Genomic DNA, 72,089 nt, shown 5'->3' with positions numbered 1-72,089 from the left:
GTTTCTTAGGCATGGAGGATAAGCAATCACAAAACAGTAAATTCTTGTTTTTGTAGAGGATATATAATAGTGGAGGAAGTCAGACAATAGACAGATATCACATTGTGATCACTGCATTGCAGGGGAGTGGGGGGAAGCATCAGACTGGCAAAAGCGTGCTATTTTAGATAGATTACTCAGGGAAGTCCTCTCTAATGAGATGACATTATAGCAGAGACCTGAAAGAAGTGAGGAAGCAAGTCACCAAGGACACACAAAGAAGAGAGTGTCCCAGAGGGAACTGGTACTGCAAAGGTGCTGAAATCAGAATATGCTTAGCCTATTGGAGGGACGACAAGCCTGGGTGGCAGGGGCAGAGTGTACAAGGAGAATGGTTGGGGGGATATGAGAGAGGTTGTGGGTAGGACTTTAGATTTTATTCCGAGATAGGAGCCACTAAAAGGTGGTGTGTGAAGGAGTGACATGAACTGAATTACATGTTAAAATGACCCTATGGCCACAAAAGGGGGCAATGGCAGAAGCAGAGAGAGCAGATAGCAGGCTATTGCACTAACCCAGGTGAGAGATGGTCATGAGGAATGGTGATGGGAGATGAAAAATGGTTGGACTCAGAACCCATTGGAAAACAGAGCTAATAGGTATGCTGATAGATTGGAGGAAATTCCCAGCATGAAGGAAATATGGGAACCAAAAATGACTCCCAGATTTTTGGCCTCAACAACTAAAAAATGGAGCTGTCTTTTATGGAGAAAAGTAAGACTGTTGTAGGTGCAGATTTGGGGGAGAAAGATCAGATATTCAGGTTTGGGTGTGTTAACTTTGAGATGCTTATCAGACATCCAAGTGGAGACAACAGGTAGCAATTGAGTGTATAATTGGAAAGAGGTCTGGGCTGGAGATGTAACATTTAGAGCAATAAGTACTAGAAGCCGTGGAACTGGATGAACTCACTGAATATGAAGAGTAGAGGTGGTCTGAGAACTGAGTGGACTCTGAAGTTTAGAGTTCAGTAAAAGGAGGATGATTCAGTAAAGGGGTGGAAGATGAGAAGCTAACTGGAATAAGTGTAATCAGCTGCCTCAAGTGTTGCTGATAGGATAAGAGGAGGACTAAGAAGTGACCGCTGAATTTGGCAAGCAACATGGAAATTGTCGGTGACCTTGACAGACAACTCAATTGGGTGTGGAGACAGTTCGTAGACGGCTTTTTTTGAGGAGCTTTTCTTTGTAAATATGAACATTGGGACAGTAGCTGGTGAGGATGAGATCTTTTTTAACACCCATCCCCTGGTTAAGACCAAAGTCTTAGTCTTGGTCTTTACTCGTGTCTCTCCATTAAAAATAAAAACCATCTTATTGATGTTGACTCCTGCTGAACATTTCCTTCTCTTCCTCATTGTCAGTGCTTACAGAAATTGGGACTGTGTCATCTTTCAGTCCCATGTCATCTGAATCTTGTGGTGTTTCTATCACAAGGTATTTTGGATGTGTCAGCTTGTATTGCTTCAGAGTTTTCATTAACTATAAATTTAGCCATTGCTTCAACACCTCTTGTTTTGCTTTTAAATGTTTTCTTGGATGTACTCCACCAGACAATGTTATTTCATATTGGTAGGGAGATCTTTAGATTTTGTTATGAAATTTAGAATAATTATGAACTGGTTGCTGGTTTCACAATCTTGCAAGCAAACACCTGCAAATTCCTCCAAGTTTGTGCAGGATTAAAAGAAAACCACAAATATTTATTCAATAGTTTTTATATGTACCTAACACTTTGTACTTTGGTTCTTTGTTACAGTTTGGTATAATAACATTTTATTTAAAGAGTTGTCCAGTAACTACAAGTGAATTTTAACAAAATAAAAATATATGCAAAAGGTACAACTTAAGCAACTGCTACTGTAATGTTTTATTTTTTACTAGAGGCCCAATGCACGAAGATTTGTGCAAGAATGGGCCTTCCTTCCTCTGGCTGCTGGAACCACCTTCGCTCCGGCCAGAGCTGCCTTTTCGCTCAGGCCCGGAACCACCTTTCCACCTTCCTGCCCTGCCCCCCAGCCGCTTGGCGCCTGCATATGAAATTAACCCACCAGCTTTGTTGGGTTAATTTGCATACCCACTCCTGATTGGCTGGTGGGTGTCGTGAAGGTATGGTCAATTTGCATCTTACTCTTTTATTAGTGTAGATTCCTTCTTTTTTTTTTAACTTGGAATTTTAATTATGTACATAAATAGCAACATGAGAAGAAGTTCAAAGGCATGTACATTATCTGGAGGTGAAAAGATTTCAGATTAGTCCCTTTGTAGTATGACATCAACCAAGGTAACAATGAGGCCTAGTGTAGTTTTTCCTGAAGAAAAAAGCCTGTTTACTACATTCAATAATGACATCTCTTCCATTTTTCTGTAGAAACACTGGTTTATTGTATGGAGTTTCCAATGTTTACCTATAACTGATTAAAATGGGCTGAACCTGGAGTATTCTACTTATTTCCAGATGAATTCTTCACATTTCCTGGCTTTTGAAAGTTCTCCTTCCACAAATCTTCTACAACTATGTATCCTCATAAACCCCAGTTGTATATTTTCTCCCCACTGACCTGGACAAATACGATGGCTTGTTGTGGATAATAAAGTGAGGCAGCTAATCCCATGGAAACAGGTGGGTATACCAGCTTCTTTATTTTTGAACCTCTAGCCAAAAGGAGTCCAACAATGCCAGCAAAACCAATAACACCAAGTCTTGGAAAAAATCCAGGAGGAGCATTTTGGAGAAATTCATAGCTGTCTAACTCCCACTGAACCAGTTTGGGAATACATTTCCTGACACCAACTTGTATATGGCTTGGGCTCAGTTTGGGAATACATTTCCTGACACCAACTTGTATATGGCTTGCAATACTGTCGGAGATGTGAGATGCTTTCTTCAAGTTGAGTCCTTGGCTCCTCCACATATTTAGACTGAACTTCGGGAACAGAGTAGAGTGAAAGCTCATTAACGTTCACAGAAGCTTTGTGAGTTGAGTCCTTTTTCTGTGATGCATAGACTTTGAAGGTGAGCAGACTCAGACTGGCTGGCCCCATGGACCTCTGGATTACCTTGAACATGTCACTAGCAATGGCAGCCTGTAGAATCCTTCTTTAGTTTTAAGACAATGATTAAAATAAAAGAATAGCCCTAGCCAGTTTGGCTCAGTGGATAGAGAGTAGGCCTGAAGACTGAAAGGTCCCATATTTGATTCTGGTCAAGGGCACATGCCCCGGCGATGTTTCTTTATTTTTCTTTTCTTTTTTTTTAAAATTTAATCTTTATTGTTCAGATTATTACAATTGTTCCTCTTTTCCCCCCATAGTTCCCCTCCACCCGGTTCCCACCCCACCCTCTGCCCTTAACTCCCCCCCCCCGTCCTCATCCATATGTGTACGAATTTTGTCCAGTCTCTTCCTGCACCCCCACACCCCTTTCCCCTCGAGAATTGTCAGTCCACTCCCTTTCTATGCCCCTGATTCTATTATATTCACCAGTTTATTCTGTTCATCAGATTTTTTTATTCACTTGATTTTTAGATTCGCTTGTTGATAGATATGTATTTGTTGTTCATAATTTTTATCTTTACCTTTTTCTTCTTCTTCCTCTTCTTAAAGAATACTTTCAGCATTTCATATAATACTGGTTTGGTATTGATGAACGCCTTTAGCTTTTTCTTATCTGTGAAGCTCTTTATCTGCCCTTCAATTCTGAATGATAGCTTTGCTGGGTGGAGTAATCTTGGTTGTAGATTCTTGCTATTCATCACTTTGAATATTTCTTGCCACTCCTGTCTGGCCTGCATAGTTTCTGTTGAGAAATCAGCTGACAATCGTATGGGTGTTCCCTTGTAGGTAACTAACTGTTTTTCTCTTGCTGCTTTTAATATTCTCTCTTTGTCTTTTGCTCTTGGCATTTTAATTATGATGTGTCTTGGTGTGGTCCTCTTTGGATTCCTTTTGTTTGGGGTTCTGTGTGCTTCCTGGACTTGTAAGTCTATTTCTTTCACCAGGTGGGAGAAGTTTTCAGTCATTATTTCTTCAAATAGGTTTTCAGTATCTTGCTCTCTCTCTTCTTCTGGCACCCCCATAATTCTGATGTTGGTACACTCGAAGTTGTCCCAGAGGCTCCTTACACTATCTTCATATTTTTGGATTCTTTTTTCTTTTCTAGTTGAGTGTTTTTTGCTTCTTTGTATTTCAAATCTTTGACTTGATTCTTGCGATCCTCTAGTCTGCTGTTAGGTCTCTGTATAATATTTTTTATTTCAGTCAGTGTATGTTTAATTTCTAGTTGGTCCTTTTTCATATCCTCAAGGGTCTCACTAAATTTATCGGCGGTTTCTAGAAAATTCTTGAAAAACCTTATAACCATGGTTTTGAACTCTATATCCAGTCGTTTGCTTTCCTCCATTTCTTTCATTTGTGACCTGTTTATTTGTCTCTGCATTTTGGCTGCTTCCCTGAGTTGATAGAGTGGCTTTGTGTGCTAGGTGTCCTATAGGGTACAGTAGCTCAGCCTCCCCAGTTACCTGAGGTAGACACTCTTGGTGCACCCCTTTGTGGGCTGTGTGCACAGTCTTGTTGTAGTTAAGCCTTGATTGTTGTTGGTATCACTGGGAGGAATTGACCTCCAGGCCAATTGGCTGTGAGGATCAGCTGTGTCTACGCTGGGAGAACTTCTATGCTGGAGACACCCTTATGAGACAAGACTTGCAAAAGCCTCTGTGCTCAGCTTGGATGGGGTGGAGTCTCAGGGTGGAGCAGACAGCATTGGTTTCCTGTCAATCCTGCCCTAATAGGCCCCTGTGTCTCAGTGTCCTGTGTCCTGTGGTAATCGCTGCAAGCACCTCTGAGAGAAAGCCGCCGTCGAGTTCGGCCCGCTGCCAGACAGTCCATTTTCTCCCCGAATGAGTCTGGGTCCCCAGGGTCTCACCTGGAACTGGAGTTCAGTGTAGTCGGGAGCTTTTGTCTTCCTCCCACTTGAGAAAGCCAGCTGCGTACTCAGTTGCCGGCCCTCTCTGCGTGCACGCCTCGGTACCTCTGCCTTCCGCAGTTCTCTGAGTCTCAGTGTGCTTTTCTCTTTCCTGACAGTCCAGTTTCACCCCGTATGAGTCTGGGTCCCCAGAGTCTTGCCTGGAACTTGAGTTCAGCACAGTCGGGAGCTTTTCTCCCTCCCGCTTGAGAAAGCCAGCCGCGCACTCAGTTACCAGTCCTCTCTGCACACGCGTCTCAGTACCTCTGCCTCCTGCAGCTCCTCTGAGTCTCAGTGTGCTTTTCTCTTTCCTTCTAGTTGTAGAATTTCCACTTAGCCAGCCTTCCTGTGGTTCTGGATGATGTCTGTTTTGTCTTTTAGTTGTAGTTTTGAAATTGTGTGAGGCAGCAGTTTAGGTGTTTACCTATGCCGCCATCTTGGTTTCTCCCCTGATGTTTCTATTTCTCTTTCCCTCTCCATTTCTCTCCGAAATCAATAAAAATATATATATTTTAAAAAAATAAAATAGTAAACTTCAATTTTAAATATATTATTACTCAAATACAATAAATATTTTATGTGTAAAGTAACTAAACAAAAATTATTAAGCAAAAATATTATATCTTGCCCTTCACATTCTATTTCACTTTAAAAAAAAATTTAAAGACATAAATAGCAACTCCAAATGGTCATAGAGAATGACAGAGTTGAAGTAACTCAGTTTCTATTTCTTTATCTTTACAATCATTTTTAAATTTTTACTCTGTGGTTTAAACCCAGGATTGGGGTAAGAACTGCACCTGAATCAAGTGTGAATGATTCTGGACCATCAGGTATCCTCCAAATGAACATGTGTATCTGAATCAACATATGTCCTTGGTTTAACTACATAACTGGGAGTTTTCCAAATTACCCTCTCTATAGAAGACAATGTTTATTAAATGCTGAGAAATTTAAATTTTCTGATTTGAATCTTACATATGCATTATTAAACTCAATAGTATTTCAGCAATTGTTTAGAACACTATGCTAATAAAAAAATTGGGGTTAGGGGTAGCATTTTATTTCCGACATGGCTTAGAACAGCACATGGTGATTATAGAAAGCAGACTGACTTTTAGTGAGTTGCATTATTATATTTAAACTAGAGGCCTGGTGCCCGAATTTGTGCATGGGTGGGGCCCCGAGGGGGTTGGGGAGGCCGGAATGCCATCGGCCCTCTGGGCAGGTGGTGGGATGCCCTTGCTGGCCCAGATCCAGATCCGTCTGGCTGACATTCGCGCCCATTGTCAGGAGCCACCTGGTGGCTGCTTTTGTGTTTCTTCCTTGTGGAGCAGCTAGGGAGGGAAAGTGGCCGCAGTGCCCGAGGCTGACTTCCAGAAGGCTGGTGGCACTGTTGGGATCATGCCAGTGGTACTGGTCTGTTGGTGTCTGGCCCGTTCTCCAGAGATTGGACCTGCAGGACTACTGAGGGAGTGAGTGACTGCCACCGGGCTGGTGGGCTGCCAGGCTGCCGGGACAGGTCTCAGCTGAGCAGCGCTCCCCCTGTGGGAGTGCACTGACCACCAGGGGGCAGCTCCTGCATTGAGCATCTGCCCTCTTGTGGTCAGTGCACGTTATAGCAACCAGTTGTTCTGGTTGTTCCAGTTGTTCCAATTGTTTGGTCGTTTGGTTGCTTAGGCTTTTATATATATAGATTCTGTATAGACAATGCATTCCGTTATTATCTGCACCCAAGACCGACTGTTCTTCCCCACCCTTGTATACCATTGGGTGGTGGCTATCTTTGCATGCTGGCACTAGTGAAAGGAAAAATGATGATGCGGAAGACAGAGAGAGAAAATACTAGGGCTATACTTCTGGGTAGATGAGGGGATGGATCAGAGGTGCTAGCAGAGGGGCTGATTTAGATAAGGGCATGAAAAGTTCACTTGTTGCAATGGGTGGGAAGGCAGAGTTTACGGGTATAAGTTGCAGGCAGGCCTATATATCCAAAGTATTACTTTCTTAGTTTCTTTTCCAGAAATGGAATTGGATTCAGAGACTTTTCACCCTCTCACAGAGGGTGGGTGTCTGTGGAATCCCTTTAAGGTTCCTTTGTGATGGACTTTAATTTTCATTGACTTTTTTAGAGAGAGAAAGGGGGAGGGAGAGAGAGAGAGAGAGAAACATTGATGTGAGAAAGAAACATTGATTGGCTGCCTCCTGTATGCACCCTGATCTGGGATCAAACCTGCAACTTGGGTATGTGCCCTGACAGGGAATTGAATTCACCACCTTTTTGGTGTACAGGATGACACTCCAACCAAGTGAGCCACACTAGCCAGTGCTAATTTTATTTTCTTGAATACTTTGGTCATGTCTTTCAATTTATGTGCTCTTTACTGATACTAATGCTTGACTGAATATCAACTATTTTGTAATTTGGGAACTGAGATTATTAATTCCCTCTAACAGAGAATAAATGTTCTGATTGGGGAAACCCACTGTGAACGCTATGGAATTTAGTCTCCTTTTCTGCCTCTCATCTCTGAGAGACACTGCAGACCTGCGAGTGGCTGCGTGGTGGGTGGGAGATGGCACCCAGTTGCCGTGCTTGTCCTTTTCTGTAGGGTTTTATTTTGATATTTTTACACTGCTCAGAGAGAATTCCACTGAAAGGTCAAGTGCCATGAAAAGGACAGGGAAAGAGCATCTGTGAACAGTGGCATTGTTAAATGCCAAGAGCCTGCCTCTCTAGTGGATAATTTTGAGATATTCTGAAACACTTTTCAAAGGCTTCGCTAAGTACTCATTGTGGAAAAGGACAGATTCTATATTAAACTCACACTGGGACCAGAAGTGTGGCATTGGGTAAAATTGTGAACAGGATGATGTCTGTCGCTCTCTTTTTATTGCCTTTCTCTCCATCCTTGGCTGCTCTACCCCGTCCCCTAAACCTTCTCAAGTCCCTTGGGGTCTTCCCCTCTCTTCCTGTTTGCCTTATTGGATTGAGTGCCCGGAAAGGATATACATCAGTAACGTAGATCTTGCTGTCCTTCCCTGTAGACATTACTCCGGCTGCATGCTTTTCAAACAGGGCTGCTCATTCTTCCGACCCCACAGACTTCTAACTGCTTCTCTGCTTTCAGCATGGCCATCCTCCAACCATGCTCCATGCTGCAGTCAGTGACCTGGCACGGGTTACCAGCCTGTCTCAGCTTTGCCACATTTGCCTGGTTGGTTCTCTGTCTTTTGGACAAACCGAATGGCTCTCATTTCCTCAAACCCACCATGTTCTCTCTCATGCCCCAAGCTCTGGCTTGTACAGTGCCCTCTCCCTGGCCCCCTCTTCCTGGCCGCCTTCCTCTGTCCCTTATCCATCCCACACATCCTAGTTTAGGGATCTCACCACAGAGAGGCTTCCCAGACTCTCCCCGTTCAAGTGGTGTTTTTCTTAAGTGATTTTTAGAACTAATCCCATTGTATTGTAATTGCTTGTGTATTTATCTTTTCCTCCTCCCCAGTGGGAATTCTGATTGGAGTGCTCTGCCCACTGATTTCCTACATTCTGGGAAGAGGCCCAAATCCAGAGGTGGTGGTAGGTGATGGTAGTATCAATGCCATTGCTATGGTGCTGATCCCTTAGCCAGAGCTTATAACCTATATGTTGAATAAAAAATATTGAATGAATGAATAAATGATAGGATGTATTTGGATCAATGTACTACTTCTTCTAAGGATAGTTTCATCTTAGTCCCTAATTATTTCCCCACAAATGGGCTAGAAATTCCATTTTATATCATTTTAACAATAACTTCAAATCAATAAGATTTAATGTATGCTTTCTATAATGGAGGGACTGTGCTAGGCACTCAGGGGGCATATAAGGATGAATAATACATAGCCTCAGTCCTTGAGAAATTTAAAATCTATCACACTTATAATTACAAATAGACTTTCCCTTAATAAACACACACACGTATATATCTTCAAAGGGTTGAAAAGATTAAAATGTTTGTTTTAAATTTGATTTAATCTTGTTTGTAAAAGCTGCTAAAAAGAAGAGAAAGCACTTTTAGCCTTTTAACATGTACTATGTATCAGGGATCGTGTTTTTTCATTGAATACCTTAACATCTGATACAGTAAGTGTTATTTCTGGTTGTGAAATGAGAGCACCTTTTGTTAAAAGTGTTTTGGACCCATTCTATAGCTGCAGAGGGTGCTTCATTTCCTTGACTTGTCCATGTAAGGATAGAGTAAACCCCAAATAAAAATGGGGAGTTATTGTTTAATAGGCATATAACTTCAGTTTTGCAAGGTGAAAAGAGGTGTGGAGATGGATGGTGGTGGTTGTGGGTGCATTATAATAAGAATGTACTTAATGCCACTGAACTGTACTTTAAAATGGTTAAGATAGCAAATTTCATGTTGTGTGTATTTTACCGTAATTTTAAAAAATTATGTCTACACTAAAGAAGAGAGCCTCTCCTGGCACTTTTTAACAGCTTTGTTGAGGACTAACTTATATATAATAAATCCACCTGTTTTATGTGTACAATTCAATGGTTTTTATTATATTCACACAATTGTACAGCCATCACCACAATCAGTTTTAAAGCATTCCCATACCCCCCAGAAGATCCCTCAAGCCTATTTTCAGTCACTCCTTGTTTTCATCCCAGTCCCAGGCAACCACTAATCTAATGTCTGTCTCTATATATTTACCTTTTCTAGATATTTCGTATAAATAGAATTCACAATGTAGGCCCTTTGTCTCTGGCTTCTTTCACTAAGTGTAATGTTTTTGAGATTCCTCCACATTGTTCATCCAGGTTCATGCATATATCAGAATTTTATTTCTTTTTATTGTCAATAATACTTCATGCCATTTTACAGCGATACCACATTTTATTTACCCATTCATCAGATGATGGACATTTGGGTTTTTCCTACGTTTTTACTATAATCAACTGCGCTGCTATGAACATCCATGTATGAGTATTTGTGTGAACATGTTTTCTTTTTCTAAATATACTAAAGGCCTGGTGCATGAAATTTGTGCATGGAGGGGGGTTCCTCAGCCCAGCCTGCACCCTCTCCTATCTGGGACCCCTCGGGGAATGTCCCACTGCCGGTTTAGGCCCGATCGGCAGTCGGACATCCCTTTTGCAATCCGGGATGACTGGCTCCTAACCACTCTCCTGCCTGCCTTCCTGATCGCCCCTAAACCCTCTGCCTGCCTGCCTGATTGCCCCTAACCCCTCTGCCTGCCGGCCTGATCGCCTCTACCTTGCCCCCCTGCTGGCCTGATTGCCCCTAACCTCTCTGCTTGCCTGCCTGATCACCTTTAACTGCCTATGCCTGCCTGCCTGATCACCCCTAACTGCCCTCCCCTGCTGGCCTGATCGCCCCTAACTGCCTTTGCCTCAGCCCCCACCACCATGGCTTTGTCTGGAAGGAAGTCAGACGTCTGGAAGATGGCCGGTCAACCTGGTCTAATTAGCATATTACCCTTTTATTAGTATAGATAGATTATATAGGATAGGATTGCTTAAATGGGGTGGGGGGAGCCTTTTTCAGCAGGAGGAGATGCTCTTGGCAGACAAAAACACATAATCCCTATATCTGGACTGATAGCCAGCCATATGCACTATACTGCCAAACTGGTAATTAAAAAATTGAATCACTTTCTTACACCTTACACCAAATAGCTGTTGCCCTTAAAACCCTTTCTCAGTCCCCACCTTAGGTTCTGCCTTCACAGTTCACCCAGAGTAGGTTCTGATTGGTCGGTTTCTATGCCAGTCAGAGTCAAAAACTCTGCTTCCTAGACAGCCATTGGCTCTTCGCAATTCACCCAGATTTGGTTCTGATTGGTAGGTTTCTATGCCAGTCAGCATCTCCAGGGCTTTCTCCAGGCCTGATCATAGAGGCGGGGCTGATCAGCAGCCGCCCCAGGCTGATGGCTAGCGGGCTGAACTGCTGACCTCTGGGAGAGAGAGAGAGGCTTGGCTGCTGGCGAGGCCTAGAGAGAGAAGCAGGTTCTGATCACCCTGCTTCTCTCTCCAGGCCTTACCAGCAGCCACTGCCACTGCTGATCAGCCCCGCCTCTCTCTCTCCCCGAGAGGTCAGCAGTTCAGCCTGCTCGCCTGCTGCGCGTGCAGCTTGGCATTCAGTCGAACCTTCGGTCGTTTTGGATGTTACAACCCTGGCTCTTTATATATATAGATTTTTATTGATTTCAGAGAGAAGGGAGAGGGAGAGAGGGATAGAAACATCAATGATGAGAGAGAATCATTGATCGGCTGCCTCCTTCATGTCCCACACTGGGGATCAAGCCCACAACCCAGGCATGTACCCTGATCGGGAATCGAACTGTGACCTCCTGGTTCATAGGTTGATGTTCAACCACTGAGGCATGCTGGCTGGGCTGGACATGTGTTTTCATTTCTCTTGGGTATGAGTGGGATTGGTGGGTCATGTGGTAAATTTATATTCAAATTTTCAAGAAACTGCCAATCTGTTTTCCAAAGAAGTTGTACCATTTTACACTTTCTTCACATCCTTGCCAACACTGGTTTGTGCCTGTCTTTTTGTTTTCTGTGTGTTCCCTATGTTCTGTATCTCTTTTCTTTTTCCTGCCTTCCTGTTGGTTACTTGAACATTTTTTAGAACTCCATTTTGATGTGTCTATAGTATTTTTGAGTGTATTTCTTTGTGTAGCTTTTTTCATGGTTGCTCTAGGTATTACATTATACATACATAACTTACCACAGTCAATATTTTTGCTAATACAAGTGAATTGAAGAAACCTTACCTTTCTTTATCCTCCCCCACTGATAACAGCATTTGAGAACCACATGAGGCAATGTAATACGTTTTGCTTCAACTGTCAGACACAGTAGAAAACTCAAGAGAAGGAAAGTCTATGATACTTATTCATATATTTACTTTTCATTCTTCTTTACTTCTTCCTGATATTACTTCTTTTATTATTTTCTATTTTAAAAACTTCCTTAGTCACTCTTTTAGACTGTTTTTGCTAGTGATAAATAATCCTAGTTTTGTTTCATCTGAGAATGTTTTGATCCTCACCCCTCTTTTCTCCCTGCTGAAGGATATTTTCACTGAGTATGGGATTCTGAGCCGACAGTTCTTTTCTTTCAGGCCCCTTCTTTCTGGCCTCCATGGTTCCCGATGAGAAATCCACTTATAGTTGAATTGTCTGTTTTTTCCCCTCTGTTGTTGAAATTGGGTTACTTCTCTTGTTCAATCTTCAAGTTCATTGATTCTTTCCTTTGCCATCTGTTTTGCTATTGAGCCCTGTATGTGTCCTAGGACTACCAAAGCAAAATACCATAAACTGGGTAACTTAAAATAACATAAATGTATTACCATAGGTTGAAGTTTGGCTAGAAGTTTGAAATCAAGGTGCTGACATAACCATACTCCCTCTGAAAACGTTGGCAGAGAATTTCTTCCTCACCTTTTCTGGTTTCAGGAGTTTGCTGGCAATCTTTGGTATTCCTTGGTTTATAGATTCATTCCTTCAATCACTGCCTCTGTTGTCACATGGCTGTCTTTCTGTGTATCTTTGTTCTTTTCTTATAAAGACATCAGTTCTATTGGATTAGGGCAGTGGTGCGCAAACTCATTAGTCAACAGAGCCAAATACCAACAGTACAACGATTGAAATTTCTTTGGAGAGCCAAATTTTTTAAACTTAAACTTCTTTTAATGCCACTTCTTCAAAATAGACTCGCCCAGGCCATGGTATTTTGTGGAAGAGCCACACTCAAGGGGCCAAAGAGCCGCATGTGGCTTGCGAGCCGCAGTTTGCCGACCACTGGATTAGGGGCTCACTTTACTTCAGTATGACCTCATCTTAACTAATTATACCTGCAAGATCCTACTTCCAAATAAGGTCACACTTGGAGGTACTAGGAATTAGGACTTTAACATACCTTTTTTTTTTTTTTGGGGGGGGATCATAGTTCAATTTATAAGAAGTTCATTGAATTTTTAATTTTTTCAGTATATAATTTCCATTTGGTTCTTCTTTATATCTTCTATTTCTTTGGTGAGACTTTCTATTATTTTATTTGTTCAAAGTGCTTGTTAAATTGTTTTCTTAATTGCTCATCAAAGCGGTTTATTTTTTTTATTGTAGTTGTTAATCCTCACCTGAAGATATTTCCCATAGATTGTTAGAGAGAGAGTGGAAGGGAAAGGGAGAGACAGCGAGAGAGAAACATCAATGTGAGAAATAGGTTACCTCCTACACAAGCCCCCACCAGGGCCAGGGATCGAGCCTGCAACCGAGGTACATGCCCTTGGCTGGAATCAAACCTGGGACCCTTCAGTCCAAGGGCTGACGCTCTATCGACTGAACCAAACTGGCCGGGCTCATCAAAGCAGTTTTATGAGACTGCTTTAAAATCCTTGTCAGATACTTTCAACATCTAGTCATCTTTGTGTTGGTGTCGATTGACTTTTTTCTCATTCAAGTAGAGATTTTCCTGGTTTTTGGTATGACAAATGATTCAATAGCATCCTCGACAGTTTGTTTGTTTGTTAGGATACTCTGTATCTTATTTAAATCTTCCATTTTAGAGGGTCTTCTCTGACACCAGGCCATCTTGCTATTGCCAGGTGGAGGTGAAGGGCCATGTTTCTGGCTCAGTGTCTGTTGACACCCTCGGGGAGCGAGGAGCCCCTCATTACTGTTGGGTAGGGTGGAAGTTCAGATCCCCCATCAGGGTCCACTGACATCACCTTGGGGTATATTGTTACTCCTTCTCACATGGCCTGCACTGACACAGCATGGGAATCACTGTCACTGGGCAGGAATGAAAGTCTTGGCTTCTCTAACACCGCCCCAGAGGTGGTGTGGATGCCTCAGTATAGCTCGGTGGAGTACAAGTCTAGGCATTGCATCTCCAGTGACATTGCGGGGATGGCTGCACCTCATTGCAGCTGGGCAGAGTGAAATCTAAACTCCCTATGGGGCTGGGGTGGGGCCAGTTCTTCCTGTGGTATTTGACTGGAGTAGAACAGTTATTTGTCTGAAAGTTTTCAGTCCTGCTGCCCCTCTCCTGGTCCTTTGGCTAGAGGAAAAGGCTTTTGTTCTTTTTTTGTCTGCAACCATTGATGTTTCTGGATTGCCAGCTTCACGAGCACCCTGCCTAGTATACACAAAGCAAAAAGAAAACCAAGGGATTAACTGCTATATCATTCTTTCAGTTGTGCGGTTCCTAATTGCTCTATGCTCTTCTCTCCACCTTTCAGAGTCTTCTTATGATTGTTTTCTATGTACTATCTAGAGTTTTTAGCTATACTTAGTGGAGGGACTAGGAAGAAGTGTCTGTTCCATGTTGTCCCTGCCTCTCTTGATATTTGAAGCACCTAAGATAACCTAAGATATAGAATATGCAGGATGCTTCCATTTACCTCTTATAAAATGAGACAAGTTAGGAAAAAAAGTAAAGTACAATTATTCTGAGAACAAAGTGTGTTGGTTCTCTCCAGTTCAGTTTATTGGTCTTTACCCCCATCTTCTCTAAGTAGAAATTTAGATTGGAAAGTTAATTGGAGACAATGGATATTATCCTTGCTGATATTTCATGCTCACATATGATTTTACACATTGTGATTAAAGAAATGAAAATGGAATAATTTGTTAGCTAGGAAATTACTGAATCCTTAGCAAGACCCTGATGAGAATATTGAAAAAGTAACCATGGGGAAAATTGTGTTTGAAATCACCCTCCATACTTTCTGTGAGTTAATTATAATCACTAATTTTCATATGTACACAATGTATACATCTCTTTACTATTAAACATTTTAAAATAGGCAGTAATGTGGTCATTAACAGTGTTCCACTGTGTGATAAGGTCATAGCATTGTGTCACACAGTCATTTTAATTGAAATTCTGTTGGGGTTGGAGGGGGAAGGGATTCACCATGGTGGAATAGTATCTGATGTTCAAATAATATAAATTGATTTTGAAGTTGTATTAGAAAATGGAAAATGTTACAAAAGTGCAGAGTATAAATAAATCAGAACTACCAACATTGTAACTATTTCAAAGTTACAAGGTGAGGCAGAGATTATCTGGATTTTCATTTCCTGGAAGATGTGAAGGATGAAACAGAAGCAGAGAAACACAATACTGCTGGGTTTAGTGCATTGGTTGCAAAATGCTCGGAAACTAATTATGAATATTTGCTGCCTTAAGCCATATTATCATAGACTACCTTGTATTTTTCATTGCTGATAAGTATACTATTTAGAGTCTATAGTTACTGAAATACCCTGTATTTGTAAAATCTAATATGTTAAAAATAATGGGCTGCCTGTAAAATACATTAAAAAAAAAAATTCTTAAAGGACTTCATACACATGGCCTTTTCTCTCAATAAGCAAAGTGAAATTGTTTCTTTATTTTTGTAATAGTATCACTGAAACCTCCAGGCAAAAGTAATGAGAACATACAGAATGCAAGGAAATTAATCTGATTATTAAAAAGTTGCTTAAATGTTACAAAACTGGTATTGCTTACAAATGATATCTTAAATATATATTGCAGTCTTTAAAGAAAGCAGGAGAAAATGAAAACCTGATGCTCTGAACTGTGATGGGCAGTTGGGGAAGACCTTTATGCTTTGCCACACGTGTAATTCCAAAGAACTGACTACACAAGGAGGACCAAAGCTCAGCATTCCTTTTTTATTCTCTATTTACTAACATAAAAAATAGACACTGTAAAATTGCCTAACTGAGGCTTTGGGATCCTGAAATTTCAATTTTAGCATCAAAGGTGTTTTGTGTACGAACACACTTTCCTTCTGAGTTTGAATTATTGACAAAAGAAATGTGACCATTACACGACTATAACAGTTTGCTTGTTTGATGATAACCTGGGGTCGAGGCTATAAAATTATAGTCTATAACAAACGAATCCTTTACATACTTTTCAAATGTTCTTGTGATTGATGAAGGTATTTAAATGCTGAGATTACAATGAGGGAAAACCAAGCTTTCACTAGTCACAGTCCAGTCAGAAAATGGGCTAAATTGCCCCTAAACTTAACTGCTTAAAATGATAAAAGTTTATTATCTCACACAGTTTCTGGGAACTGAGAACCTGGGAGAACACAGAGGGTGGTTCTAGTTCCAGGTCCCTCAAAGGGAGGCAGTCAAGCTGTCAGTTAGAACTGCAATAATCTGACAGCCCAACTGGGGATGGAGCAATGTCCAAGGTTATTCATATGACTGTCTACCGGCTTCTGCTCCTTGCTGACCATGGGCTGGAATCTCAGTTCCTTTCCATATGGGCCTCTCCATAGGCTATCTGAGTGTCCTCATAACACGACAGATTTCTTTTCCCAAAGGGTGTGATCTGAAGGAATCCTAAGGAAGAAAGCCACAGTCATTTATAACCTAATCTCGGAAGTGATACACCATCACTTCTGCTTTATTGTATTGGTCACCCAGCAAAACCATGGTACAATGTGGGAGGGCACAACACAAGGTTGTAAATACCAAGAGGAGAGGCTCACTGGGGGGCATCCTGGAAACTGGCTACCATAGGTCCAGAGCAGATTTTTAATTTGGATTCACCTAGAATGTGGGTTGAAGTATATAGCTTCTAAAAGCCGTTGTCTGTTCTTGAGAAAAAATTACATCTGAGTCTACTAATCATCATACAGACACATCCCAAGGGACAAATGGAAAGTTGCTGACACAGCTCTGCCAAAGTTACATAACCTCAATGTAACTCTACTAAGTAGTATACTCTATTAAGTATACTCAGCAATAACAGTTCTACTCTTAGTCACACTTTTTATGGGTATCAAGGTCCAAATTGAATTTCAAAAGTATGTATGATCTGCCCTGGCGGGTGTGCTCAGTGGTCAGAGAGTTGGCCCGAGCACTGAGGGGTCTTGATTTCCAGTCAAGGACAAGTACCTGGGTTGCAGGTTCAATCCCTGGCCTTGTTGGGGGTGCATGTGGGAGGCAACCAATCAATGTGCTTCTCTCACATCAATCTTTCTCTCTTTCTCTCTCTCTCCCTCCCTTTCCACTTCCTACTTTCTCTTAAAAAAAATCAAGGAAAAAGTATTCTTGGGTGAGCATTAACAACAAAAATAGTATGTATGGTCTACTCTACAGTATAGCCCTAGGAGGGTAAAATATATAATGAAGTAATATAAAATAGTATGCTCTCACAAAAAGCTAGGTGATTACCAATCCTATGCATTTAGGAATAGAGTTTTAAAACCTGGGTATGAAAAGATGGAAAACAAGAGACCTTTCAGCTTTCTTATTTCCCAGCTTGAATAATTTAATTGGATTTTATAATATCAGTAGGAATCAATGACTGCTTTTAGCTTTATATTTTGGGTGAAAAATAAGTCACTTTGAATACTTCTGGTAGTAAATTGTCAGGTAGAGATACAATCATTAAAATTACTATATATGATTCTTGGGTTTTTTGTAACAGAAATTTCAGATAGTTTTCAATGTAGGAGTCTTCTGAAGGGCTTCATATAAATCAGCTGCTTGAAACTCACAAACCATAAGATTCCCCACCCAGGAGAAGCAAATAAAGAGTGGTAGGGCATAAATAGCTCTACTGAACTCGCATAACTAAATAAATAAACAGCCAATTTTAAACCTAATATAATTTTTAATCATTAAATAAGCCATCTGACGAGGCCAGGGCCGATCTGCAAGCTAGAAAGGCTGTTTAACAGGCAGAGTAGTGGCAATAGATGACTCCTTCCCTTTTCTAATCCTGCAGGTTATTTATTTTTACGTCTATTCTCTGCCCTAGGCAAGGTATGCCCTAGATGCTCTACCCTTCAGGGGAGGAAGGGAATTATTGTAGAACAAGAGATGGTGATTTCTGCCTGAGGAATGGGCCTTGGGTGGTATTGGGGTGCTGACTTTCTTTAGCAGTGGTGCTCCACCTGAGCTGCATGATAAAATCCGATTCTCTGCGGCGCTACCTAAGTGCCAAACCTTTATTAAGTTCTCCAGGTGATTGCAATGTGCAGCAAAGCTGAGAATCTTTGTCTTGGGACAGAGTCTCATTAAGTGCTCATCAGCATGGCCCGGAGAGCATGTGAAAGTTACAGAAGCCTGGGCCCCATCCTGAGAGTTTGATTCTGTGGCTCTGGGGTGGTACTCACTAATTTGCATTTTAACAGGTTCCCAGATGCTGCTGATGCTGCTGTCTGATACTCTGAGAACCAATCTTGAAGAGCCTGGTTCTTGTTATATTTTTATTGGAGTTCAGCTGCGAGTGGATGGAGAGGGAGGAATGAAATTTGGCAGGAGAGAACAGATACCACTAGCCTCCCCTCTGTCCTGGCCCAACTGCCCTTAAAGCCGAAGGTGAACTGACATACAGCTTTATTCTTAGCCTTTTTTTTTTTTTTTTTCACAGATTGAGAAAATAAAGGTTCTTCGGAGGTCAGTTGAACGGTCCAAAACTGATCAGACCAGATTTCACCATGCTGGTTTAGTTGGCTCGTTGCCCACACAGGCCACCCTCTTCCCGCCTTGGCGCCGCACCTCCAGAAAACACGGCTCAATCTGTGAATCTTTCTCTCCTCCCCGCCTGGACGCCTGCACGTCCTTACGTAGCCACGCAGGCAACGTGCATCCGAGGACGTTCAAAGCGCGGGGAGGACGACGTTCAAAGCACACAGCGTGCTGCGCGGGCGCTGGCGGCGAGGCGTTGCAGCCACTGTCATGGCCTGTGTCAACTCGGTGGTAAGGAGGCCCAGCCTGGCCTCTGGGCCTACACTCCCGGTGCAGAGGGTGCCAGGTGCTGGGTTTATGGCAGCCGGACACTGCACACCCTTTTTCCTCCTGGCTCTCAGACGTTAAGAAACCCCCACCCTCAGGGCCTCCCGCTGTTCTCCATGTGGGAGGATGGGATGAGGGCCAGTAGCCCTGCCGGAAGTGGGGCCTGGCTCCCACCGGAAGAGCAAGTGTCCCTGTTGTCCTCCTCCCCAAACGGAGGGTGTCTAGAATGAGCCCTTTAGAAGGTGGTGAGATACGGACCTGACCCTCACCCTCCCAGTTTCCTGTGTTTAGACATTTCCCGAGTTCAGCTGCACTCTGGTAGTAATTCTGAAGTTCGGTTATAGTTGATTCTAAGCTATATTACTTACACAAAATCACAGGTGATATATTTCATGTTACTCACCACGTATTTTCAAAGTTCTCCCTCACCTTCCTTCCCCTAACTTTTAGCTTCTTACTGCTTAACTGTACAATCAGATCTCCTTTAGGGGTTCCTCAGCCTCGGGATGAGAACTGGCAGGTGAAGTGGCACCCCTGAGACCCTCTGTCAATCTCAGAAACCCGAATGAAAGGGGAAAAAATAAAGCAAGGACTCACTTTGATTTTCAGTGCATCTCAACAGACTTCACATTTGGTGAAAGGCAACGTGCTTGTCCAGATCTGTTATTTGATGAGTTCCATGTATACACGTGCAGCACGAAAGAGTCAATTTTTAGAGAAATATTATTTTAATGTGTATCCATTTTCTGATGTTAATGAGTTTTAAGATAATGTAAAATACTTATGCCCTAATATAAGCTTACCACGTATGCCATTTTATCTGATGATGTACTCCAAGGAGAGAGAGAGTGCGTGCCTGCGTGTGTGTTTTAAATAGAGTAGAGATTAAGGTAGATTTCCTGGAGTATACAAAGCTTTAGTAAAGATAACAGATAGGAAAAGAATATAAAATCTTACTGTAGTCCTAGAAAAGAAAGAAAGAATGTTTAATGCCCACTTGGCTTTTGAAAAACTGTGTTCTAATGGGTTATTTTTGATGGCTGCTGTTACATTCTGAGGGCAGATTTTAAAGATGTTTGTAGCCCTAGGAGTTTCTTTTCCTTCAGCTTTAAAAGCGCTCACACTAGCTGGGACTAACATTGAAGTATGCCTTTATGAGGGTAAACTGTTTAAGGAGAAGTATTTAATCTAGGGCACTTAATCTTAATGGATATGCTTGTGAATAACATTATTTAAATGTAACTGATTGGCCCATTCATAGGTTTAGCCTGGATCTTTAGAAGCATTAGTTTAAAACCTGGCTACTGTTGGCATGAGTGGGAGTATTTCCTGGATAGTATGAAAAAGCAATGCTAGAATGCCACAATTTTCATTTTGGCTTGATTAAGCAATTTCAAACAACTCAACTAAATTCCTGTTTTGCCATTTCTTATTAGTGGGACTTTTACTAAGTCAGTCTTGTTATTACACTTAGTATTGCCATTTTACCTGGGGGTGAGAGTAGAGCACAGTTTTCATAGATTTGTAGGACCAAGTTTGTTTCACGACCAGTGTTTAATCTGGGTAGAAATGTTTTTAATATTATTGTTATGGCATGTGTTTTTTTTTTTAGGAAGTATTTTAGGGTGTTGCTTAGTCTCTGCAATATGCAGATTGTGGAAGGGTAAGGTTCTTTCATTTCTTGGTTTTAGGCAATCCGTTTTGGTGCAGTTATATTTTTACTTGACAATGGTTCAGAGTATTTTTTTGGTGTATGTGTATTTTGGAAGTGGGTCAGGCTTTGTTTACTCTGTTGCAGTGGTTCTCAACCTTTCTAATGCCGCGACCCTTTAATACAGTGCCTCATAAGTGACCCCCAACCATAAAATTATTTTCGTTGCCACTTCATAACTGTAATTTTGCTACTGTTATGAATCGTAATGTAAATATCTGTGTTTTCCGATGGTCTCAGGCGACCCTGCTAGCCCTGTCACACCCACAGGTTGAGAACCGCTGCTGTAGAGTCTAAGACCATCGGAAAACACAGATATTTACATTACGATTCGTAGCAGTAGCAAAATTACAGTTATGAAGTGGCAACGAAAATAATTTTATGGTTGGGGGTCACCATGAGGAACTGTATTAAAGGATCGCGGCATTAGAAAGGTTGAGAACTACTGCTATTATAAGTGCTTGTTCCAATCTTATGGCTTATTAGAAGTTTACTTGCATTTATGGAAAAAATATAATGAATTCAAAAAAAGCTCCTTTGGCCTCTTTGAGAAAAAGGTAAATTAAAGACAGGTTCATTTCCACCTGTCATAAATTAATTTCCCTTTTAAAAAGGAGTAGGGAGGCCCTAACCGGTTTGGCTCAGTGGATAGAGCGTCGGCCTGTGGACTCAAGGGTCCCAGGTTCGATTCCGGTCAAGGGCATGTACCTTGGTTGCGGGCACATCCCCAGTAGGAGGTGTGCAAGAGGCAGCTGATCGATGTTTCTCTCCCATTGATGTTTCTAACTCTCTATCCCTCTCCCTTCCTCTCTGTAAAAAATCAATAAAGTGTATTTAAAAATAAATAAATAAAAAGGAGTAGGGAGATTAAATACTGACACAAAAGCCAGGTAACATAACAGTAACCATACATCTTGATGAGATTACCTATATACTAGAGGCCCAGCGCACGAAATTCATGCACTTGGCGTGTGTGTGTGGGGGTCCCCTCAGCCCAGCCTGCGCCCTCTCGCAGTCCGGGAGCCCTTGGGGGATGTCCAACTATGGGGAGCAGGCCTAAGCCGTCAGTCAGACATCTGTAGCACTGCCCTGGAGGTGGGAGCACTGCGCTCCCCAGCTGTGAGCCCGGCTTCTGGCTGAAGTGGTGCACTGACCACCAGGGGGCAGTTCCTGCATTGAGCGTCTGCCCCCAGGTGGTCAGTGCACGTCATAGTGACTGGTCGTTTTGCCGTTCGGTCCATTTGCATATTAGCCTTTTATTATATAGGACTAGAGGAGGGGTGGGCAAACCTTTTGACTCGAGGGCCACAGTGGGTTCTTAAACTGGACTGGAGGGCCGGAACAAAAGCATGGATGGAGTGTTTGTGTGAACTAATATAAATTCAAAGTAAAGGAGCGGAGGGGAGAGCAAGAGAACCGGATAGAACAGCCGGATCCGGCCCGCGGGCCGTAGTTTGCCCACGGCTGGACTAGAGGCTCGGTGCATGAATTCGTGCACGGGTGGGGTCCCTCAGCCTGGCCGGCGATCAGGGCTGATTGGGGCTGTCTCACCCAGTCTCCATCTGGGCTGACTGTGGAAGGTTGGCCGGCTGGCCCTGATTGAGGCCAGCCGGCCGGGGGGAGGGACCACGGGAGATTGGCCAGCCATGGAAGGTTGGCTGTGGGAGTGCACTGACCACCGGGTGGGTGGGTGGGGGGTAAGCTCCTGCATTGAGCCTCTGCCCCCTCATAGCTACTGGCCAGTCATCCAGTCATCTGGTTGTAATGGACACTTAGGCTTTTATATATATAGGTATAAAAGCCTAAGCAACCAGACAATGGGCCAGTAGTATGATGCGCACTGACCACCAGGGGGCAGATACTCAATGTAGGAGCTGTCCCCCGGTGGTCAGTGTGCTCCCACACTGCTCAGCTGACAGATGAGTGCCAGATCCTGGACTCATGGCTGGCGAGTGCAGCTGCAGCGATGTGAGCCTCTCCTGTGGACACTCCCACTGTGCACCTCAGCGGAGGCGGTGGCAGGTGCAGCGGGCCAGGATGATTGGGGGTGGCACAGTGCCCAGCCCGGGCTCAGGCTCCTCCCAGGCTGCCTGCTGCTTTGCACACTACTTCGTGCTGTGCGGGATTGACGCGTACAGTGGGCTGGAGCCCCATGAGCTGGTGGGTAAGGCCGGGCTGTAGTGGTGCAGAGGTCCACTGATCTCTGCAAGCCAGGCCGAGGGACCCCACGGTGCACCAGGCCTCCAGTTATCTCATATTTTATTGTAGTCTTCTAACTCAGCCTTGTAGATATAGGCTGAGGCTATAGGTCTGAATGTAACACAATTTATGGCAAGCTAAGACTATACATACTGGAGGTGGATGCACTTAGTTAAAATTCACATGATGATTTGTCTTTAAACTCTAAGATTAGGAAGTGTACACTGCATGTCTTTTTGCAATATATTCAAACTTGAGAATTTAAGACTTTACCAATTGCATTTGTGTAGCCTAAACTCTATAGATCTGTAATTGAAGATGTGATTGAAGGAGTACGGGATCTATTTGCTGAAGAAGGTATAGAGGAACACGTCTTAAAAGACTTAAAGCAGGTTTGTCAATACAAGTTTTTCTGTCTTGTTTTTCAGCTTATCCTATCTAATAAAAGAGTAATATGCAAAATTGACCATCACTCCAACACACAAGATGGCTGCCCCCATGTGGACACAAGATGGCCGCCATAAGATGGCCTGCAGGGGAGGGCAGTAGTGGGCAGTTAGGGGTGACCAGGCCAGCAGAGGAGGACAGTTGGGGGTGACCAGGCTGGCAGAGGAGGGCAGTTGGGGGAGACCCAGGCCTGCAGGGGAGGGCACTTAGGGGTGACCGGGCCAGCAGAGGAAGGCAGTTGGGGGAGACCAGGTCAGCAGGGGAGGGCAGTTGGGGGGGACCAGGCCTGCAGTGGAGAACAGTTGGGGGGACCCAGGCCTGCAGGGGAGGGCAGTTTGGGACAACCAGGCAAGCAGGGAGGGCAGTTAGAGGTGACTGGGCCAGCAGGGGAGGGCAGCTGGGGGCAACCAGGCCTGCAGGGGAGGGCAGTTAGGGGCAATTGGGCTGGCCAGGGAGTAATTAGGCATCGATCAGGCTGGCAGGGGAGTGGTTAGGGGGTGATCAGGCTGGCAGGCAGAAGTGGTTAGGGGCAATCAGGAAGGCATGCAGGTGAGCGGTTGGGAGCCAGCAGTCTTGGATTGTGAGAGGGATGTCTGACCGCCCATTTAGGCCCGATCCTATTGGATTCAATAGGATCGGGCCTAAATGGGCGGTCGGATATTCCTCAAGGGGTCCCAGATTGGAGAGGGTGCAGACTGGACTGAGGGACACTCCCCACCCCCATGCACGAATTTCATGCACTGGGCTTCTAGTAAAGATGATAATTATAGTTTTAATCCCTTAATTATAGTTTAATACCCATTCATTGTGCCATCATCTGACATTTTAATTTTTAAAAAGTAAAATAATAAATAAGCATTATAATGTTTTATTTTATTTGTTTAAAAGCAAATATTTTTTTTATCTGCAGCTCTGGGAAACAAAGATTTTGCAGTCTAAAGCAACAGAAGACTTCTTCAGAAATAGTGTCCATTCACCTCTGTTCACCCTTCAGTTGCCACACAGATTGCACCAAACATTGCAATCATCAACAGGTTGGATACAGTTAGTAAATTAGTACCATTTGGATCTTCAGACCAAATTCTTATTTGGTGGTGGTTTTGAATTAGACAGGGTAATGTTCTTAAGGTGAGAGGGCTCAGACCTCAAAATCATTACCATTAAGTGAACACAGTTACCCCATATAACTATTGACAATCAGATTGTTCAACTAATATTTTAAAATATTAAAAGTCCACAAAGGTGACAAAGTCTTACTTTGAGAGGAACAAGTCATATAATTTGTGGCTATTGGGAGTATGCTTTGGTTATTTCAAAGAATTTGGTGAGTTCTAGTCAAGGAATAATCCAGACACCTTTGCTGAAGAAGCAGAGGCAAAGATGGGTGCTTGCATACTTGTGCATTCTTTCTCTTGGTTTCTGTATATATTATGCATCTTGGTTTCTGTATATATTATACATCTTGGTTTCTGTATTATATATTTGTTAATGTATTGAAAGCAAAATGGAGAATTAACAAGAATATGGAGGTTATTCAGGCTACCTCACTCTTTTGGATATATATAGTGATGGCTAGAAAATGACCCTATGCATCTAATTTTTATTCTTTGACTTATTAAATCTAGACCTCTGCTTTTAAGAGAAATATGTGTCCATATTATTTATATCAAACTGGAAAAGACTAGCTAATGAGAGAGAAAACTATACTGTTATATCTTCCTAGCCTTTATTCCTTTTTTTCTTCTCTGATTCTTACAGTATTTTATGCTACCCTAATGTGTGTGCGTGTTTCTAGCCATCTTTGTATATATATCCAAAACAGTGAGGTAGCCTGAATAATCTCCATATTTTTGTTAACGCTCCATTTTTTGTGTGTGTGTCTCTGTGTGTGTCTCTGTGTAGACATATATGTGTGTAAACATGTACACATATACATATATACATGTATATGTTTATACAAACACACAGATGCAGCTACACACAAAAATAGGTTTTATTGAGTTTAGCTGAAATTCAGTAGATTAATGTTTGTAAGAGGTGATTTTGGATTAGATTTTTAATAATAACTAGGTTGTTCATTGCACACTGGGGAACATTCACATGAAAATCACATGGGCCAAAGTGAAGAGAAAAATAGTAAGGAGGCTAATACCTCATTTACAAAATGAGAGAATTTAAGTGTGGCAGCAATTATAATTTATTAAAAAAATGAAGTAAGTTAACAATAGATAGTAAATTACCAAACACAAATTTTATCTAATGCTATGTTTATAAAGTATAACTCTGCTCTATAAGAATTAGCCATGGCAGTTTTAATTACTAAGATGACACATCAAAACATTTTCCATCAGTGTTGGATTTTTGATTATGTTTTTAACTTTCCTATTTTATTAAGACATCCCTTTATTTTTCTATTTAAATAACATCGTTTTGAATTTTTTCTTTCTTAAAGAACTTCAGAGATTTTTACTTAGGAGTGGCTTGGAGGATGGCAAGTGTGAAAGGAGTAAAATACTTGACTGTCTTTTATCAAAAGCATAGTTAACACTTCTCAGGTTCTTTGTCCTTCAATATTGCAATACTTGATTTTGCCACAAGATGGTAATATTCACAGTGATTTAAACCACAAAGTAGTCTTGAAACTGATATAGTTAGTTAGCTTTCACTCAGCACTTTTATTATTCTCTGTCTTAGAAGTTGGAATAATAGAAACAATTATATTTAAATAAGACAGTTTTTCTCATTTCTTTTACATCATTTATAATCAAATAGTTTAAGAGGAAGTATAAATATATCCTTTAAAAATGCATTTTGGGGCTTTCTCCTCTTCATTTTTAGGTATCCTAAAAATAGAATTCTTAAAGAAAATAGTCGTATAAAATTGGTGTACTTCTTAATTATATCTTTCCAATGTATACTTTTAAAAGCTTGATTAAAATAAACTAATTTCTACAACCTTTTTATCTCTTGATAACAAGTTCAGATTAATCCTACAATACAATAAAACTTTGCCTTTGTCCCACCCTTTTATTTTTGTATTTTATTTTATTTTTTTAAAATAAATCTTTATTCAGATTATTACAATTGTTTCTCCTTTTTCCTCCCATAGCTCCCCTCCACCCGGTTCCCACCCCACCTTCTGCCCTTACCTCCCCCACACTGTCCTCATCCATGGGTGTATGATTTTTGTCCAATCTCTTCCTGACCACCCCCATACCCCTTTACCCCTGAGAATTATCAGTCCACTCCCTTTCTATGCCCCTGATTCTATTATATTCACCAGATTATTCTGTTCCTCAGGTTTTTAATTCACTTGATTTTTAGGTTCACTTGTTGATATGTATTTGTTGTTCATAATTTTTATCTTTACTTTTTTCTTCTTCCTCTTTAAGAATACCTTTCAGCATTTCATATAATACTGGTTTGGTGGTGATGAACTCCTTTAGCTTTTTCTTATCTGTGAAGCTCTTTATCTGACCTTCAATTCTGAATGATAGCTTTGCTGGGTGGAGTAATCTTGGTTGTAGGTTCTTGCTATTCATCACTTTGAATATTTCTTGCCACTCCCGTCTGGCCTGCATAGTTTCTGTTGAGAAGTCAGCTGACAGTCGTATGGGTGCTCCCTTGTAGGTAACTAACTGTTTTTCTCTTGCTGCTTTTAATATTCTCTCTTTGTCTTTTGCTCTTGGCATTTTAATTATGATGTGTCTTGGTGTGTTCCTCTTTGGATTCCTTTTGTTTGGGGCTCTGTTTGCTTCCTGGACTTGTAAGTCTATTTCTTTCACCAGGTGTGGGAAGTTTTCGGTCATTATTTCTTCAAATAGGTTTTCAGAATCTTGCTCTCTCTCTTCTTCTGGCACCCCCATAATTCTGATGTTGGTATGCTTGAAGTTGTCCCAGAGGCTTCTTACACTATCTTCAACTTTTTGGATTTTTTTTTCTTTTTGCTTTTTCGGTTGAGTGTTTTTTGCTTCTTTGTATTTCAATTCTTTGACTTGATTCTTGTGTTCCTCTAGTCTGTTGTTGGGTCTCTGTATAATATTTTTTATTTCAGTCAGTGTATGTTTAATTTCTAGTTGGTCCTTTTTCATATCTTCGAGGGTCTCGTTATATTTATCGGCCTTTTCTAGGATATTCTTAAAAAGCCTTATAACCGTGGTTTTGAATTCTATATCCAGTCGTTTGTTTTCCTCCATTTCTTTCATTTGTGATCTGTTTCTTTGACGCTGCATTTTCACTGCTTCCCTGAGTTGGTAGGGTAGATTTGTGTGCTAGGTTTCCTATATGGCCCAGTGGGTCGGCCTCTCAGTTAACCTGAGGTGGACACTCTTGGTGCACCCCTTTGTGGACTGTGTGTACAGCCTTGTTGTAGTTAAGTCTTGATTGTTGTTGGTATCACTGGGAGGAATTAACCTCCAGGCCAGTTGGCTGTAAGGATCAGCTGTGTCTATGCTGGGAGAAGTTCGGTGTTGGAGACAGCCTTATAGGATTAGACTTGCCAAATTGCAATAGCCTCTGTGCTCAGCTTGGATGGGGTGGAGTCTCAGGGCAGAGCAGACAGTCTTGGCTTCCAGTCAGCCTTGCCCTTGCGTGCATGTGCGCCTGCAGACCTCTGCCTTCCCTGGCTTCCGAGTCTCTGCCCAAGAGTCCAGATTCCCCCCCGTAAGAGTGTTGCTTCCCAGGGGCTCGCCTGGAACTGGGGTTCAGTGCAGTCAGAACTGGGACTCAGTGCAGTCAGGAGCTTCTGACTCCCTTCCACTAGGGAAAGCCTGTGGCAACCTCCGCAGCCTTTGTGCACACTGGTGCGCGTGCCTCCAGAACACTGCCTGCTGGGGCTCCCCCGGGTCTCCCCCGGGTCTCTGAGTGAGTCTCCGGGTGCCTTTCTCTCTACCTGACAGTCCCCCTGTATGAGCCTGGGTCCACGGGGTTTCGCCCGGGACTGGGGTTCAGTGCAGTCAGAACTGGGGTTCAGTGCGGTCGGGGGCTTCCTTCCCCCTTCCGCCAGAGAAAGTCAGCCAGGCTCTCAGCCACCCTTCCTCTCTGCGCGCACAAAGACCCTTTGCCGTACCTCCAATTCTCTGAGCTTTTCTCTTTCCTTCTAGTTGTAGAATTTTCACTCAGCCAGCTTTCCTGTGGTTCTGGATGGTGTCCGTTCTGTCTTTTAGTTATAGTTTTGAAATTGTTGTGCGAGGCAGCAGTTTAGGTGCTTACCTAAGCCGCCATCTTGGTTTCTCTCTGTCCCACCCTTTTTAACTTGATTGTCCTATTATAGTTTCTGACTGTATTGGCAAAAAAAGGAAATTCTTTTTTTAAAATTTAATAAATCTTTATTGTTCAGATTATTACAATTTTTTCTCCTTTTTCCCCCCATAGCTCCCCTCCACCCGGTTCCTACCCCACCCTCTGCCCTTACCTCCCTCCCACTGTCCTCATCCATAGGTGTACGATTTTTGTCCAGTCTCTTCCCGCACCCCCCACACCCCTTCCCCCCCGAGAATTGTCAGTCCACTCCCTTTCTATGCCCCTGATTCTATTATATTCACCAGTTTATTCTGTTCATCAGATTTTTTTATTCACTTGATTTTTAGGTTCACTTGTTGATAGACATGTATTGTTCATAATTTTTATCTTTACCTTTTTCTTCTTCTTCCTCTTCTTAAAGAATACTTTCAGCATTTCATATAATACTGGTTTGGCAGTGATGAACTCCTTTAGCTTTTTCTTATGTGTGAAGCTCTTTATCTGCCCTTCAATTCTGAATGATAGCTTTGCTGGGTGGAGTAATCTTGGTTGTAGGTTCTTGCTATTCATCACTTTGAGTATTTCTTGCCACGCCTGTCTGGCCTGCATAGTTTCTGTTGAGAAATCAGCTGACTGTCATATGGGTGCTCCCTTATAGGTAACTGTTTTTCTCTTGCTGCTTTTAATATTCTCTCTTTGTCTTTTGCTCTTGGCATTTTGATTATGATGTGTCTTGGTGTGTTCCTCTTTGGATTCCTTTTGTTTGGGGTTCTGTGCGCTTCCTGGACTTGTAAGTCTATTTCTTTCACCAAGTGGGGGAAGTTTTTGGTCACTATTCTTCAAATAGGTTTTCAGTATCTTGCTCTCTCTCTTCTCCTGGCACCCCATAATTTGGATGTTGGTATGCTTGAAGTTGTCCCAGAGGCTTCTTACACTATCTTCAACTTTTTGGATTTTTTTTTTCTTTTTGCTTTTTCGGTTGAGTGTTTTTTGCTTCTTTGTATTTCAATTCTTTGACTTGATTCTTGTGTTCCTCTAGTCTGCTGTTGGGTCTCTGTATAATATTTTTTATTTCAGTCAGTCTGTGTTTAATTTCTAGTTGGTCCTTTTTCATATCCTCGAGGGTCTTGCTAAATTTATCGGCCTTTTCTAGGAATTTCTTGAAAAACCTTATAACCATGGTTTTGAACTCTATATCCAATTGTTTGTTTTCCTCCATTTCTTTCGTTTGTGATGTTTCTTTGTCTCTGCATTTTCATTGCTTCCCTGAGTTGGTAGGATGGCTTTGTGTGCTAGGTGTTTTATATGGGCCAGTGGGTTGGTCTCCCAGTTACCTGAGGTGGACACTCTTGGTGCACCCCTTTGTGGACTGTGTGTATAGCCTTGTTGTAGTTAAGTCTTGATTGTTGTTGGTGTCACTGGGAGGAATTGACCTTCAGGCCAATTTGCTGTGAGAACCCGTTGTGTCTATAATGGAAGAACTGCTGTGCTGGAGACACGCTTATGGGGGAGGACTTGCTTCAGTGGGGCTTTGGTGCTTACTGAGTCTGCCTCTTGAATGTGTCACTTATGGATGTGAGTAGTTGAAATCTGGTGTCGTCTCACACTGACCACTAGATACACTAGCTTCTGGATCTCCAATGAGGTGCTGGTCAGCTACTGTCTGAGGCCACCCAGCAGGAGGTACAGCGAGAACTACAGTTTTCTCCTCTTTGCTTGGGGTTTGGAGGTTTTGGAGCTGTCTGACCAGAGTTGCAGTTTGTTTGGTTAAGCTGTGATAGGGCAGGCTATTTATATGCAAAAACCAGTGGGTGGAGCTTGGGTAGGTTTGTAGATTGTGTGGGGCGGGGTCTCAGGGAGTCACTAGACTAGGGCGTGGCAAACAGTGATGGTTGCCAGTCAGCTGTCTCTGTGTTTCCATGTTTCCAAGTCCTCGCGTCCCACGCCCCAGCGCAGTAAACAATGATAGCTGGGCGCACCTCTGCAAGAAAGTCACCCTCACTTTCTGACCCGATGGCAGACAGTCCAGCTTCTCCCCATAGGAGTTTGGGTCCCCAGTGTCTCCCCAGAAACTGGAGTTTAGAGTAATTGGGAGCTTGTCTCCCTCAGGTTGAAAGAAGCAGTGCACCCAGACACCCGCCGCCAGCCCGATTTGCGTGCCTCCGTACCTCAGCTTTTCAGCGCTTGTGCACATCTCAATGCTCTTTTCTTTTTTCTTCTAGTTGTAGAACTCCCACTCAGCCAGCTTTCCCATGGTTCTGGGTTAGACATTTTGTCCTTTAGTTGTAGTTTTGAAATTGTTGTGCGAGGCAGCAGTTTAGGTGTTTACCTATGCCGCCATCTTGGTTTCTCCTCTAAGAAATTCTTGTATCTTCAGTTGTCAACTTTTTTTGGGCATCTCAGGATTCCTTTATACTGTTAAAAATTGAGGCCCTCAAAGAGCTCTTTTTTAAAAAAATCCTTACTCAAGGATATGTTTATTGATGAGAGAGAGAGAGAGAGAGAGAGAGAGAGAGAGAGAGAGAGAGAAACATTGATGTGAGAGACAAACATCGATCCTACCAGGGATCGAACCTACAACCTTGGTATGTGCCCTGAACAGGAGTTGAACATGCAACCTTTTTGGTGTATGGGATGCTGCTCCAATGAACTGAGTCACCTGGCCAGGACTCGAAGAGCTTTCTTTTATATGGGTTTTAAGTATCTACTTACCATATTAGAAAGTAAAGCTGAGAAATTTAGAAATTATTGGTTTATTAATTTAAAAATGACTATGTTAACATAAAAACATATTTGTTAAAATGAGTTAAAATATATTTTTTAAAACTATTTTTTCAGAACAAAAATATTTAATGAGAAGAGTGGCATTGTATTATTTTTCTGCAAATTTTGTTGTCTGGCTTAATAAAGACAGCTGGATTCTCATATCTATTTTTAGTTCAATCTGTTGTGCTATGTGGTTTTAGCTAAAGTATATGAAGAAAATGTAGCCTTCCACTGATAGATATTTGGAAAAGAAGGAGTATTTTAATAGCATTTTCAGATAATTTAATATTACACTAAAACTCAACAAGTGGTAGTTTTTGAGAGGTAGTGCAGGGTGGAATCTGAAACCATTAAATGGACTTTTTGTAATGTTAAAGTTCGCTGGTAGATCTTGCACTTGGAATGACTCTTTAATCCATGTGTAATTTTTTAACATATTTGGTAATTTGGAAAATATTGGGTCACTGAGTTGTGCAGTTGACACATCATTTATTAAATAAGATTTAAAAAAATCATGTTCATTAATATCACCACATATCCTATTAGAAAAGTATTAGAAAACTATCAAGCCCACTGTGGTGGATATAAAGTTTCCAAATTTCGATATTTTGCTTGAAAATGTGAATTTTATTATTAATAAAACAAATATTATCAGTTTGCTTTCCTTGAAGTAGTGGGTGTACTTAGTTCATTTTCAAAAAAATGTCTGCCAAATACCTAAATCTGAATAACCATAGGTTCTGTCAGTTCTTTTTTCTCATTTTTTTTATCCTCCCCCAAGGATATATTTTTATTGATTTTTAGAGAGAAATGGGATTCTGTTAGTAACCTCCGAATAGCAGGTGTAAACTAGGACTGTTCTGGGCAAATTGGGACATATAGTCACCTAATCTATTTCTAGGGTAATTTATATCAGTTCTGCTATTTGGTCTTCATATTCCATGATCTTTTTCATGAAACCATCAGTCATTGTGGGAGGAAGTAAAAGAACAGGAACAGAGAGAGGTTTGTGGTAGCTTTCATTTTTAAGTATTAAAACACCTGAAGTTCAAGTATAAATCTTATGTCCAGTAGTTCTTGAACTTAGATCTGGTGAAAATTTTAGCAATCCTGTTGGTTCTTGAGATAATTTTAGTTAGAATATTCAGTTTGGTTAATATGTGGAGACATCTATATGTTAATGAGTAGTCACAAAGAGGAAATTGACCAGTCTTTGCACCTCTTGATCACGTGACTTGGTTATTAAGATTTGGAATGATTCAAAGCAGGACTAGGAATTGTAAAATTATTGACTGTCTTAATGTAGCAAAGACTTTTTGGTGTACAAGGAAAAATACACTTATAAATGTGAGTATTGTTATGCCATATTGTCTTTTTACAAAATGTCTTAAATTATATTTGTGGATTGAATTCTTTCTAAAAGCACATTCTTTTGTGAAATTTAATATTTTAAAATATATACATGAAGACCAAAATTCTGACACTTTGTTTAACTAAAAACAAGTATTCAGTTAAAACTTAATTGGTTATCAAAACCATCTTGAATATTTTGAAAAGTGTGTTGCAGGAACATAAATTTATATATAACATATATATATATATATATATATATACATATACACATATATATAATTTATGAACATACATAAATGGTGCATGTAACTTGTGAATTTAGTATCAAACTTAAGTAGGAACTGCATGAAACTTTACTATAAAATTCTGTTTGTTTATGCTTTTATTCTGATGGCTATAAAGAAACTCTTAAAGCTCTTACAGCTCTGTTTGATTTATATAACTATAGAGAATTACCCTTTAGGATTTATTGCAAGATCTTTAAATAGGAGCATTGTTGCTATTTTTCCTTAAGAAATTCATTTAATTGCTTCAGACAATGTGTTAACAGATTTTTGTTTCCTCTCAGGCTATGGCTTAAGCTGTACCAGCTTAAGCTTTGCTCACTTCAGCTAATTAAGACTGATACCATTATTTTCCTGCCACCACAATTCTTCCAAATTTAGCCTTTTTTAAAGAATGCCTGTTAATAAGCGAAGGCATAGATGAACAGAGGATAAAAATAATTTTGTGCTTCATTAACCATCAATCTATGTAGCCTCACTTCTGTTGTCTTAATGTGGGAAGAATGGTTTAAAAGATATTTGCTCTTCTGAGCTTTTTGTTGTATATTTTAGTGTCAGAAATAGATCTTGGGACAATTTTCCTTAATGTAGTATGTGAGAAAGGCCATATACATTTAATACCTTTGTGCTACATGAACATTCTGATTTTTTTTTTTTAAAAGAAAAGGCAAAATGATAGTCTTAACAGTCATATTCATGTAGGTAAAATGAACCTTGAGGTAAGGTTTAAGGTTACATTGATCAACTGAGATCCTTCTACTGGAATTACTGTTTGTTTTTTAGACTGATTTTTAAAATGATTACATTTACAGCCATTTGGCCAACCTTTTAGATATATTATAAATAATAAAGGGATAATTAGCATAGAAAATTGGTAGAAAATAAAGATATGAGATTGCAGCTTTAATACAGGTTGAGTTGGTATTTCCCCAATAATTTGTTCTTATATATTTTTTAAGCAATCATACCTGTTTTATGCAAAGATTTCAGGAGACATGGTATTCATTTATTTCTATACCTATGTAGCTGTGCTTGTCTTACTTGGCTAAAGTACTGTAAATATTTTTTTTATAAAATGAATGAATTGAAAGCTCTTTTGAACCTATAGAATTTAGGGTAATTGGTGTTGGGTTATATATTTTTGCTCAATAGTACAATCTTTGGAGATAATGCACTTTAACAAATACTACCTTTTCTCCCCTGTGAAATGTTGTAATGGAGATTTAGTGCTACATTGACTTACTAAAGATAATCTAGGTATTTATTGTGGCTTTCTATAATACAGTATACTTTATTAAAATGAAAAGTTTCTTTTGGTATTTAAAGTAGGTTAGTTGTAAAGTCCTTAAAGTTGTTGGGAAAAATACAGTTAAATACTTTTACCTCTTTTGGGGTCAGGAAGTTTAGAATTCACCATGGTCAAACATGTTAGAAATGGAAACCAGTTTTAAAAAATAAGCTATACTTAGGAATTTTATTCATTTGGTAAATTCTAATGAATTGTATAATTATTTCGTTTTTTATGCAGCTTCATTAGTTATTCCTGCTAGTAGAACTCTTCCCGGTCTTACCACAGCAGAACTGGTATGTAGCTTATTTATGATATATTTTAAAAGATATGCCCCACATTTAGTGAATGGTAGCAGAAGACTGGGCATAGATGTAATTCCTAATTCTCCGTGTGAATAGGAAAGGATGTGGTAAAGGATGGGGAGACACGAAAAATTTCTATAACAAAGATGTTGCGAAAACTCAGGAGTTCCAGAATTGACATTTTCTTATCAACTTTTTCTATCTTTCAGAGAAGTTATTAGCATCTACCAAGACTACACCTTCAAGATTATAATATTTCTGAAGTTACATTGTATGGAGTTTTAATACACTGTATAATATTATATACTTGGTGGATTGTAAATAGATAATTTTGATAGGTACTTTTTCTGATATTTTTCTCCTCAGAGTTGAGCCACATCATAGTTAGTCCCTTGATTTAAGTGGAGCATTTTGGTCATTTTTTTTGCTTTTGTATAGTAGAAGATGAAGTATAGATTCCCCACACATATGATTTGAGGAAGAAAATAAAATTAAACATGTATAGAAAATTGAGTAGTTTTCCGTGGGGAAAAATAGCATGCTTTTTCTTTTACCTTTTTTCCATTGGTACTGATGGTATGTAATCTAGTAACTATTTTCATTTTCTTTCAGCCCATCAGCTACTTTTCTAGGATAAATGGTTTAGCGGGCTATTTATTTCCATTTCATCATAAAAAACAAACAATAACTATACTGCTTCCAGGATATTTAAGAAGAATGGTGCTGCTTTTGATAGGAGACTAATGAAGAAATGTCTCTGCCTTTGAAATTCATGGACATAACTTTTCTCCTGATTAAAGAAAAAATATTCTTAAAAGTAAAAACAAATTTATAAAGTAAAAAGTGAAATAACCATGCAGTGTTATACGCCAAAGATAACTGTTTTAATTGATTGTTGTATACCCATCTAGACTCTTTCATGAAAGTTATATTAATTTTTAGGGTAAAAGTAGGATCATTCTCTGTATCATTTCTGTAATTTCTTTTTTTAAATTTAGTAATATAGAGGTATTTTTTTTCAATGCCAGTTAAATATTGATTAGTCTTAGTGGGTACATCGCGATTTAATTAACCAGTCTTGTTGATGGACATTTAAATTATGTTTAGTTTGTTTTAATATAACATCCCATGGTTATACCTGTAGATACATCTTTGTGTATTTGTGTGATAATCAGGTAATCAGAATAAATTCCTGGAAATAGAATTTCTAGATCAAAGATCATGCATAGTATATATTGGAAAATTGCAATTTTGGTATATATTGCAAAATTGTTCTCCAAAAGAATTATATCATATACACTCATACAAGCAGTGGTCCGAGAGAATCTTTCTGCCTGCCTTCCTTCCTTCCTTCCTTCCTTCCTTCCTTCCTTCCTTCCTTCCTTCCTTCCTTCCTTCCTTTGTTTATTATTGCATCCTTTCTAACATTGAGTGTTACTAATAGGTCTTTTAAATTATTGCAGGTCTGATAGGCAAAAATGTTTGTCTTTTGATTTAGTATTAAAAAATTTTAAACCTTAAAGTTTATTTCAAAACAAAAATTATACACTATTGTATCATCTACTTTAAAATACCGTTAGTGATCAACTTATAGACTAGAGGGCTATAAACAACTATGGTTCTTATATTTGACATCTTGAAGGTCAGTGGCCCAGATAAGGCTATGTAGTGGGCAAGTTTTATATCAGTGCTCATACTGTTAAAACTTAATGGATTTATTGCTAATAGCCATAGAACAGAATTCTTTTTATTTATAATGAGATTATTTGAATTAAATATAAAAAGCTGTTTTTTTAAAAAGACCTGAGATGTAATGTTAAGTGTAGTCAAACTGTTGTCCTGAATCAGATCTTTTGACCATCTATGACATCAGGAAAAAAAGATACAAGTAAAGCTCTTTTGTAACTTTCTAATATAAATTTCTCATATCTAGAGCACCGCAAACTCCAGTGCAAACTTCGCTTTTCCTGGTTATCCTATTCATGTACCAGCAGGTGTGACGCTACAGACTGCATCTGGTAAGAGTATAGTCTAAAATGTTTTATTTTTAGCATTTGTATTGACTTCTGGATGGTAATATTGATGATTAAACTTCATATCAGAAATTATAAGAAATTTTAATAAAACTTGATTTAAGTGTAATGATTAATGATGGTTATTATTGTTATGGAGGCAGTCTATCATGAAAGACACTGTACTAGGCCTGTCCTGTATTTCATTCTAAATTCTCTTTCCCAACATTGTATAAGATACTTTATATATGTTTTCCCTAATTCAAGTCAGTTATCTAAATTTTGATGAATGCAAAATAATATATCTGGCCCCAACTAGGTGGCTCAGTTGGTTGGAGTATCATCCTGTATACCAAAAAGGCTGCAGGTTCAATTCCCTGTCAGGGCATATATATAGGTTGTGGGTTTGATCCCAGATCAGGCCTGGAGGCAACTGACTGATGTTCCTCCCTCCCTCCCTCCCTCCCTCCCTCCCTCCCTCCCTCCCTCCCCCCCTCCCTCTCCCTCCCTTCTTCTCTCTCTAAAATAAATAAACATATTCTCAGGTGAGGATTAAAATAAAAAAAATCATATCTGTGTCTCTGTTAGGTCTAATCAAGAAAAACTAAAGATTATATTGAGCAACCTTTGTCTCCTCCTTATTGGAGATTGTATGGCATAATGGAAAGAATATCCAAAATGTTCAAATAATTCTTAACTTGAAAGATAATTATATCTATTCTTTGGGTTGTTGTAAAGTTTAAGCAAAATACCTAACACAATACTCAAAAAATAAATTTGGTCTTTTTAGTTTTATTTTAAAGGACAGAGAGGAGAAATTTGATAACTTTTGAAATTAAAAAACTCTTTTTTTGGTAGCCTTCTGTTATAATTGTTATATGGTATCTATATCTTAAATATATGAAACATATTCTCCATGATTATGTTTGTTAAAATCCCAAATTTGGGTTGGTAACACTGTAATTTATCAAACAATGGGAGAGGTTTATGGAGTAAATATTGGTGGTCTATAAGTATTTCAAAATGTGCCATATAAGCAATAGTGGGAAAAGGCTAGAGTTAAGCAAGACATATTTAATTTTTAAAAATGAGCAATACATATTTATTCTAGAAAATACAAAAAAAGAAAAGCTCCTAGAGATAACCACTGTTAACACATTGATATATTTCCTCCCAGCCAACATCTTGTATTTTGAAGGAAATTAGGATTCTATTGTTCTTATAGTTTTGATATCTCCTTTTTAAGGTTACCTTTATAAAGTCAATGTACCAATTACGGTGACACAGACTTCTGGAAGAGCAAGTATTCTTCAGCATCCAATTCAGCAAGTATTTCAGCAGCTTGGGCAGCCTTCAATAATACAGACCAGTGTTCCACAATTGAATCCATGTTCTCTTCAAGCATCTATTGAAAAATCACAGAGAATGGAAACTGTGCTCCAGCAACCCACAATTCTTCATTATGGGACAGTGGATAGGAAGCATTTAGAAAGTGCCACCAGTGATATACTTGTACTTCCTGGAAATGAGCATAAAATCATGTCTGAAGCTTTGCTGAGTCAGCCAGCAAGCTCTCAGTATGTCAGTCTTCCTGGTATTGGAGTTCCTCCACAGGTCTCTCAAAGAGATGCCAATGTGGAGCCTTTGCTCAGTGTTTCAGCTAGTGGGACTCAAAATCTGCATGGTGGGCCCATGGCCACAGGCCCTCAGGGGGCTCAGCACCAGCACTCATCTGATGGTCAGCTTCATTTTCTTAAAAATAGGATGTTGGGATGTGATTCTGTGAAGCAGCCAAGAAATATAGAGGAGCCCAGCAGCCTACCTGTCTCAGAGAAGGTATTAGGGGATAAGCAATGGCCAGTAATTAGACATTTTGAGTTTTTTAAGATGTAAGGTTTCTTAGAAGTATGTATGTTTTGTTTTTTTTCTTTAGAAAATTGTTTTTTAAAATTTTTTTTATTATAACTATTAGTTTTTAAAGTATTCATCATGCTCATGCTCAGAATTTCTAAACTTTTAATTTCAATTAATAAATTAGAATATTTCTTTAAAGAAAATGCATTGTTTTAAGATAATCAATTTTACCTCTCCCTTAACATGGTGAGAATTGTTTTTGTCTGCAGATAAAATGTAAAGGACCAAGAAATTCATCCTAGTAATTAAACAAATATTTTTGGGAAATTCATTGTCATACTTAATTTACAAAAGAGGTCCAAAGTATTTTTTTTCTTGCTCTACCTAATTTTCTTAAACTCCCGTTTGAAAATTTTCTCCACATGAGGAATTACCTTTTAGTAGATACTTTGTTCCTCTCTGCTTGCTAAAATACTAGTTAACATAATTTCTTTTTGAATTCAAACCACTGAAAAATAGTTTCTAATTTACTTTACATATTGAAAATAGGTTTTGATTATTTTCAAGGAATTCATAGTGATGACAGAATGATTCATGGGGAATTTTGGATGGTAAAATAAAAGATCTCATCTTTTTACAAATGTGAAATATGTCATAGATAACTCCACTTTCCAATTTTTAGTGACATACGACAAATAGTTAAAGGTTTGTGTTTCTAGCTATTGGTTTGGTGGTCCTCTTGAACTGCTGTACAAGTCTGTACAAGTTAAGTGCCACCTTAACATTTCATAGGTAGAAGGAGAAGGCTATAGCATATAATAAAGGATAACCAACAAAGAAAAAGACTATAAGAAACTATTTGACCTGTTTTAGAATGTTTCAGATGTTTGATGAAGCCTGTTCAAATTTTTTTAGCAAGTCTGTTTCTAGTTAATTTTGGCATAAAGTATTAAGATTAAAGTGTTTTTCAAGTATTTTTTATTATATTTTCCAAATACTATACAAAAATTAAGAAATGTAGGCTAAACTCATAATTATGAAGCAGTGTTTGTTTTCATCATTTACAATTTTTGGAGGCATTTTTCTCCTGGACTCTGTATGAACTTTGCAGTTTTCTGGTGTGATAATTCAAGGACTTAGTCTACTGTTACTTATTAGATATCACCTTGTACTTTGTTCTGATATGGGGAAATAGATTAGTTAAGGGAGCTTAATCAAGGATTGTTTAGGGGATAATGGTTGAGAACTTAAGCTTTGGAGTCACAATAGGTTTAAATTCCAGATTCCCCACTTTTATCTTTTTGAACTGAGTATAAAACCAACCTTAAACTTCTAGAATTATCAGAGATGATGTATGTAGAGTTTTTAATAGCTTCTGGTGCCATAATAAGCTTTATAGTAGTGCTATTATGCTTTACTAGAGGCCCGGTGCACGAAGTTTGTGCACTCGTCACGGGGGTGGGGGGGTGGGGGGGCGGGTGTCCTTCAGCTGACCTGCACCCTCTCGCAGTCTGGGAGCCCTCAAGGGATGTCCGACTGCTGGCTTAGGCCTGCTCCCCCCAGTCGGACATCTTTAGCGCTGCCACAGAGGTGGGAGAGGCTCCCACCACCGCTCCTGCACTCGCCAGTCATGAGCCCGGCTTCTGGCTGAGCAGTGCTCCCCCCTGTGAAAGTGCACTGACCACCAGGAGGCAGACGCTCAACACATTGAGCGGTCTGTGCATGTCAGTGCGTGTCATAGTGACCAGTCGTTCTGCCGTTCGGTTGATTTACATATTAGCCTTTTATTATATAGGATGGGCATGTGGTATATTGGGTAACTTTTCATATAACTTGTTGGTTAGTATTAAAATAGATCTGTATTTAAAACATAGTCCAAACATTCAAAATATTTATTAATTTTTTAAATTTACTGTTGGCTATCTTTAAAATAGTTTTTAATCTGGTGAAGTTTATGCTAATATAATTTTCAAAAAATTTATAAATAGCTTTTTTTTTTATAAGTAGCTTTTCAGAAATTCTTATTGGAAGATAAAATTAGCTGTAATTGTTTACTTTCTTGTGTAGACTGCCAGAGATCTTAAGTTTCTATGTAAATTTAACATTCGTACTGTTTCATACATATATTCCCAACAATTTTTGATGAGCTCCTATTTTAAAATCTATGTTATTACTATGTTAAGTTTTTCCTCAGCGTAGGACTTTTGTTTTCTAATCTCATAATGCCATGGAAAACTATGAAGCTATAATGCCATGAAACTCAGGTCTTTATTAGAACTCCAAAAAGTAGGATTAGGAGAGAAATGGTAGTGTATCTTCTTTAATTCCTTTTCATCTCTTGCCTTCCCTTCCCAAACCATTCTCATTGCCCCAAGTTCAAATACTGTCATTTCTGCTACCTTATCTTGTAATTACTTGCCTTTCTGACTGTATGCTTATAGTTCCTTCATGAGCTCATCCTCTTTATCTGCCCTTCATGTCTCCTAAGGATCTAGCCTCGGCTCATTCTTTTTCTTCATGTTTTCCCTGGGCAATATCATGTATTATCATAGTTTTTAACTACCACCTATTTGTTGATGACCATACTTTCAACCCAATTACTCCTCTGAGCTTCATTCTTGTATTTGCCTTGTAATAGCTCTACCAGAAGGTCACAATAATTCATTTTCTTCATCAGAGATATTGCATGGTACCACTGCCCACCTGGTGTCACAAGCTAAGGACTAAAATTACCTTTTGGCTCTTTTTCTTCTTTTATTATGTACTTTAAAAAAAACTATTTTGTGAATGTGGGAAAATATATATAACACAAAATTTATTTTAACCATTTCAAGTGCATAGTTCCATACTTTTCTTAAGTGTATAGCATTAAGGACATTCACATTGTTGTACACCCATCACCACTACCCATCTCCAGAACTTTTCATCATTTCAAACTGAAATTCTGTACCCACTAAACAAGTAACTCCTCATTACCCCATCCACTCAGTCTCTGGTAACTTCTGTTCTACTTTCTGTCTATGAATTTGACTATTGTATGTAACTCCTAAGTGAAAGCAGACTGGCTTATTTTACTTAACATAATATTAAAAAAAATTTTTATTTCAGAGAGGAAGAGAAAGAGAGAGAGAGAGAGACAGACAAACATCAACAATGAGAGAGAATCATTGATGGGCTGCCTCCTACATATCCCCTCTGGGGATCAAGCCAGAAACCAAGGCATGTGCCCGACCAGGAATCAAACTGTGACCTTCTGGTTCATAGGTTGATGCTCAATTACTGAGCAGTGCTGGCTGGGCTACTTAGCATAATATTTTAAGGTTCTTCCATGTTGCAGCCTATGTCAGAATTTCATTCATTTTTAAGGTGGAATCATGTAATTTTGATAACTTTAAAAACTATTTCTGGAATCTGTTCCCTTTTCCTACCTACTACCATTGCCCTAATTGCTTCTTATTTGGGTTAACATAGTAGTTTCATAATTTATTAGCCTATAGTCTTTGCTGTTTCTCACTCTACTCTTCCCAGTCCATCCATCCTAGAGGTTAAAGGATTAGGCTTCAGAGATTAGAATTACTTTGAATCCATCTTCTGTCCCTTAATAGCTATGTGACTTGGACAAGTTACTATTTCCTCATATGTAAAATAAAGATAATAGTATCTACCATAGAGTTGTAGTGGTGGGAGGATTACATGAGATATAATCAATGCGAAGTGCTCAGTAGCACGCTGCTTAGCATATGGTAAGTGCTCAATGAACATTAGCTATTAATTTCTGTTCCTTATGGCTACCAGAGATTTATCCAAAGTGCAGCCTCTTATCAAATCACTGACTGCTCATCACCTACAGGATAAAGTTTAAGCTCCTTAATGTGGCAGGAACGGACCTCCATGTTCTTTCTCAGCTAGAATTTGTTATTTTCTCTTCCTTTATTTCATGCCTACTACTTTACTAGGAATGCCAAGCTAACTATAAGCGAATCTCTGTGTTGACCTTATTGTTTCCTGCTCCTCTTTTTGCTTTTGTTATCCTCTGCTTGGTGCTTGTATTTTCTTCCCACCATCCTCTCCTCTGGTTAATTCCTACTGACTCATTTATTACTTTCTTCAGGAATCTTACTTTAATATCTACTTCTTTCCCTTCATTATCTGGGAATGCCTTAATTTCTCAATTATTTTTGCAGGACAGTTTTGCCAGATATAGAATTCCCAGTTGACAGTCTTTTCTTTTAGCACTTTAAATATATCTATCATCCATTGCCTTCTGGCATTGAAAGTTTCATCTGATGAATCTGTGTGTTATTTTATTTAGAATCTCTTGTATGTGATGAGTTGCTTTTCTCTTGCTGCTTTAAATAGTACTGTTTTATTTTATTATTATTTTTCTTCTCATTTTATTTATTTATTTATATACCTTTAAAGCAGTTTACCTTTATTGTTGAAAATATTACAGATGACCCCCTTTTTTTCCCATTGTCTCCCTCCACCCCCCGCCCCCAGGCCTTCACTGCTTTATTGTCTGTGTCTATGGGTTACGCATATGTGCATATGAGTTCTATAGTTAATCTTTTCCTGTCCCTCCTCCCATCTTTAAATTTTAATTTCCAATTGTTTATTGCTACTATACAGAGATAAAATTAAGTTTTGTAAATTGACTTATATCAGTCTGAATGTTTATGTCCCTCTCCATTCACATGTTGAAATCCTAACTCCCAAAGGTATTAGTAAGTAGAAGGTGAAGCCTTTGGGAGATTATGAGCATGGAGTCCTCATGAATGGGATTAGTTGCTTTTTAAAAGAGACCATACAGCCTTGACGGTTTGGCTCAGTGGATAGAGTGTGAGCTTGCAGACTGAAGGGTCCCAGGTTTGATTCTGGTCAGGAGCACATGCCCAGGTTGTGGGCCCTATCCCCAGTAGGGGGCATGCAGGAGGCAGCCAATCAATGATCATCTCTCATCTTTCATATTTCTATCTCTCTCTCCTTCTCCCTTCCTCTCTGAAATTATATATATACTAGAGGCCTGGTGCACAAAATTGTGCATGGGGGGCATGGTGTGTCCCTCAGCCCAGCCTGCACCCTCTCCAATCTGGGACCCCTTGAGGGATATCCGACTGCCCATTTAGGCCCGATCCTGGTAGGATCCTAAACGGGCAGTCGGACATTCCTCTCACAATCCAGGACTGCTGGCTCCCAACTGCTTACCTGTCTGCCTTCCTGATTGCCCCTAACTGCTTCTGCCTGCCATCCTGATCACCCCCTAACCACTCCCCTGTCAGCCTGATTGATGCCTAACTGCTCCCCTGCCAGCCTGATTGCCCCTAACTGCCCTCCCCTGCAGGCCTGGGTTCCCCCCCAACTGCCCTTCCCTGCAGGCCCAGTCGCCCCCAACTTCCCTCCTCTGCTGGCCTGGTCACCCCTAACTGCCCTCCCCTGCAGGCTTGATCGCCCCCAACTGCCATCCCTTGCAGGCCTGGTCCCTCCCAACTGCCCTCCCCTGCTGGCCTGATCACCCACAACTGCCCTCCCTGTCAGGCCTGGTCCCTCCCAACTGCCCTCCCCTGCTGGCCATCTTGTGGTGGCCATCTTTGACCACATGGAGGCAGCCATCTTGTGTGTTGGATTGACAGTCAATTTGCATATTACTCTTTTATTAGATAGGATAAAGAGACCAAACAGAGCTCCCTAGCCTCTCTGCCATGTGAGGACATCATGAGAAGGTACTGCCTTATGAACTGAAAGGTGGGCTGTCATCAGATACCATATCTTCTAGTACCTTAATCTTGGACTTCCCAGCCTCCATGAGAAGTAAATTTTTATTGTTTATAAGCTACCTAGTCTATGGTATTTTGTTATAGCAGCCAAAATAACAGATAATTTCCTATCTTTCAATGTCTTTAGGATCTATGACATCACCCCTTTTTAAATTCCTAATATTGTTTATCAGGCCTGTCTCTTTTTTTCTTTGTCATTCTGGCTAGAAGCTTATCAATTTTATTAATCCTTTCAAAGAATGAACATTTAGTCTAATTGACTTTTTTTTTTCTGCTTTCTATTTCATTTCTTTCTTTTTTTTAATCTCATTAGTTCCTTGTTTGCTGTGAGCTTAATTTGGTCTTTTCTTTCTACTTTCTTAAGGTGGATTTTAGGCTATTGCTTTGAAACTTGCTTCTTTTCTAATATATAATTAAATGCTATAAATTTCCCTCTATGCACTGCTTTAGCTACTTCTCACAAGTTTTGAAATGTTATGTTTTGTTTGCATTTTATTTAAATTGTTCTAATTTCTCTTGTGACTTACTCTTTGATTCATGGATATTGAGAAATGTGTTATTTAATTTTTAAATCTTTGGGGATTTTTTTGTTACTGGTATCTGGTTTAATAATTCCTTTGTGCTCAGAGAACATATTTTGTATGTGTTAAATTTGTCAAGATTTGATGTATGGCCCAGAATATGGTCCATCTTGGTGAATATTCTGTAAACTGCATATTGGGGTGCAGTTTTCTATAAATGACAATTTGGTTAACTTAGTTAATTGCGTTGTTCAGGTTTTCTGCATCCTTATTGAATTTCAGTCTACTTTTTCTGTTGATTACTGAGAGAGGAGTATTGAATTTGCTAACTATAATTTTGGATTATAGGGGAAGGAAGGCCCATTCTTGCACGAATCTTCATGCATCGGGCCTCTAGTATAAATATAAGTAAGGTATATAAACACCAACAAATGCTATCTTAAAGCAGAGAACTCATTTGCTCTCTATATGTGACTGTAAGTAGGTTTATAATTTTAAAATTAATTCCTATGTTTTATTCAAAATTAGGGAATATCATCTTACAGGAAAGAAACATTTTAAGTGACCACTTGTGAGATGTTTAAGTAATTTTATATTTTGTATGATTCAGTGTTTTAGACACATTGACTTGAAAAACTTCACTGCATTTCTTTCTCTTTTTAGGATTATAATTCTCAGATGGGTTTAAGCATTCAGGTAACTGATGAAGATATTTATGAAATAATTCAAATAGATGGAACTGGTGATACATCTTCCAATGATGACATAGGAAGTACAAGAGATGTAGGTGAGCATGAAGTTCTAGAGATTATTGATGCAGGAGACCTGAAGGTACTTGAAGGAGAAGCTGATAATACATCAAATGGAGATTCAACTGATAACAGTAGTGATAACGAAGACCCTCAAATAGATATTGTGGAAGAGGTGAGGATTACTTTTGAGCTGAAACTTTCTTTATTCAATTTATAACATTTGTACTTCCATATACTTTAGAACAAAGAGGAATAACAATTAAGATTAACTCTGTCTTTAGTGTTAAAATGAGACTTATTTGTATGCTAGTATTTAAACTTTTAATCTGAAACTTGTAATTTACACCAGTAGTAAGTATTTAGAAATCAGCTATTATAGTTGTTGATCTTAACATCGTGCTGACCGTGTTTCCATGTCCGAATGCTGCTGACAGGTCACGAGTTAACTTGTGTCTTTTTCTCAACTCGTCAGCCAGTATTTCAAGAGACACGACAAGCAATACATCTAATTCTTTTCATCCATTTTTTATTATGGCAAAAATAAAAAAAAAGACATGTCACAGCAGAGAGGAATGTTTAAGCAAATTATGTACATCCACTTTGTCTGATTGTCCGAGTGACTTTGGTAGTCAGTTGAAAGATAGTACTTTATCAGAAGATAGTAATGAGTCTGACATTAGACCATCACGAAGGCAAAAGATAAATGTGATAGTATCTGATAGTGAAAAGTGATTCCAAAGAAAAATGGGCAAAAAAATATATTTTACCAGCCTTGGAGGGTTGTAAAAATATTTCAAGCATAACTGTTCAGCTTGAGGACCCACAAAGTATAAGTGAAGTAACCAATTTATGTCTTGATAAGGATTTTTTCAATCTCATTACTTTTCAAATCAATTTATACCAGTACTAAATAGAAAAATACAACAAAACCTCTGCTAAAACTTCAACATGGACTGAATTACTTATATGGATATAAAGAAATTTATTCGTTTAATTATATTGATGAGACTAGCAAGCTAGAATGGAAGGATTACCAGTCAACCGATCCTTTACTTGAATCACCCATATTTCCAAAAACTATGACTAGAAAGAGATTCAAGCAAATACTTACATTCTTAATGATAATTCACAAGCAACATGTAACACAGACCGTCCTTATAAAGTCAGAACTCTTTTGGATCACTACCTTGAAATTTAAATCTTTATATATACCAAAACAGCAGTTATCACTTGGTCAAGTTATGATTCCATGGAGAGGATGCCATCAGATTCAAGACATATAATCCAGTAATAAAATATGGAATTTTAGTAAGAATGCTTTGTGAAAGTGAGAGTGGCTGTGTTTGCAGCTTCGAGATATATACAGGAGAAGGCAAAAAGTTACAACAGACTATATTATCCGTCTTACAGCCTATTCTTGGCATCATATTTACCAACATAATTACTACAACAGCATGTCTACAGCTGAACTACTATTGAAGAACAAAACACTGGTCTGTGGAACAATAAGGGGAACTGTGGGTTGCCAAAACTACTAAAAGAAAAGTAGCCAGCTGCATGGGCAAGTTCTAGCTTGAAATAGCCTGTCAACAAGGTGCTAACTAGAGATTGTGGGAAGTTTAGGGGATGGAAGTGTAGGTAAAGAAGGCAGCCAGAACAGAGGCATATGGTATCTACTCTCATCCTAATAAATGTACCAAAATTTTTATGGAACATAGTAATTAAGCATGTAAGTAGTAATAACTGTCATTTATGGTGTTCTTACATATGTTCCAGGTATCATATTAAGTCTTATCTGCCTTATATTATTTAACATTTCCACTGCCTTATGAGTCTTATTATTAACCTCATTTTTTTCAGATGCGAAAACTGAGCTATGAGGAGTTTTAATAATTTGCTGAAGATCAGTAGTCAATCTCAGGCTATTTAACTTTTATGTACACTACTGTTCTGACTCTCCAAGATATATGTACATATGCCTACCTTTAAAAAATTCAAAGCATCATTAAATTCCTTAATGTGACCATCTTTCATCTTTCATCTTTAGGACCCCTTAAATTCTGGAGATGATGTTAGTGAGCAGGATGTGCCAGACCTGTTTGACACGGATAATGTAATTGTCTGTCAGTATGACAAGGTACTGTATTCATTCTTTAGACTTTGGGTTTATTAATTGCATTAATAGTAGAAAGCTATGTAAATGATGGGGAATATTATGGTGAATTATAGTTCACAGTTAAATTAATCTTGAAATAGCTCATTAATTGCATACATTTGAGGGGGGGTGGTCAGAGTGATACAGAAAAGTGGTAGTCCTTGTCTAAAGAAGGCGAGAATCTTATTGAAACAAGATGTTTCTGTATGGAATAATAGAATGGCGTAAAATAGGATGGTAGGTAAATCAAAAGCTAAAATATGTGACAGGTAAATCAAATGCTAAGATGAGTGGCATGTAAAACATTTGCCAAGATATGTACATACATATTGCTAAGATATTGTACATACAATAAGGCCTAAAAATGGCTAGGAGATACAAGAACTCATTTGTAGTTGGAGTTCTCTACCAATCCTTCATGAGTGATGTGAGGCTTTGAAATAGGTCTTGAATGATTTATAGGATACTAGAGGCCCGGTGCACAAATTTGTGCACAGTGGGGTTCCTTGGCCTGGCCAGGCTTGGGCTGAAACAGTCTCTTAGGCATCCCTTGAGGGGTCCCAGATTGCAAGAGGGCGCAGGCCAGGCCAAGGGACCCCACCTGTGCACCATGAGGGCCAGGGAGGGCTACAGGAGGTTGGCCAGCCAGGGAGGGACCGCGGGAGGGCTCCAGAGCATGTCCAGCCTGTCTTGCTCAGTCCTGATCGGCTAGACCCAGCAGCAAGCTAACCTACCAGTTGGAGCATCTGCCCCCTGGTGGTCAGTGCATGTCATAGCAACTGGTCGACCGGTCGACTGTTGCCCCCTGGTGGTCAGCACATGTCATAGCAAGTGGTTGAGCAGCCTTAGCATATCATTAGCATATTATGCTTTGATTGGTTGACCAGATGACTGGACACTTAGCATATTAGGCTTTTATTATATAGGATAGGTAAGTGTGGTAGGCATTTAGAGTAGAATAGCCTGATAAAAATGCAGAGACATGAATGCATGTAGAATGTACAAGGGACAGTGAAGGATAGCTCTGCCTTGACTAAAGTGTTCTCCTTTTGGATGTGTTAGGAAATGAGGCTGGGTGGGAAACAAAGTTGTGAGCAGATTGGAAAATCCAAAATCCTGGTAGAAGAAATCCAGACTTGATTTGATGGGCATTGGTCTTCTGAGAATGTTATTGAAAAAATAGTCATTGGGTTTAAAAACTGGCAGTGTTTGATGATTTGAAAGAGGAAAATAGTAAGAACAGAGATAGTGCATACATGAAGTAATCAGAACCAGACTAAGGGTGGCAGTAGAACATGAAAGAGTCAATGATTATGATGAAAGAATCAGTGGGCCTTGGTGATTAGCTGGATATTAGAGAATGACTGACAAGGGAGAGTTGAAGGCATCTCTCAAGTTTCAAGCCTAGAAATTAAGTTTGTAGTAATTTAACTTTAGCAACTAAAATATAATACTCTTTCTTTCTTTTTTTAAAAAACTCTATAACTGTAATCATGTAGTAGAATGATCAGTTTTTGTCCTTAACTTATGCATATTTACATTTATTTTTTAGAAGCTTTGAGATGTAATTTACAAACTACACAGTTCACCTAAAGTGTACAGTTCAGCGGTGTTTAGTATATTCATGGATATGTGCAATCCTTAACACAATCAATTTAGAACATTTTCATCACCTTGAAAAGAAACCTCATGCCCATTAGTTCTCACTACTACAGGCTATTCAAAAAAAATGTATGCACACAATGTCTTTAGATTCTATTATATTTTGAAAATGAATTGTATTCAAGATGTGTATATATTTTTTGGGGGACACTATATATCTCCTTATTTCCTCCCAGCCCCACTACTTGGCCTGAGGAACCATTAGTCTACTCTCTGTTTCTTAAGATTACCCTATTTTGGAGTTTCATATGAAAGGAATCATGTAATATGTGGTCTATTGTGCCTGGCTTCTTTATTTCACACAGTGTTTAAAGTTTCATTCATGGTTTAGCATGTAACATTCTTAATTCCTTTTTATTGCTGAATACTAGTCTACTGTATGGCTATACCACACTTGGCATTTTCAGCTGATGCAAGAAGAGTGCTGCTATAAACATTTGTGTACAAGTTTTTGTGTGAATATATAATTCCATTTCTTTCTAGGAGTGGAATTCCTGGGTCATATGATAATAGTTTGAGGAACCACCATATTGTTATTCAAAGTGGCTGTACCACAGTGTATGATGGTTTAGATTGCTCCATATTCACACTAACACTTGCTATCTGACTTTTTGATCCTATCCATCCTAGTTTTTATTTCCACCACAGTTTTTGTTTTATTTCCAACACAGTGTATGATGGTTTAGATTGCTCCATATTCACACTAACACTTGCTGTCTGACTTTTTGATCCTATCCATCCTAGTGGGGGTGAAGTGGTACCTCATTGAGATTTTGATTTGTATTTCCCTGATGACTAATGCATGTTTATATCTTTGACTTTTTTTGTTAACAATTTCAATATACTTGGGTGAAATAGAGGATGGTATTTAGAATGTTGTAAAAATAAATCATTTTATTTTCTAAAAATAAGTTTGTTTTCTCCCCTATAACATTTCATACAGATAGAAAATGGCAATTTAGATGCTGGTAAACATAAGCATTGCCAGGGTTCTTGTCCCAGTGTTACAAAGGGGTGCAGCAATCTGGAGAAAGGAGCTGATGCATAGATTCAATAAGGAGTCCAAAGACGAAAGATAGTTTTGAAAGGCATTAGGGGTCAGAGGAACTTCAGCTAAAGGAGCTAAAAGACTACCCCTTGTCTAAGGACCCCGTGCTATTTATTAACACAATTTTCCTAAGGCAAGGTGGAGACATACACTTCAAAGGGTAGGGTTTTCCGAAGCATTGTCAGGTTGGGGAATAGCCTACAGCTCTTCAGGTGTTTGGCCAACAGGAGGCAATAACATGCAGATTTAAGATGCCCTGAGCTGTCTGGCAGCAAACAATCCTATTCAGGTTTGGGGGAAGTGCTTTTTAGCTGTCCCAGATGATTCAGCCCCGCTGACATGCTGGAATTGGCTTCTGGCAAAGCATAAGAAGGAGTAAGTAACAGAAAAGGGACCAAACTTAGTTTACCTCTTTATAAATAGTATACTGCCTTCTATGAAGGAAATATAAGGCACCAACTTATATGTGCATTCTATAGAGGAACAAAGAATTTCTAGACCATTATGGGTAGAGTAACCTTTGTTGTACTTCATTTTGGGAAATAGCTTGTAATTAATTACATAGTGCTTTGTATTTTTCAAAGTATTTTCTCAGACATTTCCTTTTGTTTCTTATAATAACTTGTGGAGTAGATAGAAGGAGTGATATTAGATGTATAGTGTTAACAGATATAGTTGTCTGAGTGGAAACCAAGGCATTGGGGAACCATTGAAAAGTTTTTTTAAAGAAGAGTGCTGAAGTCAAAAGATAACTTGCAAAGAGAATGTATCTCTAAGGTCAGACTAGAGTGGGAAAGACCACTGTGGCAGTGAATTTTTGTAAGAGTAATTTCCCAGTTCTGGTCATTAGTTGTCTTGTTTCAAGTAGTATTGAATGACTCAAGTGAATTGACTTTTCAGTGTGTTTTTTTTTTTAAGAGTTTTACTAGTCAGTGTATTTTGAAGGCCAGTAGCATCAGTGACCCTTGGGAGAATTACCAATGCAGGATTTTGAGTCTTATCACAGACTACTAGATCAGAATGCGCATTTAAACAAGACTTCGCCAGGTCATTTGCATACTCATTAAACTTTGAAAAGCACTTTTAAAAAAGTGTATTTTTTGGTTTTGATTAGCATATGGAATTGGAATTCACCTTTAAACTTTATAAGTTAACAATTGGGGGAATACTTCACAAATATTAAGATGTGCAATGAGAAAAGGTCAAATGAAGGTTACTGGTCAAGATGTTGTGTGAGAATTCCTTGAAGTATATGGACATGTTATTTCAGAAGCCTAGGAAAAGTCTAAGACTAATATAAAGGGTAAAGTAATAAGGATATCATAGGGAAGATTAATGGTGAAATAAAACTTTTTACTATAGATGAGCATGTTCTGTGCTATAAATAGTATACTATCTACACTAATAAAAGAGTAAGATGCAAATTGACTGTACCTTTGCAATGCCCACCAGCCAATCAGGAGTGAGTATGCAAATTAACCCAACAAAGATGGAAGGTTAATTTGCATATGCAGGCGCTGAGTGGCCAGGGGCATTCCGCATTGCCCCAGCTGCTCTGGGCCTCTGGGCAGCGTGGGAAGGCAGAAAGGCAACTCAGGGCCGGAGCGAAAAGGCGGCTCCAGCCGGAGTGAAGGCAGTGCTGGCAGCCAGGGGAAGGAAGGCCCATTCTTGCAGGAATCTTCATGCATTGGGCCTCTAGTCTATAGATAAATGTGAAACTATTTGAATATGTTGCATCTTCATTTAACAGTATCAAACTTTTGCTTATAGCTGGCTTTGTCCCTTAGAAGCTAGTATAGTGAGTAATTGCTAATTGTGTAGCATAGTATCTCCCTTTTTCATTCTCTCTCTCTCATATATATATATATATATATATATATATATATATATATACACATACATATACATATACATATACATATACATACATACACACACACACACACACACACACACATATACACATACTAGAGGCCCAATGCATGAAATTCATGCAAGAGTAGGCCTTCCTCCCTCCGGCTGCTGGCACTGGCTTCCCTCTGGCACCCAGGACCTGGACTTCCCTCTGGCCACCACCAGGCACCTGGGACCCAGGCAGCAGCCCCAGCTTCGTCTGGAAGGTAGTCCAGAGGACGTCCAGTCTAATTAGCATATTATGCTTTTATATATATATATATATATATATCTTACCTAATAATAGACAAACATGTAAATTGACCGTACCTCCACTATGCCCACAGCCAATCAGAGTGAGTATGCAAATTAGAAGGCCAAAGATGGTGGCTGCCCAGCTGCTCCAGGTGTGGAGTGGCCAGGCGGGGCAGGATGCCTGCTATGAGAGGAAGGGCGGGGGGCGAAGGGATTTCCAGAGCGGAGTGCCACAGCGAAGTCAAGACTGCAGATTCTGGAGTCTGCAGTGAAGACGAAGATGGCAGACTCTGGCCGGAGTCTGCAGCGAAGACAAAGATGGCAGACTCTAGCTGGAGTCTGCAGCAAAGACAAAGATGGCAGACTCCAGCTGGAGTCTGCAGCAAAGCAGCGAAGACGAAGATGGCAGACTCTGGCTGGAGCGAAGGCCTAGTCCCAGGTGTTGGAGGAAAACGGGTGCTAGAAGCCAAGGGAAGGAAGGCCTCTTGCACGAATCTCTTCATGAAATGGGCCTCTAGTCCTATCTAATAAAAAAGTAATATGCAAATTGACGGCACCTCCGCTACACCCACAAGCCATGCCCACCAGCCAATCAGGAGCGAGTATGCAAATTAACCCAACCAAGATGGCTGCAGCCACGGAGCTGGAGAGAGCAGGAGACTTGATTTGCTCCTGACAATGGAGGAAGCCAAGCTCCTGCAGCCCTGGCTGGCCCAGGCCTCTACTCAAGGCTACAAAGTTTCAATTATAGAAGATAAATAAATCCCAACAAAAATGGCTGCAGCCACGGAGTGAGCAGGAGGCTTGGGTTTTCCAGCAATGGAGGAAGCCAAGCTTCCTGCACACCCTGGTCGGCCCAGGACTCCACTCGAGGCTATAAAGTTTCAATTATAGAAGATAAATAAATCCCAGATACCAGGGCCTCCGCTTGGGTTGTGGGGGGACGTGGCCGGCCTGCAAACCACCACAGGCCCCTTGCCCAGGCCACTCCATGCCCCAAGGGAACCACCACCCTGATTTGGGACACCCTTCAGGGCAAACCAGCCAGCTCCCACCCGTGCACCAGGCCTCTATCCTATCTAATAAAAGAGTAATATGCAAATTGACTGTCACTCCAACACACAAGATGGCTGCCCCCCATGTGGACACAAGATGGCCTCCACAAGATGGCCAGCAGGGGAGGGCAGTTGGGAGGGATCAGGCCAGCAGGGGAGGGCAGTTGTGGGCGATCAGGCCAACAGGGGAGGGAAGTTGGTGGCATTCAAGCTTGCTGGGGAGGGCAGTTAGGGGTGACCAGGCCAGCAGAGGAGGGAAGTTGGGGGCGACTGGGCCTGCAAGGGAGAGCAGTTGGGGGGGACCAGGCTTGCAGGGGATGGCAATTGAGGGCGATCAAGCCTACAGGGGAGGGCAGTTAGGGGTGACCAGGCCTGCAGGGGAGGGCAGTTAGGGGTGACCAGGCCTGCAGGGGAGGGCAGTTAAGGGCAATCAGGCTGGCAGGGGAGCAGTTAGGCATTAATCAGGCTGGCAGGGGAGTGGTTAGGGGGTGATCAGGCTGGCAGGCAGAAGTGATTAGGGGCAATCAGGAAGGCAGGCAGGTGAGCAGTTGGGAGCCAGCAGTCCTGGATTGTGAGAGGGATGTCCGACTGCCCCTTTAGGCCCGATCCTACTGGCCTAGGATCGGGCCTAAACGGGCAGTTGGACATCCCTCTAGGGGTCCCAGATTGGAGAGGGTGCAGGCTGGGCTGAGGGACACCACCCCGTGCACGAATTTTGTTCACCAGGCCTCTAGTATATATATAATCCAGTACACACATCATTAAAAATAACAAAACACTATAAACATATACCATGAAAAGTCTGGTTTCCACTCTTTTATCATTTGTGCTTCCTACCATTAGCTCCCTGTCCCTGCCTTGAGTACAAATAAGTAACCAGTTATATTACTTTCTTAATATATTTATAGAGTCTCTTTATTCAAGTACAAGCCTAAAAGGTAGCACAACAATCTTGTATTCTGTACCTTGTTTTTTTTTTTTTTTTAATATATTTTTATTGATTTTTTACAGAGAGGAAGGGAGAGGGATAGAGAGTTAGAAACATCGATGAGAGAGAAACATCGATCAGCTGCCTCCTGCACACCCCCTACTGGGGATGTGCCCGCAACCAAGGTACATGCCCTTGACCAGAATCGAACCTGGGACCCTTCAGTCTGCAGGCCAATGCTCTATCCACTGAGCCAAACCGGTCAGGGCTGTACCTTGTTTTTTAAAGAAAGTATATCTTGGAGAGAAATTTGTGCTAGTATTGTATAGTTGTATAATATCCCATTGTAGAATTATTAAGATTTATTTAACTCATCCCCTAAATATTTGAATTATTTTTCAGTCATTTGCTATTGAATGGTCAGGTACTTCTACTAAATAAACCCTAGAAGTGAGATTACTGGGCCAGAGGGCAAATGTATATGGTTAGACTAGAGGCCCAGTGCATGAAATTCATGCATGGGGTTGTGTCCCTCAGCCCAGCTTGCACCCTCTCCAATCTGGGACCCCTAGAGGGATATCTAACTGCCTGTTTAAATGGGCAGTTGGACATACCTCTCACAATCCAGGACTACTGGCTCCCAACTGCTTGCCTGCCTGCCTGCCTGCCTGCCTGATCACCCCCTAACCACTCCCCTACCAGCCTGATGGATACCTAACTGCTCCCCTGCCATATGATTGCCCCCAACTGCCCTCCCCTGCTGGCCTGGTCCCGCCACCTGCCCTCCCCTGCAGGCCTGGGTTCCCCCCAACTGCCCTCCCCTGCAGGCCTGGGTTCCCCCCAACTGCTCTCCCCTGCAGGCCTGGGTTCCCCCCAACTGCCCTCCCCTGCAGGCCTGGGTCCTGCCCAACTGCCCTCCCCTGCAGGCCTGGGTCCCCCCCAACTGCCTTCCCCTGCAGGCCTGGTTGCCCCCAACTGCCCTCCCCTGCAGGCCTGATCACCCACAGCTGCCCTCCCCTGCTGGCCTGATCACCCACAACTGCCCTCCCCTGCTGGCCATCTTGTGGTGGCCATCTTGTGTCCACATAGGTGCGGCCATCTTTGACCACATGGGGGCAGCCATCTTGTGTGTTCAAGGGACAGTCAATTTGCATATTACCTCTTTATTATATAGGACTAGAGGCCCGTTGCACGAAGATTCGTGCAATAGGCCTTCCTTCCCCTGGCTGCTGGCACCGGTTTTCCTCTGGCACCCGGGACCCAGGCCTTTGCTCTGGCCACTGCCTTCTGTCTTCGCTCCGGCCGGAGCCTTCAGTCTTTTCTGCTCCGGCCGGAGCGCCGCTCCTGTAGCTCCCTCCGCCCCCGCCCTCCCCCTCATAGCAGGCGTCCCGCCCCACCGGGCCGCTCCGCACCTGCATGTGTAAATTAATGCGCCATCTCTGTTGGGTCAATTTGCATATTTCTCTTTTATTAGTGTAGAAGATATTGCCAAAATGCTTTCCTGCATGATATTCTAGTATATACTCCCATTACAATGGTTGAGAGTGCTTTTCTTTTCCTAAAGCTTTGCCAATATATTCAGAAACTTATATAACTGGTTATTATGAAAGGTGGAAAATGATATCTTGTTGAAATTTTTAACTTTTTGCATGTTTAAGGGCCATTTATATTTTATGTGAATTGCTTGTTCATAATCTTTGTCTATTGATTTCTGAGAGCTCTGTTTTTTGAGGGAGGGGAGTTAGCCTTGTTATATGCATAAATAGTTTTTCCTGAGTTTGTTTTCAATGCTTTCTCTTTCTTTCACGCAGATGTTGAATTTGGCAACCTTTATTTTTATGGCTTCTAAATTTTGAGTCATGAATAGAAAGTTCTTTCTTGCCTCAAGTGTTTCAAGGGATCACCATGTTTTCTTCTAATATTTCTTTGGTTTCTTTTGCGGGGGTGGGGAGAGATTAACTGGGGAATTTATATGCATACCAGGGGCCCAGTGCACAAATTTATGCACCTTGAAAAGAACTGTGGTCCGTGAGGCTGTGGTGGGCACAGGGGCGGATTTCGGTCCATCCTCTGCACCCCTGCCTGGACCCTCCTGCCACGGTCTCTGGTCTCCTGTCTGCCGGCAGTCCTGCTCCCGCTGCCACTGCTCCCACACGCTGATGGCACCAGCCCCACTCGCACCCACTGATGGCATGGAGTGATTGGGGCTGGCGCCAGCAGTGGGTGCCAGCAGGGCTGTTGCTAGCAGCGTGTGCAAGAAGTGGCTGCCGCCCTCATTGCCCCTCAGGAGCAGGGGGTGGTGGAGAAGCCCTGAGAGGTGATTGGGGCCGGCAGCCATTGCTTGCACCCGCTGATGGTACTGAGCAATCAGGGCTGGCACAGGATGCCAGCTGTGGGTGCAAGCGGTGGCTCCGGTGCCAGCAGTGGGTGCAAACAGGGCTGGTGCTGGCAGCAGGTGTGAGTGCCCAGTGGGACCACAGCATGCGGGAGCAAAGAATTTTCAGTAACCACCAGAGGCTCGCCCCGATGACAGAGACTGTTGTCCTGACTTGGTCTGGCGCCCCTGCTCACCTGCTCCACCATCCCGCTGCAGCCAATGCCCACCATGTTCTGCACTCTGCCACCTGCTGCCTGTGCCCGCCATGGTGGGTCTCCTGGTGGTCAGCGCACATTTTAGTGACCGATCAGTTATTCGGCTGTTCTGTCTATTTGCATATTAGGGTTTTATATACATACCGTAGATATGCATAGCCCATGGACAGACAACAGTGTGGTGAAGGCTTAGGAGGGGCGAGTGTGGGGTGGAGGGAGTCAATGGGGAAAAATAAAAACAACAAATAAATTTATCTTTAACAGTAAAGATAAATTTTTAAAAATGCAAGTCTTGAACGATTTGGTGTTTATTTTTATGTATAATGTGACATATGGTTCCAACATTATTTTCTAGGTAGCCACCCAATTTCCCTAACCTTACTTATTGGGAAGTCTATCTTGTCTGCACTAATAAGGGATTGTTTTTTGTCATCTACTAAATTTTTATATGTACTATAAAAATTGATTATTTTAGGTTTTTCAGACATGTGGTCAAAATGCATTGGCACCTTTTTGATTTTATGTTTTATTGTCTGTTCATTGGCCTATACTACATTGATTTATTGAGGTTTTTTAAAATATATTTTTATTGATTTTAGAGAGGAAGGGAGAGGGGGAGAGATAGAAACATCAATGATGAGAGAGAATCTTTGATTGGCTGCCTCCTGCATGCCCCCTACTGGGGATCGAGCCCGCAACCCCGGGCATGTGCCCTTGACTGGAATCGTACCTGGGGCCCTTCAGTATGCAGGCTGATGCTCTATCCACTGAGCCAAACGAGCTAGGGCTTATTGAGATTTTTAATATCTAGTAGGGCTGGTACTCTTTCATAATGTTCTTTTCCAGAATTAACCTTGACATTATTATTTATTTCTACTGACTTCAGAATCAGCTTTTCTGATTCACAACAAATCCTGTTGTTATTTTTCTTAAATTAATAGAATTTGGCATTTTAATGATGTTAAAGAGGAGTAGGTTGCAACTTTAGATGGCATGTCCAGAAGAATGTGATAGGGTAAAGATCAAAAGGTGGTAAGAGAATGAACCCTGATGACATTTGGATGTAAGTATTTCAGGCAGATGGAATAGTAAATACTAGTACATAAGTCCTGGGGTAGACAAATACCTGTGTGTTTAGGGAACAGTGAGGAGGTCAGAGCAGTAAGTAAGGTGAAGAACAGGATCTAGTAGTCCATTTTAAGGACTTTAATTTTCGGATCGGAAGTCATTGGAGAGTTTTAAACAGAGAAATGAAATCTGGTTTATATTTGTAACAGGGCCACCACTGGCTACCGTGTTTATAGTAGATTGAAGGGGAACAAGGCTGAAAGCATGGAAACTAGTTATGGCATACATACTGGTAAAAGATGGTGGCTCAGACTAGAGTAATAGTAGTAGAAGTGGTTAGAATATGAATATCCCTTGTAGGTAGAACTAACCTTTACTGATGGATCTGGATGTGGGGTGTGAATAGGAGGCATAGAGAATGTCTAAGATGTTTGGCCCGAGCATCTAGAAGAATGTGTGGCCATTCCCCACTGAGATGGGGAAGACTATGAGATTTGGGGATGAGGTTATCAGTGTCCTAGTTTTAAACTTGTTTGTGATGTCTATTGGACATTCAGGAAGAGATGCTGAAGCAGTTGAATGAGAATTGAGTTAGGGGAGAGATGTGATCTGGAGATACAAATTTTGGGAGTCATTAGTACATAGATGGTGTTTAAAGCCATGATAATAGTTATGATCACCAAGAGAGTATAAACAGAAAGAAGAGTCCTGGTCCAATCTAAAATTGAGAGGTAAGAGAGGAGAAGAGGAATCAGTAAAGAAAAATAAGAAGTGGCCAGAGAGTAAGGTGAAAAACCAGGAGTGTTCTAGAAGCAAAGTGAGGAAAATATTTCAAAAAGGAGAGTGTGCTGAATGGTGCCAGTAGATCAAGTATTTTTAAAATTTAATCCTAGCTACCATCTCTTTTGTTGCTGTAGTAAATGGGCTTTTTCTTTCTATCTTTTGCTATGTATATACATAAAGGTTATGAATTTCTGTATATTAATTTGGTATCAATACTGAATTCTTATTTAGTCATTTAATAGATTTTTCATACAGACGGTCAAATTGTATTGGCTAGTACCAATTATACTTTCCTCTTATCTAATTGTATTGGTTAGTATCTCTAGAGTGAAAAGTTGGATAATAGTGGGTATCCTTGTTTATATCCTGTCTTTAGTGGGAATACTTTTAAAAACCCCCTCCCCCGCCAAATACTAGGTGTACCGGTTAATAATGTGGATTGTTTTCAATAGATGGGGTTACACATCTGTTGATAGATATGTGATTTGATATGTATGCTCTTTTGTTGTATTAACAACAAGCTTCAAAACTTCATATGTCAAATTTTCTGAAGGTATTAACATCATATGTAGGCATTAAGTCAACTACTTTTAGACTGTGTGTGTGTGTGTGTGTGTGTGTAGGGCATAATCTTTGATTCTTATTTTGAGTTATAAAATTAAAAAATGTGTTAGTTTTATCAAGTGCTTTTTCAGTATCATTGGAAATGATTATATGATTTGTCCCATTAGGCCTAGCAATATTGTTTTTATATTAATAAATTCCTAATATTGAACCTTTGCTGCATTTCTAGAATAAATGTAGTTACTTGATAAAGCTACTTGAATGAGTTGTTACTGCTATTATTTCCTTAATTCTGGTCAGATTTTATCACCATTGCTGAGTTCAGGATTCTGTTGTCACTGTTGTGTTGAGATTTTTTAAGATATGCAAGGGGAAATTTGGGAGTCAAATTCTGAGAAGAAATTTCCATTATTAGGACCTTTTTCACACAATAGGGGGTTTCTTCTTTGTGTTTTCTTATGCTTCCACAAAATCCATCTGAATAGTAGTCATAGACTTTTCTTTCTTTATTTGACTATTTGCGGTCAACTAGGTTTAATTTTTAATCCTTGATTTTAGATTATACCCTTCTAAGGTTTTTAAAATATATATGTAGTCATTTGTAGTTTACCCAGAGGTAACAGTGATTTTATAATTTCTTTCTTATTGAGGTAGTAGAATTTTCTAGTTTTTATTTTGTCAGTATCTAGGCTGATTTACTGAATTCAAAGAACAGTGGATACAATCTAATAGATTATAAGATATGTCTTCTGACTTTGCTCAGTGCTTTATTGTGACTTTTTTTTCTTCAAAATGAAACACCACTTTTTAAAATTTCTGATTTTATTTGCTACATCCTTCATTCCTTTGCAGACATCCTGAACTCTTTGCTGTTCTTGAACAATCCAGGCATGCCCCTCCTCAGGACTTTTGCAATTCTCTTCCCTTTGCCTGGAATGCTCTCCAGTCAATATCTTCCTGGCTTTATCCCTCAATTTCTTCAACTATTTGCTCAAGTGTTACTTCATAAGCCAGGCCCACCCTGACTCTCCTATTTAAAATTATAATTCCACCTCTGTATTTGTGATCTTCCATTTCTTGCTCTATTTTTCATAGCAATGATCACCTTTTAATATTCCATATTATTTATGTATTTTGTTTCCCCAATCCTTACTAAAATGTAAACTCTTCAAAGATAGCATTGTTTTCTGTTTATTAACATTTATGTATATATTTCTTTTTAAAAACTGATATATCCAGTACCTAAAACCTGAAACCTCAGATATTTTCTGAATGAATGAGTGAACTATCTTGAGGAAGTTTTATTTATTTATTTATTTTTATTTTATTATTTTAAAAATATTTTTTATTTTATTTCAGAGAGGAAAGGAGAGGAGAGAGATAGAAACATCAATGATGAGAGAGAATCATTGATTGGCTGCCTCCTGCACGCTCTTTACTGGGGATTGAGCCCACAACCCAGGCATGTACTTGCCTGGGAATCGAACCCTGGCCTCCTGGTTCATAGGTCGATGCTCAACCACTGAGCCACGCCAGCTGGGCAGGAAATTTTTTTTAAGAACTCCCATTTAGGTTCAGAATAATCTCATGTGATATGCAAAGAAATGTAAATAATACTTCGACTTTAAATTAATTAATTTAGACTATTTTTCTTCCTACAGATTCATCGAAGCAAGAACAAATGGAAATTCTATTTGAAAGATGGTGTTATGTGTTTTGGAGGGAGAGACTATGTATTTGCAAAAGCCATTGGTGATGCAGAGTGGTAAAACTTAGGAGCTCAATACATCATAAACATCAGTGGGACTATATCATGCATTGTGAAACTTGTTTTTGTTTAAATATAGTCCACAGAGCTGCTCAAATTTTGGTTCACTGGAATTTAATAAAATTATAATTCAGATGCAGATATAAATACACAATTTTATATTTCTTTCATTTACTAATTTTAAAGCGTTTCTTTTTGTTAAACCCTCATTATCTATTCTATACCATGACAAAGCATAGATGCATAGGTGCGATGGAGTATGAAGAAATGTCACATTTATTTCATCTTGAAGTAAAACTTAAATCAGACTACAATTCCCCTGCATAGTGAAATCAGGATCAGTTAATAGATTGGAGCCGGTGTTCCTCCCATCTCTCACCAAGTAAGTAGTAGCAGGATATATAAGAGGGCCTCTCTGGGTCTTTTAGTCTACACTCCTTACTAGCAATCAACCCAGATTGTTCCTTGGAGGCAGCTGCCTCTGCTAAGCCCGTGCTGTACATGAACAAGGAAATCTTTCCTGAGGCCAGGGTTCTTGAGCTAAGAATCAGCCTCTCTGGGCTTATCATGTGCCAGGTCATTCTTGTACCCTCCTATCTCTGGAGAATTGTGAGGGAGAATTAGGTTAGCTTCCCGTTCTACTTGTTGAAACTTTAAACTTTTGTCCTCTTCCTAATCATACTGGGTTTCCCCTCCTTATTTTTTTTTGGTATTTTTCTTACAGTGAAAGACCCCTTTCCAAACTCTTTTATCTCTCAAAGATATTACCTCTCTTCATTTTCCCTAACAGGGAATCCCCTCATTGAGTGTAGGCTTTCTAAAACAAAAGTCAGGAAAAGATATTCTCTTCAGGAACCTCTGCTCAGGTCAGATGAGATTGCTTGCTCTTATTTGTGGCAAGAAGACCAGGATAAATGTCTTAAAATCAGGGAGAGAAAACAAAATGTAAAACACAAATAGCTCTCATTTTCCTGCACCAATAAAAACAAAGAAAATCCTCCTCCAAATTATTCTATAATACTCTCTTTCTTAGTAGATTCAAACCCATCAAAGGAACATTTTCTTCATATTTCTGCTTCTCTTAAGGGGTAGAGTATACATATTCTCTAAATTTAGGATCCCTAATCTCAGCACTCAGACAGCAGTGCTGGGATGAGTGGGTTATGTTCTGTGAAAGGATGAGATGCCTTGATCTAACAGGTCATAGGGTGAATTTCTTGTATGGAAATAACCCCAATTAGAGAGTTTAATTTATTCCAACACTTGTCTTATTTTGCCCAGCTACTATTAGTCGATCATTTCAAAATCTGGATAAATCTCTTCTGGGCTTTGGACAACATATGTGGGGCAACATCTTTGGTCTAAAGTTGGCAGCTGCATGAGGATTCAGTTTGTACTAGTAAGTGGGCTGGTCTCCTAACCAGATCCCTATGTCTGCTTTGTCCTCAGAGTGATTGTCCTTTAGCATACTACCACTATTCCAGGTCCTTCTCTGCCTATTGAGAACTTCCGGGTGCTGTGAATTCTCTTCATGGATGTTGCCTACCATGAAATGGCCATCTTTTCCACATGGAGAACAAAAAGAGGGTACTTATTCTTTGTGTTTATCCTTGAAATGTACCCCCTCCATTGCTGAGTACACTTTCTAGTTTTCTTCCTGTTTCTTCCTCCCAGGCTCATCCAGACACTCTCTGTGCTGTAGGCAAACCTTATTGCAAATTATAAGGGCTGAATTTATTGACAGGGTGAATTCACTTGGGAATGGGGGTTTAATGTGTTGGGGAGAGGCAATAATAGTTGTTTCTAAAATTCCTCCTTTCCACTGTGAATTTTAAATTGTCACTTTGCTTCAGTGATTATTTTTAGTGGCACATTACAAATACTATTATTACATAGGTCATCTTTACTTATGTGGTACATTTTATCATTAGAGGAAAAAGTCAGTGTTGTCCCATTTGAGTTTCTGCATGCTTTCATGCCCCTGATCTTTTAAAAATGCGGAAAAAATTTAATTTAAAAGTTGGCTTACCACAAAATAAAGTCCAATAATAATTATCCTTGCATGCTAATATAAATGATGATAGTTTTGGTGGTGATTGCAGAGAGACTTAAAATATTGCTTAATTATTTTGGACCGTGTGCCCTTTTATTAGTTTTAAATAATGCTAGAAAAAATTCTGGTTCTTGATAAGTTGTCTAAATGAATGATTTTCATAATTTTTATATATTATACTTTAATAATAAATATATGTTTGCATGTACATAGATACACAAACCAAAATTTCAGAAAATCATGTTTGTCTTTAGCACATGATAGCTTTTTATATTTTCTACTAGAGGCCTGGTGCACAAATTCATGCATGGTTGGGGTCCCTTAGCCCGGCTGGTGATCAGGGCCAGTTGCGGGGGCTGGCCGGCTGGGGAGGGACCATGGGAGGTTGGCCGGCCACTGGAGGTTGGCTGGCCATGGGAGGTTGGCTATGGAAGCACACTGACCACCAGGGGGCAGCTCCTGCGTTGAGCGTTTTCCCCCTGGTGGTCAGTGCACATCATAGCAACTGGTCGACTGGTCGTTTGGTCATTTGGTCACTTAGGCTTTTATATATATATACACTAGAGGCCCGGTGCATGAAATGCGTGCATGGGGTGTCCCTCAGCCCAGCCTGCACCCTCTCCAATCTGGGACCCCTCGAGGGATATCCGACCAGGATCGGGCCTAAACAGGCAGTTGGACATCCCTCTCACAATCCAGGACTGCTGGCTCCCAACTGCTCACCTGCCTGCCTTCCTGATTGCCCCTAATCACTTCTGCCTGCCATCCTGACCACCCCCTAACCACTCCCCTGCCAGCCTGATTGATGCCTAACTGCTCCCCTGCTGGCCCAATTGCCCCTAACTGCCCTCCCCTGCAGGCCTGGTCCCCCCAACTGCTCTTCCCTGCAGGCCTGGGTCCTCCACAACTGCCCTTCCCTGCAGGCCTGGTTGCCCCCAAATTCCCTCCTCTGCTGGCCTGGTCCCTCCCAACTGCCCTCCCCTGCAGGCTTAATTGCCCCCAACTGCCCTCCCTTGCAGGCCTAGTCCCTCCCAACTGCCCTCCCCTGCTGGCCTGATCGTCTCCAACTGCCCTCCCTTGCAGGCCTGGTCCCTCCCAACTGCCCTCCCCTGCTGGCCTGATTGCTCACAACTGCCCTCCTTTGCAAGCCTGGTCCCTCCCAACTGCCCTTCCCTGCTGGCCATCTTGTGGTGGCCATCTTGTGTCCACCTGGGGGCAGGATCTTTGACCACATAGGGGCAGCCATTTTGTGTTGAAGTGACAGTCAATTTGCATATTACTCTTTTATTAGATAGGATAGAGGTGTGGTGCACGGGTGGGGGCCACCTGGTTTGCCCTGAAGGGTGTCCTGGATCTGGGTGGGGGTTCCCTTGGGGCGTGGGGTGGTCTGGGCGAGGGGCCTGTGGTGGTTTGCAGGCTGGCCACGCCCCCCGGTGACCCAAGCAGAGGCCCTTGTATCTGGGATTTATTTATCTTCTACAACTGAAACTTTGTAGCCTAGAGCGGAGCCAAGCCTCCTGCTCGCTCCATGGCCGCAGCCATTTTTGTTGGGATTTATTTATCTTCTATAATTGAAACTTTGTAGCCTTGAGTGGAGGCCTGGGCCAGCCAGGGTGTGTGGAAAGCTTGGCTTCCTCCATTGCCGAGGAAACCCAAGCCTCCTCCTTTCTCTGTGGCTGCAGCCATTTGGTTGGGGTTAATTTGCATACTCGCTCCTGATTGGCTGGTGGGCGTGTCTTGTGGGTGTAGCGTAGTGATGGTTAATTTGCATATTACTCTTTTATTAGATAGGATATTTGATTTTGTTCTAATGCACTTCAAAAATGATGGTATTGACCCAATAAATTGATTTCACTACCTACTGATGGGTCATGATTCATAGTTAATCAGTATTTTTACACATGTGCTAAAGTTAGAGTGTGACAAATCTTATTCCAAAAGAAAAAATTATTCTTTAAGCTCTATGAGTTGGTTGAGTTTATCCAAGACTTTGATATGATATTACTTTTACTTTTAGAAACCTCTTCTCCATGTCCAAGCTAAACATTTCTTGTTGCATATTATAACAAAATGTCAAAACTAGGTTCTAAGTTCTTAGAAATACAAGACCTTGGCAAGTGTCATTCTATACCCTTTTATAGGTAGAGGTTATAATTACAGAGATTACAGTTTGCTGGTTAAATGAAATTTGTGTAAGTATCATGTATCTTAATTCCCAACTAAAACTTTTTCTCATGCTTATATCCTACAGTGCTTTCTTATATACTTTCCACATCTCCCTGTAGGCTAAGAAGATCATGCTGAGTTTGCATAGTTAGTGTCTTAGGGATTGATTAACCGTCCTTGCCTAGAATACCTTCTTTACTTATTTTATTCAATGTGCAATAATATGTATAAATAATCATATGGATAGTTCAGACTTCATAGCTCAGTGAGACACCAGTTCTGGTTGAGGCTCTCAGTTTCATTCATTTAAGTTGTGCAGGAAAACAAATAACCTTAGATTGAATAGCAACAGTTAATTGGAGTGGTGAGTGGGTGAATTTATGGGGGGATTTTCTTTTGACTCATGTTAGTAGGTTAACATTATGCTGATATTCACATAAATATACTCTAAGCCAGGTGGGAACTTTGTGATTCATAACTAGAAGCCTAAATTATAAATAGTAAGCCCATGGTAATAATTCGTAGGAAAAAAACTCAATAAAAATATTGCACATTAAAAAAAAGATTATTTCCATTTATGAACATTTATATAAATCTTTGTGACATAACGATTCTTAATTTATGCATGGACTTAATTCATTTTTGAGGAAACTGAAACCAGATATTATGAATGTAGGACAAAATACCTTTTGAAAATATTTTGTAAGTTGAGTTATTCCAGGTTGATTAACCCTTTTTAGTCATTTTGTGACTTATGATAGTATCAAACATTGTGAAAAAAATACAAGCTATAAATATGAATTTCTTGAGCATTTGATGTTTTTATGATTTATGTATGAGAGATTATACAGCTTAAGAATGCACACACTTTCTATGAGACCATCTCATAAGGGAAAAGCTTTCCTTATGATTGTTTTACATTTCTGTTATAAAAGTGAATCACCTAAAAATATTAACCACCTACCATGTGTAAGGCTCTAGGGTATATATAGTAGGAGAAACAAAGAAAATAAATGAGTGTATCACTAAAGAAATCTATAACAGGTGAAATAAAATATATAGTACTTATAAAGGTAATAATACCCAGCAGTATAGAATAATTTCATTGTCCTATGAGAATCAATTCTGATGAATTAAAATATTTTCTAGCAAATATTGGATATATATTTCTATACCATCCTTCAAAAGATAAAAAGGATAAAAGTTATATATTTTTCATTTTTATTTTATTTTTAATCCTCACCCAAGGATATGCCTATTGATTTTTAGATAAAGGGGAAGGGGAGAGAGAGAGAAGGGTAGGAAATAGTGATGCAGAGAGAATATTGATTGGTTGCCTTCCATATGTGTCCTGACCAGGGATCAAACCCTCAACCTAGGTATGTGCCGAGGGAGATCAACTGCACAACCTTTCAGTGCACATGACGACACGCCAACCAACTGAGCCACACTGTCCAGGGCATAAAGGTAAATATTTTTAAATATTTAAATATTTTATTTTACTTAAATAAAAAGATGGGGCTCTTAAAAGAAAAATCCTTATAGATTTTGTAACTTCAGTGTAATTCAGCACACTTATTGCATACCATTGCCAAGATCTTGAGCTAAGAGACAGGAAAACAACATTGAGACAGGAAAATTGCTACCCATAAGGAGTTTACATTCTGCTATTTAATGTTTCATTGGTCTTTAGAGACTAAACACTAAACCAAGAAAGTAGACTGAAAAGTGCCTTTAAATGCGTACCTTGCATTAAATTTTAGACGATAGAACATAATAGGGGATGAATAAAAGTCTCTAAAACAGCACTATCCAATAGAACTTTCTATGACGATGAAAATGTTCTGCATCTGTGTTGTCCAATATGGTAACCACTAGACACCTGTGGCTACTGAGCATTTGAAATGTGGCTAGTGCAACTGAGGAAATGCATTTTTAATTTAATTTGATTTAATTTAAATTTAGCTACATGTGGCTAGTGGCTGTCAGATTGGACAGTTCATCTCTAGAGTGTGTTTCTCAAACTATATAAAGAAAAAGGACAAATTATTTTAAATTTCTAATCTGTTATGGACTAATATTTTTGTAAAATGCAATAAAAATTACTACAAAGATGAAATAAAAAAATCAAAGATGTAAAATGCCACCTAACTTTTTAATAGTAGATTCAACAGACATAAAATTACTGTCAGAATTGCTGTAAAAGTTTTTAAACACTTTCGACTTATGTATTCTATGTCATCATGTAACAAAGACAAATAGTATTTAGACTGGTGATAGTCATGGACCATACTTTGAGCTAGGTATATGTCTCTGTTTGCCTAATGTGCCCAAGAATAAATAATATCCTAAAACCAACTCTTTGTTAAAATTGCTGGTATAGATAATTTCTACATATTTAAGTATAGTTCAATAATGTGGTTACTGATGGAACAGTTAACACTCTTTACAAGTCTCGTCAACTGTATATCAACAGTGCAATGTGGTCAACTTCAGTGTAGACTGGATAGGCTTATTTGATCCAGTGAAGCCATTTTTGCAGTTGGAGGTATAAGCTGAAAAATCCTTCCTTCTATAAAGTTCAGCCCGATGTTTACAGCAGCCAAATTTGCTCAGCAACAGGAAGAAATCCCTTCGGAATGCCTTTGTGAAAATCGCATACAGAAATGGATTGGCACAAGAATTGACTGGATAAAAAAGAACCAGTAAAACTTTAGAGTTGGTTACTGTGATAAGGGGCATTTTGAAAGCAGCTGAGATGGCAAAAAAAGAGATAGGTGCCATGCAGGTGAAGTCTGTGAAGATGAGAACTGCCATTTTCTTAGCAACCTTTGTATCTTTGTTAGTAGCCATCAGCTCTGGATTTTGAACAGTAAAATAAATTTTAATGTAGCAAGCACAAATAATGATGAAGGCCACCACATTGAGTATCAAAATGGTTAATATGTAGACTTGTGAGAGAGTGGTTTCCACATCCATAGGGAGGCAAATGCTGACCTTCATGTAATTGCTGACACCTACAAGGGGCAACATGGCAATTAGAGTAGAAAAGAACCATCCTCCAAGCATAATTGGAATGGCGTGTCTTAATCGTAGCCTTTGGTCCAGCTGAACAGCATAGGTGATGGTGTGCCATCTTTCTAGTGTGATGACTGTGAGGGTGTAGACAGAAAGTTCACTTGCAAATACAGTGAAAAAGCCAGCAGCTCCACACCCACTTCCTGTCTGCCAGTCTATGGCATAGTTATAATACTGGCCTTTGGTCTGGGAATCAACTGAAGCAATGAGCAGCAAATAGAGCCCCATGCAAAAGTCTGCAAAGGAGAGATTGCACATGAGAAAACGGGGCACTGTCAGTTTATAACGACTGGTTAGGAGAACAAAGAGGACAGTCATGTTTCCCATGATGGCTAGGATATTAATCAGCCAAATCAGGACCCTAAGGAAGACATAGCCCATAATATCTTCACAGGGATTAAAAGCATCTGGTTCAGGAGCACATCGGACTGTCTTGGGTGAGCAGAAACCATAGTCATAATCCCAGCCACTCAGTTCACTTTCAGCAAAGATGGCAGAATAACTGTAAGAAGAATATTTAGGCTCAATGTAAACTTAAGGGATTTTCTATGATTCTGATTATTTTAAAAAATTCAACAATAATTCTTACTGTTTTTTAAAGCCTAAGAAATAAAAGGAAACAAAGCCACAACAGTCTCAGTCTTACATTTATTTGTTAAATTATCTGAGAACTCTGAATTGATGTAGGTGTTCCTTAAGAAGGAAATAAAAAACCATTTAGACTTCATATATACATATGTGTGTGTGTGTGTGTGTGTATATATATACTTAGTATGATATATATAGGTATGTATATCGGTATACCGGTTAATAATGCAGATTTTTTTCAATAGATGGAGTTACACATATGTTGATATATATATGTGATTTGATATATATGCTATTTTGTTGTATTGACAATAAGCTTCAAAACTTCATATATCAAATTTTCTGAAGGTGCTAGCATCATAGATATTTGTATGCTTAAAAATGTCAAATTTCATGCTAAAGAGCATTTGCGGGAAGTTTTAATTCATTATTTTGAAGAAAAGTGCTGCTGAAAGTTATCATGTACTTTGGGAAACTTATGGTGAACATGTTCCATCTCAAGATACTTGCGAATGCTGGTTTAAATGCTTTAAAAGTGATGATTTTGATGTGAAAGACAAAGAACGTCTAGGTCAACTGAAAAAATTTGAAGACCAACAATTACAAGCATTACTGGATGAAGATGCGTGTCAAATTCAAAAACAACTTGCAGAAAGATTAAACGTCGCTCAGCAAACAATTTCCGATCATTTACAAGCAATGGGAAAGATTTTAAAGGAAGGAAAATGGGTGCCACATCAACTGAACGAAAGACAAATGGAAAACCAAAAAGCCATCAGTAAAATGTTTCAATGGCACAAAAGAATGTCTTTTATGCATCAAAATGTGACTGGCGATGAAAAGTGGATTTATTTTGAGAATTCCAAATACAAAACGTCATGGGTTGATCCAGGTCAACCATCAACATCGACTGCAAGGTCAAATTGCTTCTGAAAGAAGATAATGCTCTGTTTTGTGGGATCAGGAAGGCGTGGTGTATTATGAGCTTCTAAAACCGGATGAAACCATTAATACTGATTGCTTCCGACAACAAATAATCAATTTGAACCACACTTTGATCATAAAACGACCAGTATGGGCCAGAAGACACAGCAAAGTAATTTTGCTTCATGATAAGGCACCATCACACACTTCAAAACCAGTTAGACACATTAAAAGATCTTGCCTGGGAAGTATTAACCCACCCACTGTATTCACAAGACCTTGCTCCTTCAGATTACCACTTGTTTTGATCAGTGGCACACACACTTTCTGAGCAGCACTTCAAAATGTAGGAAGAAGTGGAAAATTGGGTCTCTAAATGGTTTGCCTCAAAACAAGAAAAATTCTATTGGGACAGTATCCACTAATTACATGAAAGATAGGGAAATGTGTAGCTAGCGATGGACATTACTTTGAATAAAGCACTTTTGATGTTTCTCTTGAAATTATCATGTTTTCTTTGATTACAAAATCTGCATTATTAACTGGTACACCTAGTACATTGATGCAAAGACTTAATGAAGTTGTTTACAGAGGATGATTTTCTTTGGAAAACTAATTTAGAGATACAATATATGCTTACTAAATCAAAAGGAATTATTTCTTGGCATTTTTGTAGCTATTTATTTCATAGTTGTCACCCAAAACTGCTCTGAAGCTGTTTGTGGTAGAACACAAATGGAATTGGAAGGCTCACATTGTTGATGTAGTCAGCTAGTGGTGGACTTGCTTGCACCTTAGTCCCTGCTAACTAAATAGCCCAGAGAGAAATAGAAACCAAAGATGGATCACTAGAACCCTAGAAGCAGAGGAAGAATACAGTTATGGACAATAGGAAGAAATTGTGAAAATAGATACTCCTTAGGGGTATGTATTCAATTCAGAGAGTGGCTTGAAGAGGGACTCTGTCCCTAAGGAAGAAACATTCCCACCTCTGCCACTCCCTTCCTCCCAACCCCATTGCTACTGTTTGAGTTGAGGTTTTCATCTTCTTTAAGGGACAATTATATTTGTTTTCTTCCTAGCATCCTTCCTCCAATTTTAGCCATCACCCAGTCCATCTGTACATTCCTCCTGGAGTGGCCTTTCTTATGCACACATCTGTCATTTCAAACGTTCCCTAGGCTCTCACTGGCTATGGGATAAAATCCAGATGCCTCGTTATGACCTCCAGGTCCCTCCTTGATCTGCCTCCTCCTCCAATTCCTTCTCCAGGAAGCAGTAGTGCTGCACAATTCAGAACATGAACTCTGACGCAAGACTACCTGGAAAACCGGGAGAGTTACTTAACACCTCTGTGCCTCAAATTCTTCATTTGCCAAATAGGGGCAACAATCATACCTTCCTTGGTAGGATCATGCTAAGGATTAAATGCATGGACACATGTGGAATGTCTAGAATAAATCCTGACATGTGTTAAGTGTTCAGTGAATATTAGAGATTCTTATAATTAACTCACAAATCCCTGTGCAGTTGTCCTTTTGGTCTCATGAAGCGACTAGTGGCTTTCAGAATAAGTTCTACTGTTTCATTCTCTATCTTTGTACATATGTGCTGTTTCTTCTTCCCTTCCCTCTCATTTCTCTGGTGAATTGCTCCTCATCCTTAAAGTTAAGCTCTATGATTTTCTTGATTCTACACCTCCAAGGAGTTTATTACCCCTTCTCTCCCCTGTGGCTGCACTTAGATACTATTGTAATTATCAAACCACATTGCCATTATGTAATGATGCGTTTAATAGTTTATTAGCTGCTTGATGGCAGGGGACTAGGTTTTATTTATTTCTGAAATCTCATTGCCTCACACAATTCTGGCTCTGAGTATCCATTCAGGAAATGTGTGTGCAATGAATAAACCAGAGTGATCCTCGCTCTGAGAGGAAGCAGGGACAATCACTGTATACAGTATGATGCATGTAGGCTCAACAAATTTTCTCTTTGCTCACAGTCTGCTACTATAATCTTGAGAGCTGGAGAATTAGTCATAATTTTTTTTCCCTGTCAGGGCCATTACAATTATGTATCTCACCTGAGGGTTCCTCACACATTAAACAAGCAAAATGTAGTTTCTCATGTCCCATATAAGGAAGTGTGTACCTAATTCAGTGAGTGGATGGAGTGATATATTTGAGCAACACA

At 40.0% G+C, this 72,089-nt stretch overlaps 2 protein-coding genes and 1 pseudogene across 4 annotated transcripts in view; 1 reads left to right on the top strand and 2 right to left on the bottom strand.

The window, feature by feature from the left end:
- Window positions 1-2,249: 2,249 nt before the first annotated feature.
- LOC308256160 (MICOS complex subunit MIC26-like) lies at window positions 2,250-3,119 on the bottom strand (annotated as a pseudogene). Its single transcript has one exon. The product of its transcript is annotated as an MICOS complex subunit MIC26-like (transcript).
- A 15,631-nt stretch (window positions 3,120-18,750) lies between these two features.
- On the top strand, window positions 18,751-61,230 carry GTF2A1L (general transcription factor IIA subunit 1 like; the record flags this gene model as incomplete). 2 transcript variants are annotated; one of them, XM_080684838.1, is made up of 9 exons in its annotated part: window positions 18,751-18,771; window positions 23,008-23,109; window positions 24,075-24,198; window positions 34,337-34,392; window positions 36,335-36,419; window positions 37,660-38,249; window positions 45,226-45,486; window positions 47,362-47,451; window positions 60,979-61,230. In XM_080684838.1, the coding sequence occupies 9 exons, from the start codon at window positions 18,751-18,753 to the stop codon at window positions 61,084-61,086; spliced, it is 1,437 nt and encodes a 478-aa protein (XP_080540964.1). In that variant the 3' UTR covers window positions 61,087-61,230. The 2 variants fall into 2 exon arrangements, with proteins under 2 accessions (XP_080540964.1, XP_080540965.1); XM_080684839.1 differs by lacking the exon at window positions 23,008-23,109.
- A 6,543-nt stretch (window positions 61,231-67,773) lies between these two features.
- Window positions 67,774-72,089, bottom strand: part of LHCGR (luteinizing hormone/choriogonadotropin receptor) — a gene marked incomplete at both ends in the record, with an annotated part of 63,835 nt that continues 59,519 nt past the window's right edge. Inside the window, one exon of the mRNA XM_080684869.1 lies at window positions 67,774-68,884. Coding sequence (XP_080540995.1) covers window positions 67,774-68,884 — 1,111 coding nt within the window. The remainder of the gene's footprint in view (window positions 68,885-72,089) is intronic.

Source organism: Plecotus auritus (assembly GCF_963455305.1).
Source record: "Plecotus auritus genome assembly, chromosome: 8".
Classification (NCBI taxonomy): Eukaryota; Metazoa; Chordata; class Mammalia; order Chiroptera; family Vespertilionidae; genus Plecotus; species Plecotus auritus.
This window is presented reverse-complemented; position numbering and strand designations above follow the sequence as displayed.